The sequence below is a fragment of the Papaver somniferum genome, chromosome 6 (genome assembly GCF_003573695.1).
Source record: "Papaver somniferum cultivar HN1 chromosome 6, ASM357369v1, whole genome shotgun sequence".
Classification (NCBI taxonomy): domain Eukaryota; kingdom Viridiplantae; phylum Streptophyta; class Magnoliopsida; order Ranunculales; family Papaveraceae; genus Papaver; species Papaver somniferum.
The window spans coordinates 51,000,499-51,072,587 of NC_039363.1; the positions used below are offsets into that span (position 1 = coordinate 51,000,499).

Here is a 72,089-nt window from a genome sequence, read left to right on the forward strand (position 1 = left end):
ATTCCTAGCTCATCCACCATACCGTCTCTTCGTCGTGGTAAGGGTTCAGTAGTCGTGCCCCATGTCCGTGCTCAAACGAACGAGGGAGTTTCTGCTGAATCTATCCAAGGTAAGCTGTCGGAGAGCTTGAGCTTAGGTAGTTCTGATGACGCTATTCTTGAAGCTATCCTGTGGGATTCCAAGGGTCCCTTTTCTGTTGGAGTTGATCATCATCATCTTGGTAGTTCTTTCGAGATAGCTTCGCAGCTGGATGTGCTATATGCCAATATCGTGCAGCTAAAGACTTGTTCTTTGACCCTGATTGCCTTCGCTTCAGTCAGAGCTTTGGTGATATCCGCAGGGGTAGCATCCAAGAGATAGAGGCTTTCATGGACACATACGCCAATTTCCTCCCTCGTCTTTCAACATTCTCAGTAAGTGATTCTCACCTTATTGTTTTTTTCTTAATTTGATCCTCCGTCCGCTCTTATACTCTTTCGTTTGCAGCTTTGCAAGCATATCGATGTTGGATACACCTTATTTAAGGTTTATAGAGCTAAGTGCACTCATTTGAGTGCCTTTTTGGAACGCGCTCGTCAAGAATATGCACTTGTTATTGCACAACAGCCTTCGTCGAGTGATGCTGCTTCTGTTGTTAAGATATCTTCGTTGGAGGGCGATCTGAGGAAGACTCAATAATCTCTGGAAGCTTGCTTATTGTATCTTGAGAGAGTTAATAATGCTTCCAAGGTTGCTGAGGATGGTCGAAAAGCTGCTGATTCTTCCTTAGCCGCTGAGTCCTCTAAAGTCATAGGTTTGTTTCTTCTTCTCTTTAGCTTTTTGTTCATTTTTGGTTGCATAGTCCTAAGATAACCTTCGTATGTCAGCCGGTATCTCTAGTGAACTTAGGTATCTCCAAGATCAAGTGGCCAAGTTAACCTACGACATTTGGTATTATCAAAAGAAATCTGATAGGCCGATGAACGTAACCGTTCATAATGAGGCCCAACTTTCCCTTGAGTCTGATCATAATGCGGACTTAGTGAAGCAGATGGCTTTGCTTCGTAAGGAGTGTGACGAAGCCCTTGACTGGAAGGAGAGTCTCATTTTAAAGCAAAAGGAGGATATTTCCTTAGTCGAGAAATGTCTCTCAGCTCAAGAAATTATTCGCAAGAAGTATCATGCCGATTTTGAAGATGCTTGTGCTTCCTTAGCTAAGGTCACTGCGGAATGTAATGTCTTGACTTCTGAGGTTTGTTCCATTAAGAACAAACTTTTCGATGCCAGCTCCGTGACTTCTTCCATGTATCATGCATCTTTAATAAGAAGGTTTGAAGAGTTGGAGAGTGTGTACCAAGCTTTATCCTCTGAGAATGCTTCACTCCGGATAGATGTTGATGATCTCCGGACGGAAAGGGGTACACTTGGGGAAGATCTTGATGCGGCTGAGGTGGATCTTGCTGAGGCTCAGCATAGTTTATAAGAATCCCTTAGCCATGCCGGAGGTAGCTTAGGATTATTTTTCCGTAACGTCCTTTGTGTCTTCAACTTCTTTTTCTTGTTGCTGATACCTTTCGTATCCGCAGGTCTCCAGGAGCAGTTGGTGGATGCAAATGCCAAGATTAGCCACCTTGAGGGCCAGATATCTGCGTTGGAAATATCTCTCCAGTTTGATGCCGCTACTAAGTTCAAGGCTGAGACGCTTCAGCAAGCTAATGATCAGCTTAGCGCTCAGATGATGGAGCTCCGCCAGAAGTCTGCTTCGGATCTGGAGGCTCAGGCTTCACAGATGAAGGTGCAATTTAAGCGTTCTGCCATTGATTACATCAATGATGCCTTTACGGAGGCTGAGCTCCAGGCTGAGGGAGTTGTCTTTCCCCGTCTTCCTTACCCATGATCACGTTATGCTGGCTTTATTTCCAACTGAACTTCTTTGTTGTATTATGCCCCCAGCTGAGGGGCCTTTGCTGTCTCCTTTCCTTGAAACAACTCTTTGTTATGTTCTAAACCTTTGTCATCTGCAACTTTTAAGACATGTTAGTCGTATTTTGGTAATACTATTATGGTACCTTCATTATTATATGAATATATGTAGACTTGTTGTGTCTAATAATTTGCACATTCGAGTCATAACAAGGTGCTAAGGTATGCTTAACCTTTGGTGGAACATTCATCATCCTACGCAAGTATCCTTTGGCCAGAAGGTACCGTGGTGGCGAGGGCTCCTACGTGGGCAATAATTTTCCTGTAACCCTACGCGTTCAGCGCGATGGCTGATTTAGTTCGACAAGGTATCTCTCTTTGTGGGATATATTGCTTATTATTTTCCTTTTAGTGGGATTCATTTGCCCTTAGGATCCGAGATTGACATATGCGCAGTTATGTTGTGCCTTGCCTCATCGTCAATTATGACGGAGGGTGTCTATTCTAACCCAGCTTGTACTTAATCAACATGTACTTTTTCTTAGCAAAAAGTTTCCTTCATTGATTAGTTAGGTTTATAATACCTTTGATCAGGGATAGAACATGGTGGGACATTTCCCCTTCCCTTCTTCTCCTAAGTAATAACCATTCACTTACGGTTAGTACTTCTTTAGGTACATTGCGTTCCAAGGGTGTTGCAATACTTCTTATTTGAGGTTCCTTAGGTAGTATGAACCTTTCCCAGCAATATCGTGTATTATGTAGGGTCCGTCCCATGTTGGAGCTAGTTTTCCCCACTATTTCTCCCTTTTATATGGTGGTATTTGACGTAGTACGTATTCTTCAACCACAAAGTTTCTAGGAATTACCCGTTTGTTGTATTCGCGAGCTAGCCTTCGTTGGTAATTTACCATCCTCTGCAAATCCACTTCTCGCCTTTCTTCAAGATCATCAAGCTTTTCCAGCATAATATCCGTTGTCAGGTTCTTTTCCCATGCCTCCGTTTTCGTTGTTGGAAGTATTATCTCCGTCGGGATGACGGCTTCGGCTCCGTAGGTTAGCACGAATGGAGTTTCTCCCGTGGCTGTCCTTCTCGTAGTACGGTAGGCCCATAGGACATTGTACAGCTGCTCACACCATCTTTTATTGTATGCCCTCAACTTCTTTTTTAAGTTCATTGCTATTGTCTTGTTTGTGGCCTCCGCTTGCCCATTGCTCTTACGGTATATTGGAGTAGACTTGTTTTTCTGAATGTTAAACGTGTTAAAAAACATGTCTATGTTTTTTCCTTCCAACTGCTTGCCATTGTCAGAGACTATGGCGTCCGGTATTCCGAACCTGCAGATGATTTGCTCAAACAAGAATTTAAAGACATTTGTGTTCCTAATTCTTGCCAAAGCCCTTGCTTCCACCCATTTGGTGAAGTAATTCGTAGCCACGATAAGGTACCTTCTTTTCGATGTCCCCTCTATCAACGATCCAACAATGTCAACTCCCCATTTGACGAACGGCCATGGGCTGATGACCGAGTTAAGCTCCATCGCTGGTGCTTTAATCTTCCAGGCAAAGCGTTGGCATCTTTGGCAATGCCTTGCTACGTTCTTTGCATCTTCGTACATGCTTAGCCAATAGTATCCTTGCAGTTTGGCTTTGATCTCCAAGGACCTTCTTCCACTATGATTGCCAGCTTCTCCGCTGTGTATATGATGCAGTATTCTTCTACCTTCGGTTTGTGAGAGGCACCGCATCAGAGGTCCAAGAAATTACCTTCTATATAGTATTCCACTTCGTAGGCTATACATTGCTGCCTTTGATTCGAGTTTTCGAGCTTCTTTGACATCTGCGGGTAGGGTACCTTTGTCAAGGTACTGGTGAATTAGGATTCTCCAATCGTCTTCCGCTTCGCCTTCGTTGCTTTCGTCTGACATAGACTGATCTTTGTCAGACTCATCGGCTTCGTTAACTGGTTCTTCCATTCCTTCATCTTCTTTCGATTTTTCTGCTTCTCTCATGGCCCTAGTTTGTACCACCAAGGTTTCCTCAGCTCTTGAGATTAGTCCTTGTATCGAAGGCTCATAGATTCTCCCAATTTGGACATAGGTAGTGTTTTTGTCCCTCAGCATTGATGATATGAATGCTAAGGCATCTGTGTGTCTGTTGTCTTTTCGACAGACATGTCTGAATGTGACCTTGTTGATCTTTGATGCATGCTCTTGTGTTAACTTCAGGTACGAAGACAATATTGGATCCAGAGTTTGATATTTGAGCTCGATTTGTCTAATGACCAACTGTGAGTCACTAGTTAAACGAACATCTGATAAGCCCAGCTCCCGTGCTAAGCGTAGACCATGTATGACCGCCTCATGCTCCGTGATGTTGTTAGTGTATTGTTCGAATTCTAACCTGAAAGCATAGATGAGTCGGTCTCCGGTAGGGGTTGTTATCACAATCCCTATGCCTGCTCCTTCTCCATTTGAGGATCCATCTACGAAGATTTCCCACCTTCGTGAATTTTGCGGTTCGAGGAGGTCTTCAGATTCTGGCTTATCTTCCTCCATTCCTGGGATGTTATCTATCTCTGCTTCGTCGATGAGAGGTAGGTCCGCTAGGAAGTCTGCTAAGATTTGTGATTTCTCAGCTTTCCTTGTTTCGAAGATTATGTGAAATTGTTTGATCATGGCGTTCTATTTTTCCACTCTTACAGTTTTCTCCGTGATGTCGAGGATTTGACTTATTTGAGATTTTGTGAAAACTCAAATGGTGTGTGCATCGAAAAATATCCTTAGTTTCTGTGTTGCCACTACTAAGGCATGTATGAGTTTCTCCACCATGGTGTAATTACGCTCCACTGAACTGAGTGTCTTGCTGATATAGTATACGGGCTTTTCTCCCTGCCCTTGGTTGCGTACCAACACTGCGTTCACAGCGTAGCTTGTTGCTGCTAGGTATAGGGTGAGTATCTCATCTGGCTCCGGCTTCTGTAGAATGGGTACGGATGCTAAGTATTCTTTGATCTTGTGAAAGGCTTGTTCGCACTCCGCGATCCACATGAACCTGTTTCCTTTCCTTAGCGTATCGAAAAATGTTTTTCATTTATCTGACGATCTTTCTATGAATCTTCCCATGGAAGCTAAAATTCCATTTAGCTTTTGTACTCCTTTTAGAGTTTGTGGAGATGGCATCTCCATTATTGCTCTGACCCTTTCGGGGTCTACTTCAATTCCTCGCTTAATTACCAAGTAACCCAAGAATTTTCCTGAGGTAACTCCGAACGTGCATTTGTCCGGGTTCACCTTCATGTGGAAGTTTCTCATGGCTTCAAATATTTCCATTAGGTCCGAGAGATGTTTTTTTTACTTCTTTGCTTTTGACAAGCATATCGTCTACATAGACCTCCAATATTTTGCCTACCCAAGGCTTGAAGATTTTGTCTACTAATCGTTGGTATGTTGCCCCCGCGTTTTTTAGTCTAAAAGGCATCCTTGTATAACAATACATGCCTCGTGGGGTAAATAACGCAGTATGCTCCCGATCTTCTTCTGCAAGGGCTATTTGTTTGTAGCTTGAGTATCCATCCATAAAGGATAGTCTTTGGTGGCCTTCGGTTGCGTTGACCAGTTGGTCAATGTTTGGCAGTGGGTAACTGTCCTTGGGGCATGCTTTGTGGAGATTGCTAAAGTCGATGCAAATGTGCACGGATATTTGATTTCTCGTATGAATCCATCTGCGAGTAGTTTTTGTAACTCTTTCTCTACCCCTTCGTGGTAGATATCTACCATTTTACGGATACATTGTTTAAACGGTGGTATCTCCAGTCTCAGCCGAAGGTGGTGTGAGACCAAATTCGGGTCAATTCCTGGCATGTCTTCCATTGACCATGCAAAGACGTCTGCGTATTTCCTTAGTAACCCTTGTAGTTGCATCTCCTCTTCCTCTTCAAGTAAAGTTACGATGTTGAGCATTTTTGGTTCTGCCTCCGTTCCGTTGTTGATTTTCTTCGTTGGTTCTACTGATGAGCAGGTTTGTTGCTGAGGTCGTTGAGGAGTGCTTTTCTGTAATTGTCATTTGGCGGAGACGTCTGCCCCTGGGATAGCAGAGGTGCTGGTTTCCGGATCTGGGATGGCGTTGGGTGTTACCGAGGCTCCGTCCTGCACTTCCTTAGTGTTTGCCTTACGTCTTTTTCTTTCGTGATGTTGGGCAACAGTTCTTTCTTCGTTGAGACTGTATTCCGCTAGATTGCATAGCCTTGTGTCTTGCTGGTCGCCTTTGATTTCCATTTCACCCATAGGTGTAGGAAAGCGTAGGTATTGGTGATATATCTAAGTTGATCCTCGCAATTTATGGACCCATAGCCTTCCCATGATTACATTGTAGGGCGAAGGTGCTTCCACCATGCAGAAGCGTGTGTTGGTTACTAAGGGTCATGCATGTACCTGCAAGAAAATTTTCCCCTTTGGTCTAGAGACTGCTCCATTAAAACCATATATTGTGCAAATGGAAGAATCCATTTGTTGTATGGTCAACCCATGCGTACTTAGGGTTTGTAAAATAACACATATAACGAACTGCCCCCATCAACGAGGATCTTCGTGACATTCCATCAGTGTATTGGAAAAGTGATTACTAATGGATCATTATGCATTTCAACCTCCTGGTTGACGTCCTTTGTTGAGAAAGTTAATGGCATGGCCATCCATACCTCCCAAGTGCTAGTAGGTAGTCCACTTAGCTTGAACACCTCATGGGATTCTATCTTCTTTATATTTCGAGCTAACTCGAGGATATCTTCGAGCATTTCTTCTTGTATTACGCCTGCGTGGCTAGTTTTTAGGCCTTGTATCTCCTTCCGTATTTTCTAACCATGTTCACATTGTGAGCATCTTTGGAAAATGCTTTGTCGTAGTAGGATAGAGATGGCTTGTATGTTGAGTCTGTTTCATCCAATGCGTGGTGCGCTTTCCTGGCTCCCTTAGGTTGATTGGACTATGGTGGGTTGAGATCCACCCTTCGTCTTCCTGAGATAGCTCCGTTTTCATGCCTCTTTGGTGGAGGGTGAGTTTGGGAACCTTCGATCTGTATGTCCAGCATACCTTTGAGGTTCTGGTTCTCTTGGGCCATCTCCTGCATTGCATCCTCGTTTTCCTTGTTACGGAGTAGCAAGGCTGCTATTTGTGCCGCCATTTGATCTTTGTTGTGGGCTCCACCTCCCTGAGGAGTGTTGTCGGTTGGGTCTTCAGAGTTTTCTGCTCCTTCATCTACAATTGGTGCGTCTGGATATATCTGTATTGGGGTTAGGTTTCCCAACCCTCGTCCCGTAAGAACTAAGGTTCTGGGTAACCCTACGTTGGCCGCAGGTGGCTTTGTAGTGGTAGGATGCTCCGGTAACGGCATGTCATAGATTGGTTGAGCTCCCGATGTTTGTCCCATCCCTTCAGCAGGCATAGGTGATTTGTTAGAATTTGTTCGTCTTGCTATTTCGCTTTGCCCGTCCTCTGCTTCATTCCTTTGATTTGCTTGAGACGACTTTTGGGATCTTCCTCTTGTGATTGCTGGTCGTGAGCTTGTTGGTACATCCTTTGGTTTCTGCATGTCTTCGGCTTTTGTTATCCCGCGGTCATAGAAAAGAGAAGAAATCTGCTACTTGGGTACCTTCGTTAAAAGTAGTAATTAATGCTCTGACACAGAAGACGGCTAAGCAGCTTTTTCAGAAAAAGGACTGAAATAATGTCTTTGAAAGACAAGTATTAAATGTTTATGACACCCTTGGAAAATACAACCTTAAACGTTGAAAACCAATAAAGAATAGTATCAGATCTCGTGAAAAACAAGGTTATTAAATGCCTTGGAAGATCTTTCTACCTTAAAATCTCACTGAGATTCCTCTGTCAGTCAAAGGTTCTCAGATCTGAAATATGCTCTGTTAAAAAAGGGTTGTTTTAGTATAAAACAAAGATTTTGGCATTTTGTGAGCACGTTTTTTTGTGAAATTTTTGTAGATCTGTAACAAGATACGTCTTTAGAGGCTATGAACTCAAAAAACATACACACATAACGGATGAACAAATCGCTAGAGAGTGAGATTCATCGTTTAAAAAGAACAGACCCCTTAGTTACAGAAGATACGCAAGTTAAAGGTAAAACTATGTCTAAACTCAAGCTCGTGAGCCAAACACGATGGGCGCCAAACTGTGACTACTCGTTTTCCCGTAGTCTACGTAATGTATACAGATCAGAGGATCTGATGCTAAGCAGTATCGATACATATTTTAAACTGACAATGCTAAGTTATAAAGAATATTCAAGATCACAATAATAACGAATAACATAAATAGAATGTAAAAGCTTCTAAGTTATCATGAGACACAAGAGATTACGTGGTTCGACATTTGTCTACGTCCACAGGGTAATGAGTGATTGTTTTGTATTAAGTTGTGGTGATTACAAAAGATTTTAAATGCTTTCCAAAGTAATAGAGAGAACTCAAGTTGAAGCAAATACTTAAGTTCTAAACATTAAAGAGGTATAAGCTTAAGACTAGATCTTCTCTCCTAGATCTTGAATTCCTCTAGTTTGTTGGTGAGGCTTGGTATTTATAGCCCCTTCTGCTCCAAGTATATCTTTGCTTCCTCTGGGTCCATCGTTTGCTGATATACCTTTCGTACCAATGGTACCTTCGTCCACCGCATGCTTTATCTAGTCGCATTCCGCCACCTCAGCTGACCCACGTTCCTTCGGGAACTACCCAACCTTAGTATAGGTTGTACCTTCGTTCACCGCCAGCTTCTGCCAATCGGGTTCTGCCACGCCTTCTCTCTCCATGTGCCTTGATTCATGCGTGTTGATAAGAGATTTGTGCATTTAATGCTGATTAGATGCGTCATGTACCTCTGTCCCTTCGCCAGCTGCCTCTTTGTAGACTAGGCTTTTACTCTTCTCATCTCAACCGTCGAGGTCTCCTTTCTTTGGGTGAGATAAAGTAGATCTGCGGAGGTATCCTTTGCTACTCAGGTTCCTCTGTCTAGCGAAGGCTACATATTTGGATTTGTATGCGACCACTAAAATCGTGACACGTGCTTCACGGAATATTGGTATTCACAAGCTTTGTTATACATGTCCCTTGCCGAAGATACATTTTTGTCCTTAGAGCACAACAATTCTTCTACTTGAATCTTCTTACCCAAATCAACCATAGTAAATTCAACAGTTTCATGTCTCAGTTTCTTCTTGTACTAGGACCAGGAAGAAGGCAATTTCTCAATGACAGTAGACACTTGAAAAGTTTCATCAATCACCATACCTTCCGCAAAAATTTCATTCATAATTTTCTGGAGTTCAAGGAATTGATCAACCACAGATTTGTCATTCGACATTTTATATTCGTAGAGCCTAGCTACCAAGAATTTCTTATTTCCAGCAGTTTCATCTTGGTATTTTTCCTCTAGAGCAGCCCATAAATCAAAAGCAGAAAAGTTCTCCTTAGAATTGTAAAAGTCATACAAAGCATCCTCTAAACAATTCAGAATATAATTTTGAGCCATGCAGTTTTTCCTCTTCCATTCATCTAAAACAGACTCACGACCAATATCATTCAAGGATTCATCAAAAGGTTTCAGAATATAAGAATCCAGTTCATGGTAGCTCAGGAAAAATAACATTTTCGACTGCCACCACTTAAAGTCTTTCCCATAAAATTTTGCAGGCCTTTCAACATCGTTCTTACCCATTGTTATAAACAAAAAAGACTATCGTGTTAAGATTGTTGCAAATGTAACAATAAAACACTAAAAGAAGATGTGAAGATGTTAGAAATAAAATTCTGAAAGGTAAATAAATATTCAATGGACAACAAACATAGGACAGAGTCACGTGTTCAACACGCTGTCCTTAACACGATAGTTGACCGGTACGCCTCAAGAATGAGTGATGCCTATACCTTGTGGTCAAGTCATATCCAGGATAAAACTTCCCGATGCAAGCACTGTTAGCACTATAATACTTGCCCACTCTTATGAACTCAACAACAATTGCACAGAAGAAAATAAAATACCACACAGAGGGAGAGATACAAAAGGAAGAGGATAGTAGCTCTTCTGGACACAAATTGAAATGAAAGTTTCGAGTCTCTTTTATAACAGAAAAAGGGAGAGGTGATAAATGCAATTGATGGAGAATCAATTCCTTGGGCCATGCAAGGCCATAAAAAATAAGACAGGCAGAAAAAAGCTATGTCATTTACTCGAATTATGTCAATATATTTTGATTTTTTGAAAGAAATCAATGCGAAAATATGTCATCATAATTTAAACTAGGCAATAAAATATATTGCGCCTGGTCAGACGCCAGTCCACATTAAGACAAAATTTATTTTGATTGTAAAATATTTAAGGAAATAATTTAAAATTATTTTGTCAAAGTGATAAATCTTGGTTGATCCATGTCCATGACGCAGGCACGAGCCCGAGCCCTAAGACTTAGTAAAAGCAAAAATATTTCGCTCCACCCGTTCCACCCACATTGTTTTACTAACTATCCATAAAGGAATAGCTATATAGTGGAACTCCTCTTTAGTTATACCCAATGTGTGACTAAAGGTTCTATTTCATTCACTCATAAGAAAATGAGCAAGTACCCTTAGAGACTTAAAGGTCCTAAGCTCCATTCACACCAAGACCATAAAATCAAAACAATAAACTCATTTTCTCCAACAATAATTCAACTACCAACTATATGCTCTTATATCTGAGAATTTTCTTCAGTTACGGTTGGTAACCATTTTAGTTTACAAACCGTAACAAAGTTGTGGTTCGTATCCAGTATTTGGTTACCAACCGTAACTCAGTTATGGTTGGTATCGAGCATTTGATTACCAACTGTAACTGAGTTACGGTTCGTATCGAGCATTTAGTTACCAACCGTAACTGGTTTTACGATTGAGTTTTCTTCAAATTTAACCAGTTACGGTTGGTAGTTCATCTCTTACGAACCGTAACTAAGATTTACGGTTGGTTACGAGCAAAATTCCAACCGTAATTAACTCTGAAAATGTAAAAAAAATGGATTTTTTTTTAAACTCTAAAATATGATTTTGTTTTTATTTAGAGTTAATTGAAGTGAAACTTAATCATTAACACTAAACTAGATTATCAACACTAAACTATGTAAGGGTTAATTTGTCATTTCCAGTTTTTATGGATAAGGGGCACTTGAATTATCATGTAATGACTCTTGTTATCCTATTACAATACCGCCCCTCTAATAAACCATGCCGCCCTTATAGCAGACTTGATTTATTGATTAAGTACCCATTTGTATTAGCGGGCGAAACCAAAACTTACAACTGAAGAGGCTAAAAAGAAGAAAATTATATAGCCTCGTGGATTTTAGTGGACCAAACATAAAATAAACAGGCTGTGAGTTATATGCCCAAAGGTGTAACTATCTATCCACAAAAAATCCATGAAAACAAAATAACACAAAAATCCCAAATAACAAAAGTAACACAAAAATCCCAAAGGTGTTTTTGCCAACCCTAACTACCACTACTAGCAACCAACACCACATCCACCAACAAATACTAACACTACCATCACCATTTGAAGCACCACCACCAACCAATACCACTACTAACCAGAAACAGTACCACCAAAATTTGGTTTCATCATAAACTTACTGTTTTATCATTAAAATCTTTGGTTTCATGATAAAAAAAATAGGGGAAAATAAGTTAAAATCAAATTTAGTTTCATCATAGAATTTGATGAAACCAATTTTGTTTAGGATTTTTGTATCAATTTTTAAAAATTTGGGATTTTGTATCAATTTTGTTTAATATGGAGTTTTAATGGATCCCAACATTTGAACAGAGTTTTTGTACTCCAAATTTGGTCACCTTGGTGTTTTGCTACTAGTTCTATAAAATTAATGATTAAATACAAAATATTAGTAAAATATAAGGGTTCTTCAATGGTTTTTATAATTTTAAGTAGGGGCTAAAGCCACGATTAGTCAACTCTTGACTTCGCCTCTCAGTGGACATCTATCCAAGATCTTCAGTTTATCTATATTTATGTGATTATTTTTATATCAAATAATAACGGTTGTATCATATCCATATTGGCATGCATCTGGTGATACATATCGATACTGACGGACATGATTGTCTAATAGTTTTGGGGTGTTCTAGGTAAACTCCAGGTGTGCAGGTTTTTTTACGGGTAGCCAAGTCAGGACGATCTGTCTACGATAGGTATGCGACACATATTCATAGTATGTATCCTAGTTCTCTAGTTAAAACCTCATCTTGTCCATATATCTCAAACACAAAATTGGTTAAAAAGATCAAAATCAACAATTCCTGGGTGAAAAAGGACATTTAGATTTTGATACTATTTAAATGGACAAAAATGTAAAAATAGCCAGGATGTAAACAGTTTCATTCTACCCGTCTTTAAATACTTTTTCTTATTTTTAATTTACATCAGGATGCATCCAGTTTCATCCTTGTTATTTTTTAAGTTTAAGTCAGGATGAATCCAGTTTCATCCTTGCTATTTTTCGGGTGTCCATTTCACCCGTATTAATTTTTACTCGTCCATTTGAACCATGTTTTAAAAATATTTGGACAAATAACCCATTTTCCGTATCTCAAACAACATTCAGATAGATTTTATATCTTTTTTTACTTGTTCTTTTTCAAATTACCTCAATTTCCTAAAAATGCTGAATTTTGAAAATATATTTATGTTTCTGCTTAGCGTTATTATCTACTTTATTATATCAAGATAGTCATTGTTAGGCCAGAAAACTTCTGATTTACTAGGCTTGTTTATTGTTCGTGTTATCCCACAACATTGTAAGTAACTACATCGAACAATTTTGAGTTAATATTTTATAGAAGCATGACAAATGTCATTAGTTAATATTTTACAGAAGCATGACAAATGTCATTAGTTAATATTAGTTAATGTCATTAGTTAATATTAGTTAGTTCGAGGTATAACCTCATTATAGATTAGTCAGTTGCTCTTTGGTTCCTTTACTTCATCGATGTTTAAATCTCCGACAGAACTATAAGCTTGGAATTGTCCATTACAACTTTCATCAAACTTCGATTCTCGTCCAGCAAACCATTATCATTTTTCTTCCCATTATCATCTTCTCTTATTTTTTATGCAAATAAATTTTTATTAGTTAAAAAATAGAGTTTGGAGGTATATGTCTCCTATCATCTTGTAAACGAAATACATAAAAATTCAGGAGCATTCCCCCGCCATGTTTTTGATTTTTTTTTAAAAACTTTTTCGAATGTTTAGCTAGTATATCTGCTTGGTTATTGCCTTCTCCTATTATATATTCCCTCCGTTCCTAAATAGACTGATATCGAACCAGGGCCTTCTGAATCTCATGAGTCTTAAACACAAAAGCCTTTATTTTTTGAATCTCCTTTCACGTCTCCTTCAACACTTCAAGAACATCAAAAAACTTTTGAGAATTTGAAGGAACAGCTCTTGGCTTCCTCACATTCCTTCCTTTTCTTTTCAAAGTTGGAGGCAACGAAGATTTCTCTTTTTCCTTCACGATTGATGGCTTGACAATCATATTAACTTCTTTTCCATCAGAAGACATAATGCTTGGAGTATCTATGGGTTTGTGAGAGGAAATCACAATCTCAACAAGTAGTCTTAAGATAAAACAAGTTTTAGGGAAGGAAAAAGGAATATAGGGTTAACCTTTAACAGGTTCGTGCACGTACAATCTGAACCCTAAAGAGAGTAGAATTGTCGAGAATAACCCTCCTTTATTGATATACAGGGAGTTCCAAAAAGAAACAGAACTAAGAAAAGAAGAGAACAAACTTTTCGTAGAGCCTGAGAGGTACATAATCTTGTCTCTTTTGATCAGGCTCATGAGACAAGATTTACAAATCAACACAATTAAATTTTGTTGCGGTGAACAAAATTTTTTCCACCATGTTCCTCATGAGAGGAATCCACAGACCTCTCTCTATCAAAACTATTTGACTAAACTTTATTCTCAAATGGTCTTGTTTTGTCCTTGGAAACTAACTTCTTAGACGAAGATAAAATCTTACATACCTCAGCGGTCTTCTGAGCAAGTTTAAGCTTATTTGCTAATCGATTTGCTCTTCGTTGAAGTTTGCTGACATACCTCAATTTGTGTTTATACTTGTAACACTTTTATAGTTCATGACCCTTGAGAGAACAATATGAGCACGTCAATCTTGGATAAAAATCAGGTATCTGAGATGTGCAAGCAGCTAGACACATAGTGGAACCTGAAACATTATACACAGAGTTTCCAAAGACGGAATCAATTTTTTCTTCTAGATTGTTTGAGTTTTCTTCTGAAAGAATATCAAGATTGATGTATGTATTGCTACAATTATCAAAATCAATAGTTTCACCAACAAGTGCAGCGCTTGATTTCTCGTCTTCATTAGAATCATAACTGTCAGACATTTCATCAAGTGTTGTAGCAAGACCTTTGTTCCCAGTGTATTTCATTCGATTTGGACACTCATTTGCAGAATGACCAAAACCTTTATACTTAAAGCACTGAGGAATATCCTCGTCATCAGTTTCATCAATATTCCTATTTTTAGAGCCATTAACTACATAAACCCATGATTGAAAATCACGCGCTTGAAGAAAGGCACGCATAGAAATTTTCCACCATAAGTAATTAGAGCCATCGAAGACTGGTGGTACGTTTATGAAGATAGAATGTCTGTCCATACAGTCAGATCGCTACAAACACAGACTGATAAGGTCTTTAAACGTGTTTGCCTGCTCTGATACCAATTGAAAATGCGGGGGTACAACGACCACACCCAATATTTCGATTAGTAGTCTGTATGGACTAACTCCAATATACTTTCAAGAGAATCAACTAGACTCAATCTTAATAAAGTATATCAAAGAGTTATATCTCTCTTTCTCGATTCAATTCTTACTCAAGCAAATAGAAATCTGCGAGACTAATTGAATACAAGAGAAATCACTTGAACGGTACCAAAGACCAATGTTCAAGTATCAATTAATGTAAATCAACAACCAAAGGTTGGGATATTCTAATTGATTGATTCAAACGCACAACCTGTGATATTTCAATTATATAAAAAAATATAATGCGGAATAGAAATAACACAGACACCAGAATTTTGTTAACGAGGAAACCGCAAATGCAGAAAAACCCCGGGACCTAGACCAGATTGAACACATACTGTATTAAGCCGCTACAGACACTAGCCTACTATAAACTAACTTCGGTCTGGACTGTAGTTGAACTCCAATCAATCTCACACTGATCCAAGGTACAATTATGCTCCTTACGTCTCTGATCCCAGCAGGATACTACGCACTTGATTCCCTTAGCTGATCTCATCCACAACTAAGAGTTGCTACGGCCCAAAGTCGAAGACTTTAATAAACAAATCTGTATCACACAGAAAAGTCTACGATAATAGATAAATCTGTCTCCCACAGAAATGCCTAAGAGTTTTATTCTGTCTTTTGATAAATCAAGGTGAACAGGAACCAATTGATAAACCAGACTTATATTCTCGAAGAACAACTCAGTATTATCAATCATCTCACAATAATCTTAATCGTCGCGGCGAAAGAAGATATTGAGGAATCACAAACGATGAGACGAAGATGTTTGTGATTACTTTTATATCTTTCCTATCGGAGATATCAATCTCAAGCCAATCTTTGTGATTGTACTCGTACGATAAAAACAGCAAGATCAGATCACACAACTACGAGAAAGTAGTATCGGTATGGCTTCACAATCCCAATGAAGTCTTTAAGTTGTTAACCTGGTTTTCAAGAAGAAACCTAAGTTTAAAGGAGAATCGAATCTAGATAATACAACTAGTATCACACATGAGGTGTGGGGATTAGGTTTCCCAGTTGCTAGAGTTCTCCTTTATATAGTCTTTCAAATCAGGGTTTGCAATCAATGTTAGCTTAGTAACAAAGCATTCAATATTCACCGTTAGATGAAAACCTGATTAGATTCAAGCTAATATCTTTCAACCGTTGGATCGAAAACTTATCTTGTTACACACAAATGAAATGCACGATTTTAGGTTTGTGTGACCGTACCCAAACATGTACATTTATTAGTTCAACAATAGTCAACCAAATGGTTAGCCATATGAGCACTTTCATATCAACCATATTCTTCTTCACCATAACTAGTTCAAATGACTCAAATGAACTAGTTAGATAGTTGTTCAATTGCTTAGATCTTATAGAATTATAAAGACCTTATCGAAGCAAAAATGATTTGATTCACTCGAATCGATTCATGAACTTTATAGCCACGGTTTTCAAACTTGCATTCCTTAGTTTATATAAGTATAAGTCACAAATAATCGTCTTTAGAAATAACCAACTCAAGTACGTGGACTAGGTTCGCGGACTTAAGTTCCCGGAAGGAGTTCACAAACTCCAGCAGATTTTCTCGGGATGAGAACTTCCGCCAGTTCGCGGACTGGGTTCGCGACTCTTGTTCCGGTTTTCTTAATCAACAAAGTACACATACTTTGGTTCAAGGAATACGGAATTATACATATATGTGTTGCCATACAATTCTTATATCCAACATTAGTTATATATTCTCAACTCTCATTTCAATCACTGAAACATTCTTAGAGGACGTTATATAGTTGTCATTCACAAATCAGTTTTCGTAAAAGCCATTTTCAAAGTGATTGAAACATAACATGACTTTCGTCACTAGGTAAAGATGAGCTTGGCCAAATCAAAAGCTTAACAACGTATATTTCGAGAAATAGATAGGCGAGATAAACTCGGCTCGAAATAGCAAATGTGTATAATCAAAGTCTATATAGAAAAATGATAGGTGTTGTAAACACCTTGATATTTATCTTTTGTTTATGCTTTCTTTGCTACTTTTCTTGTAAATTATGTATCTTATGATTACTTTTGAGCTTATCAGGTACTTTGAAGTCGTTGGGAGCAAACGAAGGAGAAATCGTCCATTTGGAGCGTAAAATGCAAAAAGGAAAATTCATTGGCGAGTGATGGAGTCAGCTTGTCAGTTCTACGGAACTGAAGGAACAAGAATTACGAAAACTGAACTGTCAGTCTCGCAGGACCGACAGTTGAAGGGAAATTGATAGTTCAGCTGGTTGGCCCTTATCCAGTACTACATGGGTGGCTATATCACTTTCATTTCCTACACCTAACCTAAAATTCAGAGAAATCATTTTATCTTATTTTTATCCTTCCGATACTGCCTGAGGCGGCTTCATTAATTCAGTAAAAGGGAAGAACTGCTGCTGTTGGTGATTCAGGTGTCAAGAGATGGAGAGTTAGGCTGGGATTTGAGTCTGCTTTGCAGAACTCGAGTTAGTTTGTGGTGCTGGTGGTAATGGACAGAAAAGTGTTTGCTGAGGTGAGCTGCAGAGAAGTGCAAATGGGTACCAGTTTGTTATGAGACTTTGATGGTTGTGCTGCTAGAGAAGTGATTTAAATGGTGTTGATGGTATTGGCTTGAATGAATGATTGAGCAGATTCACAAATAGAATAATGTAGGAATGTAGGGGAGATGGCCATTCGTTGGAGGAAGTAATTGAGCAAGAGGATAGGATGTCAGTTTCATAAGTCTGACAAGCCAAATACTAACTGGGCCTTGTGAACTTCATGGAGGCATATCCAACAAAGATGGGCTTTTGGCCTGGACTTATCATACAAGTCCGAGGTTTTCGATTCCAAGAGGAGCCGCAAGTGAAGTCTATGGAAAAGGGAAAAACTCTCATTTTTATGAGATCTTATCTCATCTTCTAATTTTGTTCTAGGGTTTAGAAACGTGATAGGTTTTCTCTTCCTTCTTGTTATGAACTCATATGCCATGAACATGAGTTAATTTTATTTTGGTTAAGGAATAAGTTGGATTTCCAAACATGGGTTGTGTTCAATAAATTAGTTTTGTCTCCGTACTTATCGTTTATGATTCATTGATTATATAGTTACATGATTTGAATGCTTGTTTGGTTGAGTCTAGAATCAATTGAGTTTGTTTTCATATCTATTGCTAGATTAGGATTTATTATACGAAAAAGTGATAGATTCCTGATTACAAGTAGCATAATTGTGATTATTGCTTGTAGTGATACATCCTATTAGTCACAGGTGAATCATAACCTTTGTTAAATCATATTAGTGCTTTTACACGTTCGATTACTTTGGTTGGCCTAATTTCGTAGAACTTAGTGCATCTATGGAATTAAACTTGATTAGTACTTTTACACGTTAATTTGCTCTCTAAGATAGAATTCATATTCGCATCTTTTAATTTGTTTGTTGATGACAAGAGGAGATTTGCAGGATATACTTGCGATCAAGGTATCCTAGGGACTTTGATAAAAGTTGAGATTAAATATCAATTCTAATTATTGTTTCGAATACATGTTTGTGAATGAAAACCGATCCTTGAAGCTAATATCTTCATCTTATTGATTTGCGTGCTTTATTCCTTTGTTTGCTTTTAGTTTTGTTTAGTTACAAAAATCAGAAAAATCCCCCCTTGTTTATATAGGAAACCGAACAATTTGACAACCAAGACCTCTCTGTGAGAACGATCCTTTCTTTCCCTTGCTTCATTATATATTTTGAGTAGTAAGAAAGTGTAATTATTTTTGATGCCTACGACAACGATCAAATTTTGGCGCCGCTGTCGGGGAGGCAGCGGTATTCACTTGTTTTTGGTTTATTATTTTTGTTTTTAATTTTGTTTTTGTTTTTATTTTATTGTTTTTAACCTTGTTTTGAGAATTGTGTTTCAGGTACCAATTTTAATGGACAGAGCATATTGGAACAATGGATACGGATTCCAACCTCAATAATATGACAATTACCAACCATCCCAGGGGTACAGTCAAAACCAATTCATTGGTTATGATCAATATCCTACGGAATATTGTGGTACTCATACATATCAACAACCTTATGACGGGTATGTGTGCGAACAACCACAAGGATTGGAGGATGTTTATGCTCGTGAACAACAAGTTTCTAACTTGTTAGACAAATTTTCCGATTTTGTATGACAAGAGTTTCAAAAAGATAAAGAGACTACAAACGAGCAACTCCAATAACTTCGTGAAGGTATGTCTATCTTACGAAGAAGCATTGATGAATACAAGGAAGAAAGGTATGAAGAAAATTTTTGTTTTCAAAGCAATAACTATTCTAATGTGACAGTGGTTTGAAATAAATATTTGATTGATGCTAATGTTGAAAAAGGCGGACTTTCGTTGATAATTGTGTAGCTAACTCAAGTCTTGATCTTAATAATGATCATTCGCCTATTCAAAGGGATGAGTTTGAGACTATCAACATTAAATTCAGCGACAACCCATCTTATGTTAACTATGAAAGTGACAATGATTGTGAAGATACATTGCTCGAAGCAACTCATGGTGACATAACCCAAAGGTGTACTACTGAATCTTTTTGGGATCAAGACGAAGAGGAATATGATGACGCATATGTAGCTTAATCAAGCCTTGATCTTTATAATGATCAAGAACATATTCAAAAGGTAGATCTTGAGAATGATGCAATGAGTGTTCTAAAAAAGTTCCTTATGGACAGAATTGCATCCGCAAAAGAGTATGTGCCAAACAAAAAGGTGGAGTATGTTGAGAATGAATCCGATTTGACCAATATTGTGTAAGACCCAATTGATCATGCAAAAGATTGTAATGAAGATGTAGATGTCGAGATTTTGGTTAAGGCAGAAACGAATGAAGAGTTGTTTCAAGTTTCGATAGAGGACCACTATGTGCAAGATGTAAGTAATTCACTTGAATTTTATAAGGATGAAGATGATACTATAATACAAGAGATGCAAGGTTTTTCTAACCCTTTGCCTATTAATCCTTATCTTTTACCTATTATTGGCTTGAATGTGTGTGCTTCGAGAATATTGTTAGATGACTTTGTTTCTCGATATCCGCCATTACAAACATTTGATTCTCATACTATGCATGTTTGCAAACAAGAAACCGTGGAAGTACCTGAATTTTATGTTCTTTATACACTTCCAAGTGTGGAAAAAAATAAGTGTGGGGGAAGCTTTGATCGGTTGATAGCTTCGCTTCTATTTTCTCGTACTAATATTTGTGTGAAGCGAGTGTTTTCAAAACAGGTTACATGGAAGGAACCTCAACTTTTCAGATTATTGGTGTATGGGGAATTCGTCTTGCAAGTCGGGCTCACGAATTTAAACCAAGCGCTAAATGGGAGGCAACCCACGAAATGAGTATTTCTTGTCTTATTTTTATTTTATTGTCATGTTTTTTATTGATTTTTGTTTCTTGTATTGTATTTATATTTTCTGATTTCTTGTCATATTTCATTATAAGCCACCTTGACTTACTTTGGATGACTCAATTTACATCGAGGGCAATGTAAAATTTAAGTGTGGGGGAGTGGTTAAGCATTTGCATTGTAAAATTTTCAAGATTTTCAACTTTTGTGTAAATTAGTGAATAAATAAAAACTCCAACTTGTAGTTAGTTTAGAGTCACATAGTATACATGTCGCTAAGATTACATCGAGATTCTCACAATTGTGACTGAACTTAGAGATGACAGAGAACGTGATCGGGTTTCTTACTTGTATGAGAGTTAAAGTTGGATTTAACCATGCCAGTGGCAAATGAAGTGCAGACTGAATTCGGTATTAGATTTGTGATCCCCTATAGTGGAGACTACCAATTGTTACATCATGAGAGGCACCGACCTTCAATTCTTTGTACGTGTCTAAATTTGTGCTTTTAGAGTGTGTGTAACCGTACGTAAACTCCGGGTAGAATGGTGAGCTACCCAACCTCCCACCAATAGAAGCACTACTTTGATCTCTTGAGTGCTATTTTATCAATCATGATGGTGACATCGAATTGCTAACTTACATACCACTTGTAATCTTGTTTGCAGTTAGCACCATCCACTTTATCTCTCTCTACACCAACAGGTCCATAGAAACACCATCATCATCACAAGAGGAGCATCATAAATTTGAAGGAAAGTTGAAGACGTTCAAGGTTTACAAGCAACGGTACAGAAATGAGCAGATTTCAGATTCAAGTAAAGCAACAAGACAAGGAGCAGAATTCTTACGAGTTGAAGACTTATGTACAAGAGCGAAGATTATCAAGATGAGAATTCAAGAAGTTTATGATATCAAGACAATACACGTTGTGAAGAATCAAGTGGTAAAGTACTTACATCATGGCCTTTGTACTTGTATTCTTATTTTTATTTTTATCTTTATTCTTATTTGTTAATTTGTATCTTATTTTCTCTTGTTTAAAAAAAAAAGTAAAAAAAAATGAAAAAAAAAAAGAAAAAGACAAGAGAAAATTTCATAGGTTCATTATTACTTTTAATTTTTTGTTGTGTCCTATTTTGTTTTTTGCTTTGTATTTATTTTATTTTTCTTGTCTCAATCAAAAAAAAAAAAGAGAGACAAGAAAAATCCTTTGCATCATATTTTTGTTTGTTTTGTTCGTTTTTGGTTTTGTATTCATTCAATAAAGCCAATGGAAGAAGAAATATCCATAATAAAGTTTCAAGCAACAAGAAATTAGAGGAAAGAATCGCATTGTCAAGATTCTACGAAGTTCAAGAGTTATCATCAAGTGTTGAAGACCGAAGACGAAGATGAAGACAAGGATTAAAGAAGGAAGAGGTTTCTATGGATGCTGTGAGAGTGGTGCTAACTGCACGTCGAACGTATAACGAGGTAAGTAAGTACATTCCCACCTTTGTTAAGTGGTTGATTTCCTTTCTTAGAGATCGTCAGAAAAAAAAGGGTTTTCAAAATGATAAAATATGTGGGTTTTCAAAACAATTCGGAGGGTTTTTGCCTTCCTACCATTCAAGGTGCCACATGATTATCTCTTCACTCATACCTGGACACATGTGTGACCCATAAAAAACTATTATTATTAAGAGCAACTTTATAAAACCCTTTCTTGTGAGGCAGAGTCGAGATTTTTGATCACTCCGAACCCGAATTTTTTTCGATAGGGGATGGTTATTTCTCTCTCGAATATTAAGGATGAGATTGTGTTCATATTTGTGTCCAACTTCTTATGACTAGTGTGCAGAATCTCTATGTCTTCTTAGCACGTTGGATGTTATCTTTTCGGAGAACTAGTAAGTTGGAAAAGTAGGTTTTGTGGGTATATCTCTAGTAAGCCCTCACGAGACTATAAATAGTCCACTAGGGACACCTAGGGGTTTAAAGGCTTGTTATACGTGTTAAGTGTGACCGTAGCCTCGACGACACGGAGTTGTATGTATGTTTTAGAATTCTTTTGTTTGATTTGCTCGAGGACTAACAAAGTCTAAGTGTGGGGGAATTCGATAGGTGTTGTAAACACCTTGGTATTTATCTTTTGTTTATGCTTTCTTTGCTACTTTTCTTGTAAATTATGTATCTTATGATTACTTTTGAGCTTATCAGGTACTTTGGAGTCACTGCGAGCAAAAGAGGGAGAAATCGTCCATTTGGAGCGTAAAACGCAAAAAGGAAATTTCATAGGCGAGTGACGGAGCCAGTTTGTCAGTTCTACGGAACTGAAGGAACAAGAATTGTGAAAACTGAACTGTCAGTCTCGCAGGACCGACAGTTGAAGGGAAATTGATAGTTCAGCTGGTTGGCCCTTATCCAGTACTACATGGGTGGCTATATCACTCTCATTTCCTACACTTGACCTAATTAAGAGAAATCATTTTCTCTTATTTCTATCCTTCCTATACTGCCTGAGGCGGCTTCATTAATTCAGTAAAAGGGAAGAACTGCTGCTGTTGCTGGTGATTCAGGTGTCAAGAGATGGAGAGTTAGGCTGGGATTTGAGTCTGCTCTGCTGAACTTGAGTTAGTTTGTGGTGTTGGTGGTAATGGACAGAAAAGTGTTTACTGAGGTGAGATGCAGAGAAGTGCAAATGGGTACCAGTTTGTTATGAGACTTTGATGGTTGTGCTGCTAGAGAAGTGATTGAAATGGTGTTGATAGTATTGGCTTGAATGAATGATTGAGCAGATTCACAAATAGAAGAATGTAGGAATGCAGGGGAGATGGCCATCCGTTGGAGGAAGTAATTGAGCAAGAAGATAGGCTGTCAATTCCATAAGACTGACAAGCCAAATACTAACTGGGCCTTGTGAACTTCATGGAGGCATATCCAACAAAGATGGGATTTTGGCATGGACTTCTCATACAAGTCCGAGGTTTTCGATTCCAAGAGGAGCCGCAAGTGAAGTCTATAGAAAAGGGAAAAACTGTAATTTTTATGAGATCTTATCTCATCTTCTACTTTTGTTATAGGGTTTAGAAACGTGATAGGTTTTCTCTTCCTTCTTGTTATGAACTCTTATGCCATGAACATGAGTTAATTTTATTTTGGTTAAGGAATAAGTTGGATTTCCAAACGTGGGTTGTGTTCAATAAATTAGTTTTGTCTCCATACTTATCGTTTATGATTCATTGATTATATTGATACATGATTTGAATGCTTGTTTGGTTGAGTCTAGAATCAATTGAGTTTGTTTTCATATGTATTGCTAGATTAGGATTTATTATACGCAAAAGTGATAGATTCCTGATTACAAGTAGCATAATTGTGATTATTGCTTGTAGTGATACATCCTATTAGTCACAGGTGAATCATAACCTTTGTTAAATCATATTAGTGCTTTTACACGTTCGATTACTTTGATTGGCCTAATTTCGTAGAACTTAGTGCATCTATGGAATTAAACTTGATTAGTACTTTTACACGTTAATTTGCTCTCTAAGATAGAATTCATATTCGCATCTTTTAATGTGCTTGTTGATGACAAGAGGAGATTTTCGGTATATACTTGCGATCAAGGTATCCTAGGGCCTTTGATAAAAGTTGAGATTAAATATCAATTCTAATTATTGTTTCGAATACATGCTTGTGAATGAAAACCGATCCTTGACTAATATCTTCATCTTATTGATTTGCGTGCTTTATTCCTTTGTTTGCTTTTAGTTTTGTTTAGTTACAAAAATTAGAAAAAATCTCCCCTTCTTTATATAGGAAACCGAACAATTTGACAACCGAAGACCTCTCTGTGGGGACGATCCTTTCTTTCCCTTGCTTCATTATATATTTTGAGTAGTAAGAAAGTGTAATTATTTTTGACGCCTACAACAACGATCATAAAACAACTTTTATCTCAAGATAGGAGATAAAGTAGATAGACTTTTGAGTGATATATAAGTTCAAGTCTCCACATACCCTTTAGTCGATGAAGTTCCACCAGTTCCTTGAGTAGTTATTCGTCTTGTATGATGATCGCCATGGAGTTCTTGAGCTCAACTACACTTTCTATCCTAGTCCGAGACTTATCTATAGTAGACTAGAAATAAAGACTTATATTTTTGATCACTAACATTGACAAACATGCTTGAGATATCAATGCATGCGAGTTCAACCGAGCAGTGCTCTAACACAACTCACTAAAGAAACAGCTGGGGATTGTACACTATTTGGTAACATCATGTAATCCTTGCTTCTGGGTTCTCCGGTCCGGGTACTTTCTTCCATTTCCGTGAAGTCTACATTGATCCGATGTTTCACTACACGAGCATCCTGTGGTAAAATTAATGAAATAATTAAGATGCGATTATCATGTCTCTATAAAAGTCATATGAAGAATACTTACTTGTGAACATTATGGAAGTACTTTTCATTTATCGCCAATGGAGGGATACTTCAATCTTAGTCGAGCAAAAATCATCTCAACGGAAGGAGGATCTTGTACCAGAGGTGCCATTACAAAATCATGTAAACGCGTACGTTGCTGATTCCAAAAAGTTATATGACCTGGAGTTGTGTAGGCGACTCGGTCAGAACAAGGAAATAGATATTCGCGCCCGTTCAAATGCGTACAACCTGAAGAAATTTTAAGTTGGTTGACTGATGGCTTTCTCTTCCGAAAATCGGGAACACACTGATCCAAGGCCCATTTGTCGAACCACTCTATCGATGTTATTCCTCCACAAGAAACTTTCCTTGTATTACTGATACTAAATAACAAGGAGTGAAACTCAGTATGAAGGATCTCTCACCATCACTCAGGTATGTACCGGATTCCAAAGTGATATTTTCTTCAGCATCATTAAAAGTGATCATTTGTGAGATGAAAGAAGGAACCGACACCCATGGACAGAAATTAAACTCAGACTCGTTGTCTAAAACATTGGTGAGACGCATCCTGAGTCGAGGCTGCTTTGTGGACCACCACTACGAGGGATTGGTGCATAATTCTTGAAGCGCTCCCACAATAAGGCTTGTAGAAACATTGTATTAATGTACGTGTCAATTTTTATAAAGCCATTGGAAACACTGGAATCTATGACCAATGAGTCTAAATTGGAGAATATTAAACCCAAGAACAGGCTACCGATGGGAAGTTTCTCACCTTGAGCCATATTAATGGCAAAAGGAATCACAAATGTCTTCATCAAGTTTACACTATCTTCAATTACCTTTCTGGACATCCACAAGCACAAGAAAGCAACAATGTTTAACGTAACATCGACAGGTCTTTCAGGAGTCCTATCTCTTGGCCACCAGTGCCTCAACGATTGAGCATAACAAAATTTGTTGGATAATTGTTAATATCATTCGTCGTAGTTGTCAAGACATTATACATTGCCATCTCCTCTGCCGAAAGTTCTTCAGAAAAATTACTCGTAACAGGAAGATGCAATAAAGCAACTACATCCTCTAAAGTGATGGTAAATTCTCCCCACATGCATATGAAAGTGTGAGTAGGAATGCACCAGCGAGCGAGCAAAGACACCATACCTCATACATCATGGTAGATAAACAAATCTCCAGCTGCTTGAATAGCTCGTGTCACATGTGCATTATCTAGCATGGTTCGTACACGATCATAACCCAACATATGTCTCGCCCATCCAGAAAAGTCTGTTAAAGGTTTTCGAGAAAGCTTGAATTCTATATGCGAGGCAGAGTAGTTCCCTCTTTGCAGACATAACCGAATTATCGCTCGAGGAGATACTAATTTTCTCTGAGCAATGTCCATGGGATGTATAAGAAGGCGAAACGAAGAACCTGTGAGACGTTTTTTAGGTCTATATTGAACCACAAAGAAATCATCATCAGTGTTCGGAATATTCTTTATTCCAGGTGCTTCTTCTTCTTCATCAATGGAAGTCTCGTCTACAGAGGTACCATTTCTTGAAGTTTCATCTACGGAGGTATCATCACTGGAGGTAGAATCCCTGGAAGTATCATCTTTGGAAGTGCCATCATGAGAATCAGTCATCCTTGCAAAGTTGTTGTGACATCCATGCAACAATTCTACTTCAGTATATCATTCGTATATGCAAATTTCATCAAAGCAGTGAAATTAAAGCACAACAAAATAATTAGGATGCTCGCATCAGCGTCTAAAAAAATGGTAACTTTCCAACTCTTACATGTTTACAATTTCACTAGATGTAGTGATTATAATGCAAAAAATTCGAGAATTTGTTCGTTTCTTCAAACCTGTAAAGATGAGCAAAACTCATTTTTCAAAATCATAACTCGATTTTTCATAAAATTGCGAGCAATTCACATAACTTTCATTGTGTGAGCAATTCACACAATTTTCACCACGTGAGCAATTTACATAATCTTCACTGTGTGAACGTTCACTGATTTTATATTACATGAGCATCTACTATTAAATCACAAAGTTCATGAAAGCATTATTTCATCACAAATAATTGTTTGCTTTTAACAATCGCTCAAAATCAAAATTTGGTTTTACAAAATTTTGATTTTCATGAATAACTCACGTATTTAACAAAAAAAAATTACTTGAGTGAATAACTGACGTAAATATTAAAAATAAATAAATTTGGACAAGAGTGAATAACTCACGCAAATAAAAAAAATAAAAAAATCGCTCGAACGAGCATTCGTCTATGAAACGAGGGTCTTTCCTATTTTTGTGAAAATCTTCATACTCAAAATAAAATTTTGTTTACATGAAAGCTCATAGAAAAAATTTTATTCACTTCAATCAGAGCATGTCTATTGAAAACATATATTTTTCTCTCATGCTAAGGATTATTGTTCGTTTCTTAAACTAACAGACAAACGTCTGTTTCCTAAAACAAACTTTTATGAAAACCTACGCATGTGTACACATATATGGGATTTTTTTTATGAAAACTCATCAACTTCAAGTATTTAAAAAAAAATTAAAAAATCATCACTTACCTGGTCGGTGTCGTCAGCCGGCGGTGATTGACGATCGTCGGCGGCGGAATCTCCGACGAGTTTTCCTTTTCTTCCTTGCTGGCGTGAGGGAGATGAAGAAGAGTGGTCGGTCAGTTGGAGAATTTTTTTTAAAAAAAATATTTAATATCAGGGTTTCTTCACATTTATAACAATTTTATTTCCAAAACCTGATTAAACAAGGATTTCCTTTTTGGGCCCAATCCTTTAAACCCTAAACCGACCAAAATTGGGCGTTCGATCGTCCGAATCAGCGGTGCTTCATCTCTCTATGCTCGCGGGATGACACTCTATCATACCGCCAGAGTCCTTATCCGGGCATTTGCTTGTACATGACATCATTGGAGCAAATCGGGGATTCTGGAAATGCATTTTCACGACTAAGTTCAACTACTTATCTCGTCTACTGGAAAGTCACCATCCAGTGCTTACTGTGGAACATGACTGTCCCTCACTAAGCAGGGGACTTAATGTTGATGGTGGATTTTTGACAAAGGCTAAAATCGTAAAATCATGTTACTGCATGTTTCTGACTCGGCTTCAGAAATGTATGTGAAACTCATATTTTGTGATCCATGAACCATTTCACGATTTCTGACTGAGCGAGAATCCTCTCAGATCTATGATGAATATTTTCCTCGAAAAGCCTCTCAGCTGAACTTTCGACACTTTGCACATTTCATCATCACCTCTACGTAGAATCAAAATAATTGGACGTCTCCTAGACATATTGCAAGCTAGTATAGAGCGCTAACGTCTTCAGGATGTCATTGTTTGTTGTTTCCTGACTATGTAGAGAGAATGTGTATAGAATCTCTTAATGATTGGACGACTCCTAAACATATTGCATGCTAGTATAGAGCGCTAACGTCTCCAAGACGTCACAATGTTTGTTGTTACCTGACTATGTAGAGTGAATTTATATAGAATCTATTAATGATTGGAAGGCTCCTAGACATATTTCATGCTAGTATAAAGCGCTAACGTCTTCATGACGTCACAATGTTTGTTGTTCCCTGACTATACAACCCAATATTCAGAACGAATACGATGCTTTCATTATCGCATACCTCGATTCTCGAATAAACTCGCTCATAGGCATATCACATGCCAGTGTAGAGCAATTCATAAATTAATTCTAGCATGTCATTCATCAACTGAATTTCTAGAAAATAATATGTTTATCTCATTACTCCGTTCCATGGCTGATCCTCAGCTGGAATTAGTAATAGATAATCATTCTATCTCATTACTCTGTTTCATGGTTGATTCTCAGCTGAATTGTATGGATTAGTAATAGATACTCAATTAATTTTATTACTCCGTTTCATGGCTGATTCTCAGCTGAATTCCATGAATTAGTAATAAATATTCACTGATCGGATATCTGGGCCACCACCGAGTAAGCCCCGAGAAAATGGTGTGAGTGTACTTAGCAATAATGCACGAACGAGCACCCGAGGACACGAACGAGCACTCAAAAATATGGACAAACGATAAAACATATGCAAAATACGGAAGAAAAATAATATTAATAAAATAATAAAGAGGCGCCCAGGGGGACCGGTCCCACCGGCTGGCCGGTCCCATGCCTCTTCCTTTTATTTTATCTTATTTTATTATTTTTCCTAATCTCATGAAAACTCCTTCATTTGAGAAAACTCCCTCGTTTGAGCAAAACTCTCAGTTTCTCCATATTTCCTTCACACGATGAAAAATAATTAAAAATATGGAAATGTGTCACGGGACCGGGCCTACTGGCCGACCGGCCATGCCCTATCCGTGGATGGTTCCACACCTTATGATTCCTTATTTTATTATTATTATTATTATTATTATGAAAACGTACCTCTGAGGGCTTTTATTGAAAATAGGGAAAAGAGTAACATTACAAGAAAAGTGTTGGTAACCTAGCTACAAGCTGGGCACCAACACCCTTTTGAATAACAATACCTAAACGATGAAAAAGAAAACTGTTAGTGCCACAATTTGCGTCATTGTGAGAGAGACAGTTCTTTAACCTCTTTACAAAAGCCACTGTGTCCTCACTTAGTTCACATGTAGTGAAAGCAAGAATATGAAAGCCATAACCATGAGACTCACACTTCTCTAAATATTTGTTGCGTTTACGGAGAATCGCCCTAGAGAGAGCTTGACCCGGAGTGAAAGAACGAGTATCCCCAGTGAAGGGAGAAACGCATGTGACATCAAAGCATGTATCTCTGCCGTTTTCCCAGTTGTGTACCAATAGGTCGGCCGGCCTCAAAGCAGCATTCTCATCAGAAATAAAACCTAAGGCGACTTCTTTACGTGATGCGACACCGGCTTTGATACATATATCCATAAAAACGTCACGTACCAGATCGTGCCGGAATTTGAGTCTGACGTCGCTAGCACAATGTAGGGCATGGTCTCCAAATATGTCCATCTCCTTATTACAACTTGAACAATGACTGCCTTCGGGAAATAGCGGGATGCCAAGGCGGTAGCTGAGAACACTTCTGAACTGACGGGGTCCAAGGGTTTGATTCAAACCAACAATGGGTATGGCAAGTAAATAATCTTGTGCGTGCTTAAGCTTGTTACACTGCCATAACACACTGTCACGTACACTCAAATGAAAGGTTGTGGGTATCCGTTTCTTCACTGCTTCGAAGTATAAAACAGCCAGAGAGTGCATAGAATGAGGGGTTGTATCGTCAAAGCTATGTGAGGAAGAGGTAAGACCACAAACTTGGATGTAGGTTGCTAAGGCTTGCTGGTATGTTGGGATTGAGCTGGTAGTAGAGGTGTCCTTCAATATGACATCTTGTATAGCCCTAGTTTGAAACTGTGAAGCCAAGTAGCAGTAATTGCTGGTGTCCTGCATCGTATACACGCCAAGACCTCCGTCTTTGATTGGAAGGGTAGCAATGCGGTATTGCAATGGACCAAAACCTTCCCCATCTGCAGTAATAAGTTGTCGCAAATATTGAAAGAGGTGATCGTCAAAGTGAGTCATAGCTTGCTGCAATGCTAAGGGGTTTGTTGTGCGCATAGTAAAGTATAATCTTGAGACCCCAGTACAACTGCGCAATAGTAATAGTTCGCTTTGCGGATCCTTGAGCTTCTTGACGACTGACATGAGGTTGATGGTTTTAGTAACTCTCTGCATCACCATTTCCTTGCAAAATTGTAAATCTAGGCTGACTGGACCACCTAAGAGTTTGACACCGGTTGAGGGTCGACCTATGTTGTCCGGAAAAACGCCTGGAATTAAACTCCGTGGGTCTGGTGTAGGCCAAAATAACTCGGTTTTGGTGATGTTGAGGTGAAGACCCCTGCGGACACCTTCAGATTGAATTATAGCCAAGGCCTTGGAGACTTCCAACGTATCACCAATAATGGTGCCGTCGTCGAGGTACCACGCATTTAAGTCTAACTTGCACTTGGAGGCGATGCTCAATACAACAGGATGAAGAGTAAGCGCGAAGAGCAACGGACCAAGGGGGTCACCTAGTTGCACTCCCTTAGCCGAGTATAGGATGAACTCATTATAGTATAGCCGAGCCGGTTTAGCATAACAAAATTCGACCCACTGAGCAATTGCAGGACAATGGGATCTGACCTCTTGGATTAGTGTTGTACGATCTACCATGTTAAATGCATTCAAGAAGTCGATGAGTAACATGAAATTATTGTTCATTGTACCTTTTAACTCCATGAGTCTGTTGACGGAAAGGAGGATACTTTCTCCACCACATGGCACTCCCACACCAAACTGGTAGTCTCCCAAATAGGTAGACATTTCCTTTCCAATTTTCACAGCTGCAACTTTGGAAACTAGCTTGCGCCATATGGTACCCACAGCGATGGGTCTGAGACCACCACCAGGTTTCTGCAACGGCGTAAGGGGAGCACTGGCAATGTATTCACCTAGAATGGCAGGGCATTTTCCAGCGAGTAAGATATTTACCACCTTTGTAATTGATGTTACAAGCTCATCTGCAACTGCGCTTGATGCTCCACTCATGGCATCAAGTAGATGTTGTGCCCTGAGACCATCCCTACCACAAGATGTTCCTTTGGGGAAGTTTTTTATAGCACCAAGAACTGAACCCGTGTCTACAACAATGGGATCAGCAGTGATTGCTTCAGCGGGTATAGTAGGAGGGTGAGCATGTGGGTGTTTTTCCTGCAGTTCTTTGAGTGTATCTGTAATGCATGGTGCAATACCATTTGACGAGAGAACTCGAATAGCCGATGTATAATTCCCAAAATTCAACTTCTTTCTGCAAGCCTGCAATTTGGCACTCTCTTGAGTCTTCTTGCTTCTTGGTTTGCTCACTGGTTTACACTTTGGTACCTCCAACAGTTTGGTGATGAGAGTAACACATCCATTATGTTCTCTCCAGGTGAGTATTGCACGGTTGATAGAAGCAACTTGTAGGAGCTTCCTATTGCCAGACCCCTCTTCGGGTGTGCTCTTAGGAGTGTAGAGGTTGAGAGTGCAAATAGGAAGGAGCAATAACTTTATCCATGATGATAAGTCAGTGGGACTTAATACGACAGCATCCAAGCATGATTTAAGAGTTATTGAGAAGTTCAGTCGACAAGGTGGAGGAATACTATTGATAGTAGTAAATTGCCTTTGAAAGACTTCATTGAGCAGTTCTACAGATAGGGATGGAGTATTCTCAACCACAGTGTCTGTTGTGTCTTCGGCATTCGCAAAAGGCTTGGTAATATCATATATAAGGAAATCAGCACATTGCCCATTGAATGGCCCTGAGACAATTATTCCCTGATGGCTTGAATGACGACAGGGTTTTTTCCATACATGCATACTCATGCATAAACTGCAGAGCCACATCTGTAATGACCCTAGAACTCGTTCCCAGGCTGTAAAAACATTCAAGTTGTTGCCGATTCTCTCCTTGCAGGTTTGTTTAGCCTCTGCTGTACGAAAATGTCTGTCGTTAAGGTGTCTGGTGAACGAACTGCGAACGAATCCTCGACCATTAACCCCGTCTCTGCAATCGTAAAACCATTTAAAAAGGACAATGGAAGTGATCACCGTATGACTCTGTATCTTCACCAAAATCATGTGATGAAGTAAAATCCGTTGATGGGCTAAAGTATTGAGACTCTGATACAGAAGACGACGCAGCAGATGATGATACCCCATGTTGTGATGAGGAAGATGATCTAGAACGAGTGTTACGCATGGGAACTGTAAAAATAACTGTTGTAACTACATCGGTTGGTGAGAAACAGTGGTTAAGAATGGCATAAATCGAAAGGAAATAACAAGGGGATTCGAAAGATGAAGAGTGATCGGAATTCTATGGAGGAAATTCGAAGCAATTGCCGGAACAAATTTGTAGACTTTCTGTCGCCTGTAAATCGCCCGGAGTTTCTCTCTCATGCCCTTATTATTATTATTATTGTTATTATTATTTCCTTCATCTCATGAAACTCCTCCGTTTGAGCAAAAACCCTGGTTTTTCCATATTTTCTCAAATATTGCTCAAACTGTCAAAGGCCAAAAAGTCATATGGTCACATGACCGACTAGTCTCCTCATGGAAAATATTAAAATATTATTATTTTAATATTTTCAATATATTGATCGGACGAGCAAATTTCTACTTGCTCATTCGAGCAAAGTTGAGAGTTTCAGTCAAGATCAAACTCTTCTGAAAATCCAAAATATTGCTCGAACGCGCGTCAGAAAATATCAAAATTCTTAGAATTGAGACAAGGAAAATATGGTGTCACGGTAATGCCACCTTGACGGACAAGGTCTCACCTTAGGCTTGCAAGGATCCGGTCCCACATACTTTCACAATTTTGACCTAATTAATCTTCTACGGTTCATATTGGGTTCAAACTCTTTCCAACCAACTTCGAACTTGTTCAATTGACCACCAGCTGGTCCCACAACCACCAAGGGAAGGTTTAATACCCCTTGGTCGGTCCCTCATCTCTCCATAATCAGGTTTTATTCATAATGCTCAGACGAACATTATTTCAATAAATGATTAAACCAGCATTTAATCATCCTTTCACCAACTGGTCAAGGACTTTGATGCATGATCATTCGAGCACTTGGACATTACATGGTCGGCCATCAACCCATGTAGCCGGTCGTCTCTCACCTAGTGATTGATTTTTAATAAACCATCAGGTGATCAACAATCGATCAAAATTAGGGCTTTGAACTGAATGCTCTGCAAATCATAATTCCGAGCAAGTTCAAGCACTAATAATTTTATGTTAATCCAGCAATCAACATCTTGATTAATTATATAATATTCGGTCCAACTGCCAATATTTTAAAATTAATATTTTATCTGGTCATACTACCAATTGTTCAAACAAGTAATATTTGCGCAGACGAGCAATATTTGCTCAGACTATGATTCAACTATCAATATTAAAAAATACATCAAATGAGCAATATTTGCTCAGATGGGACTAGTAATATTATTCAACTGTCAATGTTAAATAATTCATTAATCGATCAATATTCGCTCAGGCTATCAATATTCATCATGTTAATTCAATTATCAACATGCATTCGAGAACTATACATACATCCCAGCAGACATGTTCAATCCATGTATTATAGAGCATTCGTCAATCATGTTCGATTCAACAAAACTTAGACTCGTCGTCTAATCAAGTCAACAACTGACCAATTAAATACACGTCTGCCTTGCAGACTCCACGTTCGTGAAACATCAATCACGTCATATGGGGGGAATTAATTAGGGTTTTGGTCTGGCGGCCTACGGCACGTGTGTTTATCCACGATGGGAAATGTAAGTAAGTCGTGCAAGCAGTTGAGGGAGTTAGCAAAGTAGTGGGTGGACAATCAACCAAGTCTATGTACGACCTGGAACTGGTTAAACCATGATTTCCCACTTCACCACTTTTTTACTCGAGCAACAATCACACTTGCCAGGATCAATGTGTCAACATTCTTGCATTATAAATAAGTCTCTGAATTCATGATTGAACAGACAATCTGAGATAACCAATAATGATCGTCTACAGAAGAATTTTCATCCAAGCAATCACTCTCAAGAATTCAATCAATTAACCAGAACTTATTCAAATCCAGCAGTTCATTTGCAGAATTTACAACACATTCAAAATCCTTGATCACCATTGATCTCACACACTTCTCAGCTTCCCTCCTACAGATTGACCCTCTTCCCTCTTTCTGACCAAAATGACTTTGGACGGCCATTGTCTTGGTTTTGGCCGGAGTCGTACATATTGATCTCTCGAACTCAAAGCAATCTCGTGCAGTGCATCTTTTTGAGGTTAAGAATTTTGCTCGGTCGAGGAGTCCTGTCTGTATGGTTGTCCCTTCAATTTCCTAAAAAACCAGCAAATCGTTTTTCCCCATCAACATATTGGCAACCACAGTGGGACATTGATCTCTCGGCAATCCCAATTCGTCAGAAATGGTTGATCTTAGGTCAGGTTCAATTACAAATCCTAACCCAAATTGTGCTAGCACTAGCAACAATAGTGGTACTCCAGAAACTACTCCCGCTGGTGCTGGTGATACACTCCTCCTCAAACCAACATCGGAAACAATCCTCTTTTCGGCCAGTCTCCTGAAGAAATCAGAGAAAATCCGCATACTATAGTTGATATCATGAAGGTGCACGAAACTCTCGCCAAAAATCAGATTGACATGGCTGAAACATAGAAACAGTTGTATACTTATCTTAAAACTCTCACAGACAAAATGTCAGAGAAAACTCGGGACGGGTCGGAGAAAGAAAAGCCAAAGAAACATCCCCGGCTGCTGATCCTGAAATCTCTCCAATTCACGTGGTGGATAATGATGAAGTATGCAAAACTGCAAATAACCCACCAGCAAAGGAGTCTGCAGGTTTCATCACTCGTGAAGACCTGAAACACTTTCTGTAGGATCGAGGGAAAGGAAAGACATCATTTGTCCATTGTCACCAACCTCAGTATCCCGCTGCTAGACAGAGAATTCCTTTCCCAAAAGGATACACTTATCCAACATTTACACTTTACAATGGAACAGGGAATGATCGAAAGCATATTTCTCGATTCCTGGGAGCATTAGGCGAGCATGAACACAATCTTGTTGTCCGTCTGAAGGAATTCTCAAAGTCTCTGACAGGCAGACCATACACCTGGTACAAAAACATCGCACCGGGGAGCATCACCAGTTGGGGAGAAATGGTTAATGCTTTCTACCAGAAATATTTCTTCGTATCTGAACAAGTTACTCTCTCTGATCTGGGAAGGATATCCCAGAAGAATAGCGGACATCCGAACGACTATATGAAAAGGTTCAAAGTCCAAGATTTGGATTTCCATGATCCAAATGTCACTGAACAACAACTGGTGGACTTATGTATCAACATAATGATCACGGTCTACAGAGATTTATTGGAGAATATGTTATTCCATACTTTATCGGAGCTTCATGAAGCAACAAACAGTCAGCAACCACTGCTCCAACCCTACTGGAAAGTGCAAAAGCTATGAAGGTCGAAGAATCGTGAGAAACTCGAGGCAGCACCAGGAGCCTGATCAATAAGCAATACAATCTACAACTCTCCATAAATGTTGTTGCTAAAAGGAGTAAAATAAAGGAGGATACACAACACAATAACGCTTCTCCAATATCCCAGGCCCCTGCAAAATCATTGAGGAAGGATAACCAAACTCGAAATGCACAAGCACCAACTCAGCGTCAGCAAAACAACCAAGACCCAGACTTTCCTTTCCCCATTGAAGAGGTGATCGAATTATTAGTGGTATGGATCCAAGATGGTGCAATCAAATTGCCTCCTGTCAGGAGAGAACCAACTGAGGAGGAGATGGAGAATCCATGTTATTGCCGCTTTCATAAATTTTTCAATCATCCGACAAGCGATTGCAGAATCTTAAAGCGCATTTTCAAAGAAAAGGTCGACTCAGAAGAACTAGGGACTGAAGGAGTGCACAGAAGTCCTCTCCCAATCAGGACTTTCACTCTCTCTGAACCACCCTTCAAAGAAGCAGTTCAATCATTGGTCGAAATTGTATGTGAATTGCTTTATCTGTCAAAGGAGGAAAGACATGTTCATGGATTTGAATCGCATAGTGTCAGGGAAATGCCTATCTATTCCAGAAACACTCCCGAAGCTCCATCCACAGACAAAGAAATGTACGACTGGGGACTCCTTACCATAGTCAATCTCAAGGGAAATGAATTCAAGAGAGCGTTGGTCGATGTTGGCACGGGTATCAATATTATTCCTTTAAAGACTCTCAGAGTTGCTGGCATCACTCGACAAGAGGCCACTAATGCTCTTATCTCAGTCATAGATCACGAAAGAATACCCATAGATGCATATGGATATAACTTTCTCAAAATGAAAATTGGTTAAACCTGGGAAGAAACCAAATTTCACATAATCAGGGAGGATCCTGGATATGATATGATCCTTGGACTACGTGGGTCCATGCTGAAAAAGTAGCTACCGAAAAAGCACCTTTAATCGCACATTTCTCTGGTATATAAAACTCTGATTCAGAAGAAATAGAGGACACCCCGTCGTCAGAGCACCTGGAGGAAAACAAAGCCCTGATGGAGTTAAAGCAAAAGCCTAAAGAAGACACACTTGCGTCCTAAAAAGGTTCCACACTCAGGAAAGTCTCATTCCACCTCATACATCCATATTATATACTTTCAAACATGCTCTACTAGTCTGGGGACTTTAGTCCACCAACAACCTAGCTGTTGAAAGACGTTATGAGTAGGTAACCTCACCTCAGCAATATTTTACTAAGTGGTTGGATGTGGAGCCTCTCCGAATAGAGCATCTCACTGAGACATTTATTGCTGAAATGATGTCTAAGAGCTATCTTGGATATTCTCCTGTAACCTTGCATGAGTGTCCACATGTGACACAAAATCGTAAAACTTCCACCACACGAGCATGAAATCCTACCATGAGAGGAATTCCGAACCAGCAGAAGATATTCAGAGGATAACAATCAAGCCTAACAAATTTCACGAAGGATATTTGGTTCTCAAAGCAACTAAATGCAATATTCAATCTGCAAGGAACTCCAACTGGGAAGGGCCTTTTATGATTGTTAAGTCGGTTGTTGGAGGATACTAAAAGTTGGCTGATATGAAGGGAAAGACGAGCGTGCCAGTAATACAATAAAATTGTCTCGAAGAATTTGACGTCTGAGACATTCGACGTTTGAGGTGTTAGACGTTCCCACGGACATCCAGGACACCTTTCATTTTAGGATTTTCTTTTATCTATATTTTCAATTCGTCCAAAATGTATGCAATATTTGCATTCAGTATTTGAATTCAGCAATTTATCAAATTTTATTTTACTTAAAGAAAATCTCTATCAAATCCGAAGGAAAATCCTCAATACACTTTTCCAAAACCAATCAAAAAATCAAAACCAAAATAAAATCTCACATCTCTCATAAGTTCAAAGTTCTAGAGATTATGGAAGAAAATAAAAGGAAGCCAGCAAAGTAAGATTTCTGGTCCTCTGCATCCTTCAAGACTTGCAAAGCCGCCTTCTCCAACTCCAGCTCTTCAATCAACTTGGCAATTTTGGTTTCTTTCTTCATCAAAACATCACCAGGAAAAGGTACATTCTTCTCGCGTACGTCCTTAATGATGTTAATTTTCTGATGCATCCATTTCAAGTTGAAGCCAAGTTTCTCAAAGTTATCCAAATTATACTCCCAATCAAAGAGTACATCTGAAGTAACATAATTTCTAGCTCTGGTTCGTATATCGTCTATGGCACGCAAGATAGCTCATACTTGCAGTGTCGAGAAGTATCTACGTTTGGGATCTTTGGTAACGACGATATGACTATACCTTTTCCATAACTCCTCAAACATGCCAGCAAATCCAGTAGGAACGGTTAATCCACCAACTAGCTCATGGTACGGGAGTAAGTCGCCGATTGCAGGATCAAAAACAATCCCTGCATTAGGGTATTCGTGCACCGTCATACGGGTCTCAATCATTGAAGCATATTATTCTATATCTGGAGCAATTTCTTCAATCGATGAAGCAGGAACATTTTTTTCTATCATAGTTTCTTCTATTCCTGGCCCGGTTTCTTCTATCTCTGAAGTAATGGCGACTTGAGCCTCGTTCTCCTCAACAACTTCAGTAGAAACATTCTCATGACCCTGAGGTATGGAGATGGTAACATCATCATTTTGATTCACCGTATTGTTCGAATCATCATTATTGGATCCATTACCCTTAACTTCGTCATTTGGCACCTAATATGATGATTACATGGGATTAGAACACTCCAAGCATGGAAATAAAAAACAATCATCAAATTCAGAATGTAAGTGATCTAACATCATCAAATTTATTCATTATGCGTTCAAGACATGAGAAAATAGTGTAAAAGTCATACAAAGACATTTTACGACAAGTTCATCTGAGGAGATTTTACACTTCCCTGTATAAGAAGACGAACTTGGATAAATTGGTAAGGAATCTAAGGTTGTGTCATATGTTATTCTCTTCATATGGATATTCTTTACAACATATCCAAAATTCATATCAATTGGTTATCGAGCAAAAATATGTGGCTGAAACATCGAACAACATGACAGTTGGAATTTTTCTGAAGACTTCCTGGAAGTAAACTGTTTCACCAATTTCGACCCCTAAACATGCTCAAAACATGAAAAATCTAGGAAATTTCATGAGCATAAAAAATCCGGGGTAGATTGCATAAATCTGATGTCGGATGAAGATTCTACAACGTTTTTACTAAAATACTGAATTCTGAATTTTTTGGTGACGTATTTCAGCAATACTTCTCATTTATTCACATGGATTCTCACTCAATCATTCACAAATCAGAAATTTTATACTTCTACGAAGAAAATACAAGATGGACGCTTACTTGAGTGGTCTCTAAATTATTCGAGGGATCGATATTGCTGGCGTCACCATTAGGAGCATTATTACCTTCATTCGGTTCCGCCTCTTGAGAATTTTCTTCATCACTATCTTCCGAAGACGAGTAAGCATTATCAACACTTTCTTTATCCATGATAAGCTCCTCCTGGATATGTCAACATCAATCACTATTATTTCATTCAAGAAATATCATACTTGGTTATGCAAAGAAGTACTTACATCGACTTCTTCTTCATCGACACTGGGTTCATGAATTGCTTGCCCAGGAGCAAGATGAAGACCATCAATGTTCAACAGAGTAAAATTCTGAAGCAAATTAACAAATATTTGTTTTGTGATCCTAATTACACGGATAAGAAAAAGTCATGATGGAAGAAGCATTGACAACTCACCAAAGAAACAGTTGGGGACTGTACACTATTTGGTAACATCCTGTAATATCCTTGCTTCTGAGTTCTCCGGTCCGGGGACTTTCTTCCATTTCTGTGAAGTCTACATTAATCCCAGGTCTCACTACACGACCATCCTGTGGTAAAGTTAATGAAATAATTAAGATGCTATTATCATGTCTTTATAAAATTCATAAGAAGAATACTTACTTGTGAACATCCTGGAAGTACATTTCGTTTATCTCCACTGGAGGGATACTTCAATCTTAGTCGGGCAGAAATTATCTCAACGGAAGGAGGCTCTTGTACCAGAGGTTGAATAACCATTACAAAATCATGTAAACGCTCAAGTTGCTGATTCCAGAAAGTTATATGACCTGGAGTTGTGTAGGCGACTGGTCAGAACAAGGGAACAAATATTCACCCCCATTCAAATGCGTATAATTTAAAGAAATTGTAAGTTGGTCGACTGATGGCTTTCTCTTCCGAAAATCTGGAACACACTGATCAAGGCCCATTTGTCGAGCCACTCTATCGATGTTATATTCCTCCACAAGAAACTTTCCTTGTTTTACTGATACTAAATAACCAGGAGAGCAACTCAGTATGAAGAATCTCTCACCGGATTCCAAAGTGACATTTTTCTCAGCATCATTAAAAGTGATCAATTGTGAGACGAAAGAAGGAATCGAAACCCATGGACGAAAATTAAACTCGGACTCGTTGTTTAAAACATTGGTGAGACGCGTCATGAGTCGAGGCTGCTTTGTGGACCAACGCATAATCCTGGAATTATCTCTCTGAGAGAAAGCATGATGAGTATCAATATTTGGTCTTTGCAAAATTCTACGAGGGATTGGTGCATAATTCTTGAAGCGCTTCCACAGTAAGGCTTGGAGAAACATTGTATTAACGAACGTTTCAACTTTCATAAAGCCATTGGAAACACTGGAATCTATGACCAAGGAGTCTAAATTGGAGAATAGTAAACCCAAGAACAGGCTACCAATGGGAAGTTTCTAACCTTGAGCCATCTTAATGGCAAAAGGAATCAGAAATAGCTTCAGCAAGTTTCCATTATCTTCAAGTACCTCTTAGGACAGCCACAAGCACAAAAAAGCAGCAATGTTTAACGTACCGTCGATAGGTCTTTCAGGAGTCCTATCTCTTGGCCACCGGTGCCTCAACCATTGTGCATAACAAAATTTTTTGGATAATTGTTAATATCATTCATCGTAGCTGTCAAGACATCAGACATTGCCATATTCTCTGTCGAAAGTTCTTCAAGAAAATTACCCATAACAGGAAGATACAATAAAGCAAATAGATCCTCTAATATGACGGTAAATTCTCCCCACCTGCATATGAAAATGTGAGTAGGAATGCACCAGAGAGCGAGCAAAGCTACCATACCTCGTACATCATTGTAGATAAACAAATCTCCAGCTGCTTGAATAACTCGTGTCACATGTGCACGATCTAGTATGGTTCGCACACGATCATAACCCAACATATGTCTCGCCCATCTAGAAAAGTCTGTTATAGGTTTTGGAGAAAGCTTGAACTATATATGCGAACCAGAGTAGTTCCCTCTTTGCAGACAAAACCGAATTATCTCTCAAGGAGATACTAATTTTCTATGAGTAATGTCCATGAGATTTATAAGAAGGAGAAACGAAGAACCAGGGAGACGTTTTTCAGGTCTATACTTAACCACAAAGAAATCATCATCAGTGTTTGGAATATTCTTTATTCCAGGTGCTTCTTCTTCATCATCAATGTAAGTCCCGTCTACAGAGGTACTATTTCTTGAAGTTTCAGCTTCGGAGGTATCATCCCTGGAAGTGCCATCACAAGAATCAATCATCCTTGCAAAGCTGTTGTGACATCCATACAACATTTCTATTTCAGTATATCATTCGTATATGCAAATTTCATCGAATAAGTGAAATTAAAGCACAACAAAATAATTAGGATTCTTGCATCAGCGTCTACAAAAATGGTAACTCTCCAACTCTTACATGTTTATAATTTCACTAGCTGTAGAGATTATAATGCAAAAATTTCGAAAATTTGTTCGCTTCTTCAAACCTGTAAAGACGAGCAAAATTCATTATTCAAAATCATAACTCGATTTTTCATAAAATTGGAAGCAATTCACATAACTTTCACCGTGTGAGCAATTCACACAATTTTCACTACGTGAGCAATTTACATAATCTTCACTGTGTGAACATTCACTGATTTTCTATTAGATGAGCATCTACTATTAAATCACAAAGTTCATGAAAGCATTATTTCATCACAAATAATTGTTTGCATTTAACAATCTCAAAATCAAAATTTGGTTTTACAAAATTTTGATTTTCGTGAATAACTCCCGTATTTAAAAAAAAAATACGTGAGTGAATAAATCACGTAAACATTTTAAAAAAAATATTTGGACACGAGTGAATAACTCACACAAATTAAAAAAAAAAATCGCTCGAACGAGCATTCGACTAAGAAACGAGGGTCTTTCTTATTTTTGTGAAAATCTTCATACTCAAAATAAAATTTTGTTTTCATGAAATCTCATAGATAAAATTTTCTTTACTGCAATCAGATCATGTCTATTGAAAACATATATTTTTCTCTCTTGCTAAGGATTATTGTTCGTTTCTTAAACTAACGGACGAATGTCTATTTCCTAAAACAAACTTTTATGAAAACCTACGCATGTGTACACATATATGGGATTTTGTTTTATGAAAAACTCGTTAACTTCAAGTGTTTAAAAAGAAAATTAGAAACAAAAAATCATCAGTTACCTAGTTACCTGGTCGGTGTCGTCGGCCGGAATTTGGCCGTCGGTAATTGACGGCCGTCGGCGGCGGAAGCTCCGACGAGTTTCCCTTTTCTTCCTTGCTGACGTGAGTGAGATGAAGAAGAATCGTCGGTCAGTTGGAGAAAAAAATTAAAAAATATATATTTACTATTAGGGTTTCTTCCCTTTTATAACAATTTTATTTCCAAAACTTAATCAAACAAGGATTTCCTTTTTGGGGCCCGGGCCCGTAAACGCTAAATCGACCAAAATTGGGCGTCCTATCGCCCGAATCAGCGGTGCTTCATCTCTTCATGCTCACGGGATGAAACTCTATCATACCGCCAGATTCCTTATGCAGGTCTTCATGTTGATGACATCTTCACGGGATGACATCTCTTCATTTCTTCACGGGATGACATTTCTTCATTTCTGAAGTCTCGTCTATTGGAAAATCACCATCCAGTGCATACTGCGGAACATGACCGTCCCTCACTAAGAAGGGGACTTAATGTTGATGGTGTATTTTCGACAAAGACTAAAATCGTAAAATCATTATACTGCATGTTTCTGACCCGACTTCAGAAATGTATGTGAAACTCATATTTTATGATCCGTGAACCATTTCACGATCTCTGAGCGAGCGAGCATCCTCTCAGAGATAAAATGAATATGTTCCTCGAAAAGCCTCTCAACTGAGCTTTCGACACTTTGCATATTTCTTCACCACCTCCACGTAGAATCAAAATGATTGTACGACTCCTAGACATATTTGATGCTAGTATAGAGCGCCAACGTCTTCAGGATCTCACACTATTTGTTGTTCCCTGACTATGTACACAGAATGTGTATAGAATCTCTTAACGATTGCACGGCTCCTAGATATATTGCATGCTAGTATAGAGCGCTAACGCCTTCAGGACGTCACACTGTTTGTTGTTCCCTGACTATGTAGAGAGAATGTGTATAGATCTCTTAATGATTGGACGGCTCCTAGACATATTGCATGCTAGTATAAAGCGCTAACGTCTTCATGCCGTCACACTGTTTTTGTTACCTGACTATACCCACCAATATTTAGAACGAGTATGATGCTTCCACTATTTCATACTCGATTCTCGAATAAACTCGCTCCTAGGCATATTGCATGCTAGTGTATAGAAATTCATAGATTAAATCTAGCGCGTCATTCATCAACTGAATTCCTAGAAAATAATCTATTTATCTCATTACTCCGTTCCATGGTTGATCCTCATCTGGATTCCATGGATTAGTAATAAATAATCATTCTATCTCATTACTCTGTTTCATGGATGATTCCCAACTGAATTCCATGGATTAGTAATAGATACTCAATTTATTTTATTACTCCATTTCATGGATGATTCTCAGCTGAATTCCATGAATTAGTAATAAATATTCACTGATCGGGCATCTGGGCCATCACCGAGTAAGCCCCGAGAAAATGGTCTGAGTGTACTCAGCAATAATGCACGAACGATCATCCGAGCGCACGAACGAGCACTCTAAAATATAGACAAACGAGAAAACCTATGAAAATAGAGAAAAATATTAATAAAATAAGAAAGAGGCGCCCAGGCGGACCGGGCCCACCATCCGGCCGGTCCCATGCCTCTTCCATTTATTTTACTTTATTTTATTATTTTTCCTAATCTCATGAAAACTACTTCATTTGAGCAAACTCCCTCGTTTGAGAAAAACTCTCAGTTTCTCCATATTTCCTTCACACACGATAAAAAATAATTAAAAATAGGGAAAGGTGTCACGGGACCGGGCCTACTGGCCGGCCGGCCATGCCCTATCCATGGCCTGTTCCACAGCTTATGATTCCTTATTTTATTATTATTATTATTTCCTTCATCACATGAAACTCCTCCGTTTGAGCAAAAACACTGGTTTTTCCATATGTCTCAAATATTGCTCAAATAGTCAAAGGCCAAAAAGTCATATGGTCACATGACCTACTAGGCTCCTCATGGAAAATATTAAAATATTATTATTTTAATATTTTCAAAATTTTGATCGCACGAGAAAAGTTCTACTTGCTCATTCGAGCAAAGTTGAGAGTTTCATTCAAGATCAAACTCTTCTGAAAATCCAAAATATTGCTCGAACGCGCGTCAGAAAATATCAAAATTCTAAGAATTGAGACAAGGAAAATATGGTGTCACGGTCATGCCACCTTGACGGACCAAGGTCGCCCCTTAGGCTTGCAAGGAGCCGGTCCCACATACTTTCACAATTTTGACCTAATTAATCTTCTACGGTTCATATTGGGCTCAAACTCTTTCCAACCAACTTGGAACTTATTCAATTGACCACTAGCTGGGCCCACGACCTCCAAGGGCCGGTTTCATACCCCTTGGTCGGTCTCTCATCTCTCCATAATTAGGTTTTATTACCTAATACTCAGACTAGAACTATTTCAATAAATGATTAAACCAACATTTAATCATCCTTTCTCCAACTGGTCAAGGACTTTAGTGCATGCTCACTCGACCACCTGGACGTTACATGGTCGACCATCATCCCATGTAGCCTGTCCTCTATCACTCGGTGATTGATTTTCAGTAAATCATCAATTAATCAACAATCGATCAAAATTAGGGTTTCGAACTAAATGCTCTGCAAATCATAATTCTGAGCAAGTTCAAGCATTAATAATTTTATGTTGATCCAGCAATCGATATAATGATTAATTATATAATATTCGGTCCAGTAGCCAATGTTTTAAAATTAATATTTTATTTGGTCATGCTACCAATTGTTCAAACGAGTAATATTTGCTCAGACGAGCAATATTTTCTCAGACTATGATTCAACTATCAATAGTTAATAATCCATAAAATGAGCAATATTATCTCAGACGGGACTAGTAATTTTATTCAACTGTCAATGTTTAATAATTTATTAATCGAGCAATATTCGCACAGGCAAGTAATATTCGCTCAGACGTGCAAAATTTGCTCAGGCTATCAATATTCATCATATTGATTCAATTATTAACATGCATTCGAGAACTACACATACGTCCCAACAGACATGTTCAATCCATGTATCATAGACCATTCGTCAATCATGCTCGATTCAACAAAACTTAGACTCATCGTCTAATCTAGTTAATAACTGACTAATTATATACACGCCTGCCTTGCAGAATCCACGTTCGTGAGACATCAATCACATCACATGGGGGGATATTAATTAGGGTTTTGCTCTGGCGGCCTACGGCACGTGTGTTTATCCACGATGATAAATGTGAGTAAGTTGTGCAAGCAGTTGACGGAGCTAGGAAAGTAGTGGGTGGACAATGAACCAAATCTCCACACGACATGGAACTTGTTAAACGATGATTTACCACTTCCCCACTCTTTCAATCGAGCAACCGTCACACTTACTGGGATTAATGTGCCAACATTTTGTAATATAAATAAGTCTTTGAATTCCTGATTGAACAGACAATCTCAGATAACCAAGAATCATCGTCCACAAAAGAATTATCATCCGAGCAATCACTCTCAAGAACTCAATCAATCAAACATAACTTATTCGAACCCATCAGTTCATTTGCAGAATTTACAACACATTCATCGTCTACAAATCAACCTTCTTCCCTCTTTGTGACCTAATTGACTCTGGAACAGCCATTCTCTTGGTTTAGGCCAGAGTCTTACAAATTGATCTCTCGAACTCAAATAACTCCCGTGCAATGCATCTGTTTGAGGTTAAGTAGTTTTCTCGGTCGAGGAGTCCCGTCCGTACGGTCGTCTCTTCACTTTCCCAAAAAACCAGCAAATCGTTTTTACCCATCAACATAGTCATATCCCACAATCTTTAAGTGACCGTTTATAAGAAGCATCACAATTTATGGTTAGAAAAGGTGCTTCTGGAGGTGGCCAACTTCCAGTTCTATCCAAAGTATTATTGGATCCCATAATGTTAGAGCACTGCTCGGTCAAAATCGCAAGCATTGCTATCTCAAGCTTGTTTGTCAAGTTTAGTTTCGAAAACTAGAAAGTGTAGTTGAGAATTAGACTTCACGGCGTTCATCGATTAAAGACGAATAACTACTAACGGGAGCTTGTGGAACTTCATCAACAAAAGGTATGTGGAGACTTAAACTCATCTATCACTCAAAAGTCTATCTACTCTATCTCCAATTTGAGACAAAAGTTGTATAGCTATATAGACTTCGATTATATAGATTTGACATTTCGAGCTGAGTTTAACTCGCTAACATATTTCTCGAAATATGTGTTGTAAGCTTTCGCTTTAACCAAGTTCATCTTATATTCTTGACGAAAGCCAAAAGATGATCATGTGAAAATCGCCTGGTAACATGTTACATGATTTGTATGAGACAGTCATTTGATATAGACTCGGAATGTTTCGTATTGATTGTTCGATCACTTGAAAATTGCTTCGAAGCTAATAGTTTGTGTGAGACAGCTATTGTCGTCTTCTAAGAATGTTTCAATGATTGAAATTGGAGTTTAGAACAATTAACCATGATTGGATATAATACAGTATATGTACTTGCATGCTAGATGTTGCAAGTTATTCCAAGTCCGGGAACCATAGTATGCATACCCGTATGCGTACTGGTTGTTTTAATGAAAGTCCGGGAACACTGAAACAAACTTTTCAGCAACTATGAACTTTTCACCATCTATAGTTTTTGGATTATTCTGTTTCACTTTTGGATTATCATGAAAGAAATCGCTTTTAGAACCTTTCACATCCAAATTCATCTTCCCAAAGAACTCTTTAAGTTCCAACATCATGGATATTGCCTTCTCCATAGTCATGGAATTTTCTCGGAGATCATTCCTTTTCACACTCAAAGCATCATTGACTTTATTTGGAACCCACGTTTAGAAACAACCGTAACCTTCTTCCCATTACTCTCTTCAAGATTTCTCGAAAGAGAATTGGATTGACTATTCTTTTGCAAGTTAGTCTTTCTCCAATTGGGATCATCGGATCTTGTCTTCGTCTTTACGAAGTTATCCTTTTGATAACTATTACGATTTTGAAAAGGCTTCGTATGACGTTTACAGGCAAATCTAGGTTTATCACAGCAATGATTCCTTTGCCTAAAGGTAGGACAGTTACAACCTGTAATGTTAAGGGGAATAGTCTTAACATATGATCTTGGTTTCACAACTTCTTGTGATGCCCAAACGAGAACATCATGAAGTTTCTCATTCCTTATACGGAAACGATATCTCCTTTCCAGGTGACCCTTATTTCCGCAATAGTGGCAAACATAGGGAAGGTTCTTACCTCGATCCGTGTGTGCTGACTTTGGAGGTTGATATACTTTGCTCTTTTGAACCTTAAATGCCGGTGAAGGTATTTCACTTTTTGCATCAGTAGAAACCTTTTTTTTCAGAAGAATTGCAAGCCTTGACAAATTTTACCTCTTTGCTAATACTTGGAGCATTTATTCCCTTATAGCCCAATCCTCCTATATCACGATGGTTTTTACTTGATCCTAGCATAGTGGTTAATTTTCTTGAACTAGTATTGAAAATTTTCAAGTCATCTCCTAACATCTTGATTTTATCAAGAGCAACAGCTAAATCAGCATCAAGGCGTTTTTCTCGAACGAGACAAGCACTTTCTCTGTCATCAAAAATTGTTTGCTGGGATTTAATCATTGCTTAAGATTCTGCAAGTTTCTCTTCCAACAAAAAATACTTTTGATAAAGATTATCACATTCAAGTGACTTTATACGTAGGTTTTCCTCAGAATCCTTGAGTATCGATTCGTTAGAACGATTCGAAACATAAACACCCGCGTAACATCTTCTCAATTTCTTGTTTTCTCGACAAAGAAGAGTCATAAGACGTGTGACATGAGAAGTTGTGATCTTCTTGTTTTTCAATGAATCCAATAACTTAACATAATCTGAGACTTCATCATCAACATCTGTATCAATGTCATACTCACCTTCGTCAGAAAGTTCATCCAACTGTTCTTCTAGGCGTCAAGAGAATGTTTATATATTGACTTAGATGTGACAGTTCTATCAGGTGAATCTAAGTTTTGAAAAATATCTGGTAATTTCTGAACTAGTACGTTATTAGAGATAAACTCGTCCATAATAATCAAATTGCTTCAAACACAGACTTATGAGGTCTTAAACGTGTTTGCCTGTTCTGATATCAATTGAAAAAGCGGGGGTCTAACAACCACACCCAATATTTCGCTTAGCAATCTGTATGGACTAACTCTAATATAATTTCAAGAGAATCAACTAGACAGTCAGACTCAATCTTAAGAAATGTATATCAAAGAGTTATATCTCAATTTCTCAATTCAATCTGCAATCAAACAAATAAGAATTTGCGAGACCGGTTGAATATAAGAAATAACTTGGACAGTATCAAATGCAGAAACCAAAGGTTGGATTCCCAATTGATTGAACTTAAGCACAACCTGTGATATTTCAATTATATAAACAAATATAATGCGGAAAAGAAATAACACAAACACCAGAAATTTTGTTAACGAGGAAACAGCAAATGCAGAAAACCCCGGGACCTAGTCCAGCTTTGAACACCACATTGTATTAAGCTGCTACAGACACTAGCCTACTACCAATGAACTTTAGACTGGAATGTAGTTCAGACCTAACCAATCTTGCCTATCGGAGATATCAATCTCAATCCAATCTTCACGATTGTACTTGTACGATTGAATATGCAAGATCAGATCACACAACTACGAGAAAGTAGTATCGGTCTGGCTTCACAATCCCAATGAAGTCTTCAAGTCGCTAACCTGGTTTACAAGAAGAAACCTAAAGTTAAAGGAGAATCGACTCTAGCTAATACAACTAGTATCACACGTAAGGTGTGAGGATTAGATTTCCCAGTTGCCAGAGTTCTCCCTTATATAGTCTTTCAAATCAGGGTTTGCAATCAATGTTAGCCTGGTAACAAAGCATTCAATATTCGTCATTAGATGAAAACCTGATTAGATTCAAGTTAATATCTTTCAACCGTTAGATCGAAAACCTAGCTTGTTACACACAAATGAAATGTACGATTTTTGGTTTGTGTAACCATACCCAAACATGTACATTCGTTGGTTCGACAATAGTTAACCAAATGGTTAGCCATATGATCACTTTCATATTAACCATATTCTTTTTTACCATAACTAGTTCAAATGACTCAAATGAACTAGTTAGAGAGTTGTTCAATTATTTAGATCTTATAGAAGTATACAAGACACAATCGAAGCAAAAACGATTTGATTCTCTCGAATTGATTCATGAACTTTATAGCCACGGTTTGCAAACTTGTATTCCTTAGTTTATATAAGTTTAATTTCATGAATAATAATATTTATAAATAACCAACTCTAGTAAGCGGACTTAGTTCGCGGACTTAAGTTCTCGGAAGAGTTTACAAACTCCAGCATATTTTCTCGGGTCGAGAACCTCCTACAGTTCGAGGACTGGTTTTTCTGATCAACAAAGTATGCATACTTTGGTTCAAGGAATAAGGACTTATACATATTGAAAAATCGGGGGTCTAACAACCACACCCAATATTTTGCTTAGCAATCTGTATGGACAAACTCCAATATACTTTCTAGAGAATCAACTAGACAGTCAGACTCAATCTAGATAAAAAGTATAACAAAGAGTTTATATCTCAATCTCTCGATTTGATATATACTCAAGCAAATAGGAATCTACGAGTCTTTATCAAATAAAAGAGAGATAACTTGGATGGTACCAAAGACCAATATCCAAGTGTCAATCAATTTAAATCAACAACCAAAAGGTCAGATATTCTAATTGATTGAACAACGCACAACCTGTGATATTTCAATTATATAACAAAATATAATGCGGAAAATAAATAACACAAACACCAGAATTTTGTTAACGAGGAAACCGAAAATGCAGAAAAACCCCGGGACCTAGTCCAGACTGAACACACACTGTATTAAGACGCTACAGACACTAGCCTACTCCAAACTAACTTCGTCCTGGATTGTAGTTGAACCCAAACCAATATCACACTGATCCAAGGTACAATTATGCTCTTACGTCTCTGATCCCAGCAGGATACTACGTACTTGATTCCCTTAGCTGATCTCACCCACAACTAAGAGTTGCTACGACCCAAAGTAGAAGAATTTAATAAACAAATCTGTATCACATATAAAAGTCTATGGTAATAGATAAATACGTATCCCACAAATATACCTACGAGTTTTGTTCCGTCTTTTGATAAACAAGGTGAACAAGAACCAATTGATGATCCAGACTTATATTCCCGAAGAACAGCCTAGTATTATCAATCACCTCACAATAGTCTTAATTGGCGCAGCGAAAAAAGATATTGTGGAATCACAAACGATGAGACGAAGATGTTTGTGATTACTTTTTATCTTGACTATCAGAGATAGAAATCTAAAGCCAATTATTACAGTTGTACTCGTACGATAGAAACAACAAGATCAGATCACACAACTACGATAAATTAGTATCGGTATGGCTTCACAATCCCAATGAAGTCTTTAAGTCGTTAACCTGGTTTAGAATAAGAAACCAAAGGTTAAAGTAGAACCGACTCTAGCTTAGCACAACTAGTATCACACAGAATGTGTGTGGATTAGGTTTCCCAGTTGCTAGAGTTCTCCCTTATATAGTCTTTCAAATCAGGGTTTGCAATCAATGTTAGCTTGGTAACAAAGCATTCAATATTCATCGTTAGATGGAAACCTGATTAGATTCAAGCTAATATTTATCAACCGTTAGATCGAAATCATAGCTTGTTATACACAAATGAAATTCAAGTTTCTAGGCTTATGTAACCGTACCCAAACTTGTGCATTAGTTGGTTCAACAATAGTTAACCAAATGGTTAGCCATATGATCACTTTCATAACAACCATATTCTTCTTCACCATAACTTATTCAAATGACTCAAATAAACTAGTCACAGAGTTGTTCAATTGCAAGGAAATATCATGTACTACACAAGACACAATTGAAGAAACAACGATTTGATTCACTTGAATCGGTTAATGAATTATATAGCCACGGTTTGCAATTGCATTCCTTAGTTAATATGAATAAGTTCACAAACATAATTTTTAGATATAACCTACTCAAGTTCGCGGACTGGGTTCGCGGACTTAAGTTCCAAAATGGAGTTCACAAACTCCAGCAGAAATTCTCGGGTTTGAGAACTTCGCCAGTTCGCGGACTGGGTTCGGGGACTTATCTCACACACTACTCCGGTTCACTTGATCAACAAAGTTCGCAAACTTTGGTTCAAGGAATAAGGACTTATACATATATGTCTTTCCACAACAATGCTTATATCCTCCAATGGTTATATAATCTAAACTCTCATTACAATCATTGAAACATTCTCAGAGGACGTTATATAGTTGTTATTCACAAACCATTTTTCGTCAGAGCAATTTTCAAAGTGATTGGAACATAACATGACTTTCGTCACTAGGTAAATATGAACTTGGCTAAAGCGAAGCTTACCAACACATATTTCGATAAATAGATAGGCGAGATAAACTCGGCTCGAAATACCAAATGTGTATAATCTAAGTGTATATAGAAAAACGACTTTTGTCTCAAGATAGGAGATAAATAAACTTTTGAGTGATAGATAAGTTCAAGTCTCCACTTACCTTTTAGTCGATGAAGATCCACCAGTTCCTTGAGTAGTCCTTCGTCTTGTATGATAATTGCCATGGAGTTCTTGAGCTCAAGTACACTTTCTATCCTAGTCCGAGACCTTAGCTATAGTAGACTAGAAATCAAGACTTATAGTTTTGATCACTAACATTGATAAACATGCTTGAGATAGCAACGCATGCGAGTTCGAACGACCAATGCTCTAACAATCTCCCCCTTTGTCAATTTTAGTGACAAAACTATCAATACATATGGAATACAAAAAATATATAAATAAAATTTTGTAGCTCCTATTCCACATGCCTAATCTTCAACATTACTCGAAATCTTCGTCACTTCCAAGTACTCCAATGATCCCAAAGGTTGTAAGTTTAGCATCATCGTTGTTCAAAATCCGTAGCTATAACAACGAGAAAACAAGAGTTCTCAATCATTGTTATACAGTGTCATAGTATCATTACACAGCGTCAAAGCTCAATTGTATCACAACTTTAACGACAATACTATGGTGATATGTCACCCCCTTTTAGTCAATACTCCATCTCTCATGGAAACCACTCCCCTCTTACATAATTATCCGAAAACCATATGTATTTGTAGTGTGAACTACATATTAATTCTCCCCCTTTTTGTCAATAAAATTGGCAAAGGTACAAGAACGGGATCCTAATGAAATTTTCGAAAGAGACATTTCATGACCAAAACAAAGCAGATATCATCTTATTTAGATGCAATAATAAAGCCCAGGCTAAATACATTCATCAAAGAGTTTAAAGATACAAGATAACCTCTATAATATTCCACAGCCGCACTCCCCACAAAGATTTGGCAATTAAGCACAAGTTCAATTAAGAACTCTCCCCCATAAAATGTCATTCCCGAAAGAACAACAAGAGAGACCTTAATTTCAAAAAGAAAAGAAGGATTTCTTTGGACATAACAAACCACATACGAGTATGAATTTGAATCCAAAATTTTCAATTAAATTAACCATAAGAGAACCCATGATTAATTTAATCAAACATGCTCAACATAAGTAAACTTATGGAGACTTAAAAACACTCAATTTGATTAATCACAAGAAACCATAATTAACCTAATCGAAATACACAACTAAACTAATCACAAAAGTAATCAATTTAATTGGTCATGCTTGACACAAAGTATCTCATGGAACAACAACTATATCAAAACAATGACTCAGTCAATAGATCTCAACATAAGACACCTTATGGAACAACACAGTATGTACACAAAAATTGTGGATCGGAGATCGAACTTATACCATGGAATAAGCAAGGACTCATTCTATTTTCCATCACCATTTGCAAAATGACATTCAATAGACATAATCCTTGAACTCAAAAGATTTTAACCTATCTTCCATCAAGAATTGACATGATAGGCTTAACTTCTGTATTTGTCAAAAGTCAATTCATTCTTTCATCAATACATGCATATCAACTCATGAACGACTTTGCTTTTGACAAAGTATGGGACAATCAAGTTCACTGACGTAAACACACGTATCCCATAACAATATTGCAACATATAAAACCATAAAGATTAATACTGCAAAAAATCATCTTCCAAACAATTTTAGAATTTTAAAAAATAAACCTAAAAACATGAAGATGAAAACGTTGGACATAGCTATGTGTAATCACAATAATGGCTATTCCAAACTATAGTTATTCTTCTAAATAAAAAAATAAAAATAGAAGATTTACTAGGCAACCTAAAAAAAATCAATAAGCTAAATCAAAACCAGACTCCTATGTCAAAGCCGGACACGAACATAAGTCAAGAAGAAGGTTTAGGATCCTCATGAGTCTTGAGGTCTTTGAGCTTGTGATTTACAACATCCCTTGTGTCTTCAGAGAAGAGATACTCTTTGTGAATATCATTGATGTGAGATTTTATGAGATCAAGGTGAGTGGTAACCTTTTTCAACTCAGTTTTCAACACATCAAGACTTCTCAAGGTATCAACGAGCTTCAGCTTGGATTCCTTAAAGTATTTAAGAAAATCATGAACCACTTCAGCAGAAACCATATCCCCTTTCTCAACATCCTCATGTGTGTAAGCATAGTAACATGAGGCATTTGGATGATCATCTTCAACAAGAGTTCTTTTTTTCCTCCCTTCGGACTCAAAACCAATACCTTTATCAAGAAATCCTTTAGCAAAACCACAAGCTCGTGAAGAGGACGACATTCTTGATAATCCAAAATAACCTAGAGTACGCAAACGTGACTCAGAGGTTTGGTATTTATATGGTTTCTTAGGGGAGGTGACTTTTAGGGTTTCTAAGAATTGATTCGTAATAGTAACAGGGGTACCTGTACGAACACAACCTGACCCAAATAAAATCTTTATATATATATATAAAAAACGATCAACAAGAAACGATATAAAATACTTAATCAACCATTTCTGCATACCAATAGTTTAGTTATAGATGATAATAAAATATCTTCACTAAAAAGAAGTAGTATGCTAACAGTATACCTGAAAATTAACACATCTTACTCAACATGATTTTTATGAGTAAGTTCTTTAACCCTTGTGATTAATTAGCACAAGTATGAGCTATGAGCTCATTAAAAGAATTGTGTTTATGATCGAGTTTCTTTTTCCTTCTGAATCTAGAGAAGGATCCCTTTTGATGTGAGAAATTATCATAAAACTTACTGTCATAAAAATACGAGACATAGTTTGAGTTCTTACCAGAAGAATTTTGACTTGAGGAGGGTGACAACCTGTCGACAATTTCTCCTGGGATTTCGTTCACATCAAGGGTAATGTTTTTTCCAGAGGAAACGACTTGATCTTTCCTTAGACGATTCTTGTTAAGACTTCCATTCTGCTTCAGGGCATTTGAGGAACTCATTGAACTGACCTTCCTGGTAACATACACAGGGTAAGTATGAAAAACAACTGGTTTAGACATACGAATGTCAGTTACACCTTTGAGAATTAATTCCAAGGTGCGTTGAAGTTGAACAAGGGAATTTTTATTCAACTTAGAGATTCCTTTTTGTTTAGCAGAACCTTTTGTTTTGCAAAAGAGGCATACTTTCTGATCACAAGAGTGATTAGACAATGTTGTCTTAACAACCTCGTTAGGAGGTTTCTTCCTTCCATGGATGTGGAACATCCTTGATTAATGGGGATTTCAGACACATTTTTTTTTAAATGGAAGGGATTCCGATTTTGCTTCTGGAGCTGTAACGTTTTCAGTCGTAGCAGAAGTACTTGGTATATTAGACTTCTTAGAGCATCCTTGAGTAGAGAGTTTACTCAAGCGATGTTCTATTTCCAAAGCATCCTTTTTGAGGCTTGCCTCGAGAACCATACGTGAAGAGTGATCTTCAGTATTTTCTTTGAAATTGCAGTTCCTTACTACACCAAGTAGAACATCGACATGATGTTTTAACCGATCAAATCTATCAGCTTGGGCTCTAGCAAGATTAAGAATCAAGTTACTATCTTCAGCTGTTTCCCGTTCATTTAGAGAGATGGACTCTTTTGAAGGGTAATCGGAAAAACACATAGCGGAGCCTGTCTGTCTTGTTTGAACACAAGGTTCCTCTATATTTGAGATTGAAAAATCTTTCTCTTTAATATAAGTAGAAAAGACATAACTTTTATTTCCGATGACGCGTTTATCAGAGATACTACACATGTCCATAGAGTCAGATCGCTACAAACACAGACTTGTAAGGTCTTAAACGTGTTTGCCTGCTCCGATACCAATTGAAAAAGCCGGGGTTCTAACAACCACACCAAATATTTCGCTTAGAAATCTGCATGGACAAACTCCAATATACTTTCTAGAGAATCAACAAGACAGTCAGACTCAATCTAGATAAAAAGTATATCAAAGAGTTTATATCTCAATCTCTCGATTTGATATATACTCAAGCAAATAGAAATCTGCGAGTCTTTATCAAATACTAGAGAGATAACTTGGATGGTACCAAAGACCAATATCCAAGTGTCAATCAATTTAAATCAACAACCAAAAGGTCGGATTTTATAATTGATTGAACAACGCACAACCTGTGATATTTCAATTATATAACAAAATATAATGCGGAAAAGAAATAACACAAACACCAGAATTTTATTAACGAGGAAACCGCAAATGCATAAAAACCCCGGGACCTAGTCCAGATTGAACACACACTGTATTAAGCCGCTACAGACACTAGCCTACTCCAAACTAACTTCGATCTGGACTGTAGTTGAACCCCAACCAATCTCACACTGATCCAAGGTACATTTATGCTCCTACGTCTCTGATCCCAGCAGGATACTACGTACTTTATGCCCTTAGCTGATCTCACCCACAACTAAGAGTTGCTACGACCCAAAGTCGAAGACTTTAATAAACAAATCTGTATCACACAGAAAATTCTATGGTAATAGATAAATCCGTCTCCCACGAATATACCTACGAGTTTTGTTCCGTATTTTGATAAATCAAGGTGAACAGGAACCAATTGATAATCCGGACTTATATTCCCGAAGAACAACCTAGTATTATAAATCACCTCACAATAGTCTTAATCGATGCAGCGAAAAAAGATACTGTGGAATCACAAACGATGAGAGGAATATGTTTGTGATTAATTTTTATCTTGCCTATCGGAGATATAAATCTCAAGCCAATTATTACAATTATACTCGTACGATAGAAACATCAAGATCAGATCACATAACTACGATAAAGTAGTATCGGTCTGGCTTCACAATCCCTATGAAGTTTTTAAGTCGTTAACCTGGTTTAGAAGAAGAAACCAAAGGTTAAAGGAGAATTGACTCTAGCTTAGAACAACTACTATCACACAGAATGTGCGGGGATTAGGTTTCCCAGTTGCTAGAGTTCTCCCTTATATAGTCTTTCAAATAAGGGTTTGCAATCAATATTAGCTTGGTAACAAAGCATTCAATATTCACCGTTATATGAAAACATGATTAGATTCAAGCTAATATTTATCAACCGTTAGATCGAAAATGAAAAAGCGGGGGTCTAACAACACCACCCAATATTTCGCTTAGCAATCTGTATGGACAAACTCGAATATACTTTTAAGAGAATCAACAAGACTCAATAAATTAAAAGTATATCAACGAGTTTATATCTCTCTTCTTGATTTGATTTACTCAAGCAAAAACTGCGAGTTCTAATCAAATACAAGGAATAACTTGGATGGCACCAAAGACCAATATACAAGGGTCAATCAATGACAATCAACAACCAAAGGTTGGATTACTCTAATTGATGATCTAACGCCCAACCTGTATTATTTCAATTATAAAGATAAAACAATATAATGCGTAAATTGAAATAACAAAGACACCAGAAATTTTGTTAACGAGGAAACCGCAAATGCAGAAAACCCCGGGACCTAGTCCAGATTGAACACACACTGTATTAAGCCGCTACAGACACTAGCCTACTCCAAGCTAACTTCGGACTGGACTGTAGTTGAACCCCAATCAATCTCCCACTAATCCAAGGTACAATTATGCTCCTACACCTCTGATCCCAGCAGGATACTGCGCACTTGATTCCCTTAGATGATCTCATCCACAACTAAGAGTTGCTACGACCCAAAATCGCAGGGTTTGACAATAAACAAATATGTCTCCCACAGACAAGTCTATCAAAGGATCAATCTGTCTCCCACATATAAACCCTAAAGGTTTTGTTCCATATTTTGATAATAATCAAGGTGAACAAGAACCAATCAATAATCCAGTCTTATATTCCCGAAGAACAGCCTAGAGTTATCAATCACCTCACAATAATCTTAATCGTATGGTAGCGAAACAAGATGTTTCGGAATCACAAACAATGAGACGAAGATGTTTGTGATTACTTTTTATATCTTGCCTATCAGAGATATCAATATCAAGCCAATCAATCTGATTGTACTCGTACGATAGAAGATACAAGATCAGATCACACAACTACGATAAAAGTAGTATCGGTTTGGCTTCACAATCCCAATGAAGTCTTTAAGTCGTTAACCTGGTTTTAGAAGAATAAAACCAAAGGTTAAAGGAGAATCGACTCTAGGACGCAAACTAGTATCACATGTAAGGTGTGGAGATTAGTTTTGCACTATACTAGATGTCTCCTTTATATAGTATTTCAAATCAGGGTTTGCAATCAATGTTAGCTTAGTAACAAACCATTCAATATTCACCGTTAGATGAAAACCTGATTTAGATTCAAGCTAATATTTCTCAACCGTTAGATCGAAAACTTAGCTTGTTACACACACTTGACAATGCACGGTTCTAGGTTTGTTAACCATGCCCAAACGTATGCACTTGTTAGTTTTAACAATAGTTAACCAAAAGGTTAGCCATATGAGCATTTCATATCAACCATGTTCTTCTTCACCATAACTAGTTCAAATGACTTCAAATGAACTAGTTAGAGAGTTGTTCAATTACGAGGAAATCTCATGTACTACACAAGACACAATTGAAGCAAAGATGATTTGATTCACTTGAATCGGTTCATGAACTTTTATAGCCACGGTTTGCAAACTGCATTCCTTAGTCTTTTTAAGTTTAAGTTCAGAAATCATCTTCAGATATATAACCTTCTCAAGTTCGCAGACTAGGTTCGCGGACTTAAGTTACCGGGCAGAGTTTACAAACTCCAGCAGAAATTCTCGGGTTTGAGAACTTCGCCGGTTTGCGGACTGAGTTCTCAGACTTAGCTTCACGCAAGTAGTTTGTCAACTCCAGCAGAAATTCTCGGGTTTGAGAACTTCGGCAGTTCCCGGACTGAGTTCGCGGACTTGGCTCACGCCATTCTTCCGGTTCTCTTGATCAACAAAGTTCGCAAACTTTTGTTCAAGGAATAGGACTTATACATAAATGTGTTTCCACAACAATGCTTATGTCCACTATTGGTTATGTAATCTAAACTCTCATTTCAATCATTGAAGCATTCTTAGAGGACGTTATACAGTTGTTACACTATTTCTCGTCACAACAATTTTCAAAGTGATTGAAACATATCATGACTTTCGTCACTAGGTAAAGATAAACTTGATCGAAGCGAAAAGCCTACCAACACATATTTCGAGATATAGATAGGCGAGGTATACTCGTCTCTAAATACCAAATGTGTATAATCCAAGTCTATATATATATCATACGATTTCTTGTCTCAAAGAGTATGAGATAGAGTAGATAGACTTTTGAGTGAAAGATAAGTTCAAGTCTTCACATACCTTTTTGTCGAGAAGTTCCACCGGTTCCTTGAGTAGTTCTTCTTCTTGTATGATGAATCGCCATGAAGTCCTTGAGCTCAACTACACTTTCCATCCTAGTACGAGACTTAGCTATAATAGACTAGAAATCAAGAATTATAGTTTTGGTCACTAACATTTACAAACAAGCTTGAGATAGCAACGCATGCGAGTTCGACCGAGCAATGCTCTAACAATCTCCCCCTTTGTCAATTTTAGTGACAAAACTATCAACACATATGGAATACAAAAAAGATAAAGAAACTTTAGTAGCTCTTATTCCACATGTCTAATCTTCAACATTCCTTGAAATCTTCGTCACTTCCACGTACTCCAGTGATCCCAAAGGTTGTAAGTTTAGCATCACCGCTGTTGAAGATCCGTAGCTATAACAATGAGAAAGCATCGGTCTCGATAATTGTTATACAGTGTCATAGTATTATTACACAGTGTCAAAGTCCAATTGTATCACAACTTCAATAATAATACTATGGTGATATGTATCACTACCCCTTAGTCAATACTCCATATCACATGGAAACCACTCCCCCTTACACAATTATCCGAAAACCATATGTATTGTAGTGTGAACTACATATTAATTCTCCCCCTTTTTGTCAATAAAATTGGTAAAGGTACAAGAGAGGGATCATAATGAAATTTCCGAAAGAGACATTTCATGACTAAAACAAAAATACATACCAACTAATTTAGATGCAATCATAAAGCCGAAGCTAAATGCATTCATCAGGGAGTTTAAAGATACAAGATAACCCCTCTAAAATTCCACAGCCGCACACCCCTCAAGATATGACCATTAAGCACAAGTTCAAAAAAACTCTCACTCATGTGATGTCATTCCCGAAAGAACAACAATGAGCGACCTTAATTTCAAAATAAAAGAAGGATTTTGAAACAAAAATGACACTAACAAGACAAAAAACAACTCTACAGAAACTGATCTGGAGTAGACCTATGGAGTTTCAAACTCAATTGCCCAAAAGATAGAGATAAGCATAGGGGCAAGAGTTATAGAAACGTTTTAATGAACCAAAACAACACCAATAGACTTCCGAAAGTGTTGAAACGTAGCAGTGTCTAATGGTTTGGTAAGAATATCAGCCAATTGTTGTTCAGAAGGCACAAATTCCATACTTATGATACAATTTTCATAGAGATCACGAATAAAATGGTACCTTATGTCAATGTGCTTTGTTCTTGAGTGCTCAACTGGATTCTCAGTGATTCGAATCTCACTATAATTATCACAAAAGATCTTCATTATTCCAGTATCAACTCCATAATCATCTAGCATTTGTTTCATCCATAGAAGTTGAGTACAACATGATCCAGCAACAATATATTTTGCCTCACATGTAGACAGGGATTGGGAATTTTGCTTCTTGCTATGCCAAGCTACAAGATTCAGTCCTACATAGTAGAAACCCCCTGATGTACTTTTTCTGTCTTCTACACATCCTTCCTAATCAGTATCTGAATAAGCAGAAAGGTCAGTGTTAGTATCAAAATTGTAAGATAGACCATGCCCAGCAGTGTGACTAATATATCGAATGATCCTTTTTGCAGCTGCAAGATGAGATTCCTTTGGATTCGCCTGAAGCCTAACACAACAAACAACACTGAAAGAAATATCAGGTCTAGTAGATGTAACATACAAAAGGCTACCAATAATAGATCGATACATCTTTTGATCCACTTTTGCTCCTTTCTCATCTCTATGTATTTTACCAGTAGTGGGCATAGGTGTCAATTTTGGAGAAGACTTATCTAGGCCGAACCTTGTCACAAGATCTCGAGCATACTTCTCTTGGGATAAGTAAATTCCATCCTTATGTTGTTGAATTTGTACTCCTAAGAAGAATTTTAATTCACCAACATTGCTCATTTAAAATTCTTTAGCAGAGAGACTTGGAAGTCCTTTGCAAATTTTCCAGAAGTTGATCCATAGATAATATCATCTACATATACTTGAGCAATGACAACATCTTTCCCACTCCATTTGGTAAACAAGGTTTTATCAGCTCCGCCTCTTGAAAAACCTTTTCTAATGAGAGAAGTGGTAAGTTTTTCAAACCAGGCTCTAGGTGCTTGGTTCAACCCATACAGTGCCTTTTTGAGTTTTACCACATGATCTGGGAAATCAGGGTTTTCAAATCCCTTAGGTTGAGCGACATAGACTTCCTCCTTTAAAATTCCGTTTAGGAACGCAGATTTTATATCCATTTGAAACAGCTTAACCTTAAGAAAACAAGCATGAGCTAAAAAAAGACGAATGGACTCAAGGCATGCCACAGGAGCAAAGGTCTCGTCAAAGTCAATCCTTTCAATCTTTGAATATCCTTGAGCGACAAGTCTAGATTTGTTCCTGACAATCGTGCCAAATTCATCAGCCTTATTCTTGAATATCCATTTGGTACCAACAATATTGATATTGGAGGGGCAAGGTACAAGTTCCCACACATCTTGTCTTTGAAATTGATTTAACTCTTCATGCATTGCATTCACCCAAAAGGGATCGTTCATAGCTTCATCAATATTTCTTGGTTCTACTTGCGAAAGATAACAACCAAAATTGCACATATTTTGAAGTTGTCCTCTTGTCTTGGCTGTAGAATCTCTTCTTCCAATAATACTGTTGGGATCATGATTCCTTTGAACCCAGAGATATCGTGGAGGGACACATTCTTGTTCGTCAGGAATGGCTTGATCAGTGATCTTCTCCTCGTCACTAGAAATATCAGGAACAGTTGGGATAACTTCAACTGATTCTGGGATTTCTTTGACTTTGTCAATTGTCTCGGTTGGAGCCAATTCAGCAGGAGGATTATCATGACGAAATTTACTAATGTCGTCGATGATAACATTAACAGATTCCATCATGAATTGTGTTCTGAGATTAAACACTCAAAAACCACGACTATCAGAAGCATAGCAAAGAAAGATACCTTCATCACTTTTGGTGTCGAATTTCCCTTTCTATTCTCGATCTTTCAGAATATAGCACTTACTTACAAACACCTTGAGATAGTGTAGGTTGGGTTTTCTTCCGTACCATAACTCATAAGGGGTGTTAAGGGTTTTAGACCGTAAATCCACACGGTTGATCAAGTAACATGCTGTAAAAACAGCTTCTTCCCAAAACCTTAACGGTAAGTTTTTGTTATGGAGCATTACCCTGGCCATTTCCTGAATATTCCTAGTCTTTCTTTCAACAATTCCATTAGCTTGAGGAGTGATAGGTGGTGAGTATTGTTGAATGATCCCCAGTTCGTCACATAATTCAAATACCTTGGTGTCTTTGAATTCAGTTCCACGATCGCTTCTAATTTTTTTTAGTTTTCGACCTTGCTCGTTCTGGATCCTTTTGATAATAATCTTGAATTCACCAAGAGTTTCATTTTTATGATATAGAAATGCAACCTACGTGAATCTGGTGTAATCATCTACCATAACTAAAGCATACTTCTTACCAGCAACAATGGGTTGTTGAATTGGTCCGAAGAGATCCATATGAATTAAATCAAGTGGAGCTTTAGTGAGAATATCTCGAGATGATTTGTGGTGAACTTTCGTTTGCTTACCCTTTTGACAGGCACAACACACACCTTCAATCTTTGAATTAATTTTGGGAATGCCTCTAACAAGTTCTTTGTTAATGATCTTAGTTAGAAGACGATAATTCATGTGACCAAAACGCTCATGCCAAAGATGTGTAGATTCCACCTTAGTCAAATTGCAACGGTTGCTAAACTGAGTATCAAGTAGATAACAATTGTTTTTACCACGAGTTCCTTGAAAAATTACTTTCCCAGTTTTGTCTACAATGTCACATCCATTTGCATCAAAGACAACTCAGTGGCCTTTGTCACAAATTTGACTAATAGAAAGAAGATTAGCAGTCATACCTTTTACGTATACTACATCATGAATTTCTGGAACACCGGGAAGTTTGATCGTTCCCTTCTTGCTGATGTAGCAACAACTCTCATCTCCAAACGTTATAGGACCTCCTTCATAGTCAATAGACGAAACAAACCATGTGAGATCACCTGTCATATGTATGCTACATCCACTATCAAGAAACCATTAAAAAGGAGACGTATATCTAAAAGCAAAGGCACCCATACTATTAGTACTTCTCTGTTTAGAGTTTCCTGATAGTTTTGTATGTCCTTTCAGAGTATCAAAAGGTTGTTTAGTTTTCTTACAAAGATTACTTGCAACATTCAGACTCTTTTAAAATGACATACAAACTTGTTGAAGTTGATTGGAAGAATCACAACAACAATGCGGGCCAAAACTTTGAAGTTTGTCTGAGTGGTTCCTAGTCATATCAGTTTTCACAACAACCGGTCGTTGATTACCATCTGATCTACGACTATTCTTTAAAGAGGAACAACTGGAGTTTCTCAAATTCACCAAGGGACTATTACCAGATATTAAATCCTTAAGAATTGCAATTTCTGCAACAAGACCAGAGTTGATCCGGATTTGTCCATCCAACCTATTTTGAAGAGTAACCAGTTTATCAGACTTTTTTCTACGGTTGGTTTTTAAACCTGGTGAAGCGTCAATTGAGACTTTATGGTCCATATAGTCAGATCACTACAAATACAGACTTTTGAGGTCTTGAACGTAATTGCCTGCTCTCATATCAATTGAAAAAGCGGGGGTCTAACAACACCACCCAATATTTCACTTAACAATCTGTATGGACAAACTCGAATACATATTTAAGAGAATAAACAAGACTCAATCAATTAAAAGTATATCAACGAGTTTATATCTCTCTTCTTGATTTGATTTACTCAAGCAAGAACTGCGAGTTCTAATCAAATACAAGGAATAACTTGGATGGTACCAAAGACCAATATCCAAGGATCAATCAATGACAATCAACAACCAAAGGTTGCATTACTCTAATTGATGATTGTTGATAGGGTAAAAGTGGGAAAGAGAAGCAAGTCCAAGCCACAACAAGCCCATCCCCTTAGAGCTGAAGAGAGAGAATGGATGTGTTTCAGAATCCCCTTCCAAATATCCTTTCTCCCCCTTTTATAATAATCCCTCCTCCTCCTATTATAGATAAGCACCCATGAGATCAATATATTACGAAACTACCATTTCCTTTCCTCTAAGTTATTAGTAAACCCTAGGAGGCTTTCTTTATTCCTTGGACCAAGCCCAACTAGACTAACATGCTCTTTTATGGGATAGAGCTATCCCAACCTTGTGGGTTAGGTCTAGTCCCCAAGTCTCTCTATCCTAGACGGAATCCCTAATAGATTAAGGGGACTCTTTTTCGAAGGATAATTATTTTCATGTATCAACATTAGTCCCATGACTGTTGACTGGTCGTAGGCCAGGTCAAAAGTCACATGTTGATTCATCCATTAGCGGATGCAACTAATGGAATTTTCAGACGAACACATCCGCACATGTTGAATCCTCACGTGTTTCCTCCATCCTAATCTGATGGTTGGTTTATCTGTCCTCAGGCGGATGTGTCCCTGATAACCGCCTTAGAGGAGGTACCTCGCCTAGCAGCTCACAGGGAAACTATGTTTCTCCGACAATCACACTCTGCTCGTCCGCTGAATCTCCATCCGCTTTGGAATCTTGGGTGGATTACGTATACTCCAACACCAATCATGGGGAAAATGATCCTCTATTGGGGCATACGTGATGTCATAGCATATTCTCAGTATAGAACTGTCCGCTGAGATCATGACATTTTGGTTTATTTGCTCGTTGGATGATTGATCCTTACATGTTTTATTTGCTCGGGGGAGGAGACTTTAGTGCTGGAAGACGTGGTCGCGCTTAATGGTTTTCCCATTCATGGCAACACATGCTATTCTGAATCTTGTGTCTTCAAAGCTATGAATAAGAGTGATAAGGATCTTCGAGATCATTTGGTTTTATTCAAGGAAGAGTCGATGAACTTCCAACTTTTAGACGAAGTTAAAGTGGAGGCTCCGGAGGAAAGAGAGGATAAAGAGGAGTTGGGAACCTCATCAGAAGGTTATTAGACTTTGCCTCCCTTCCCGAATCAAAGAAGACGAGGTGTCCTTCCGCGCTGAAACAGTTGGCATCCTCTATAAAGTTGGTAAATTACGATGAATAGTTTATATCCACGATTTCGAGTCCCCAGGACTATCATTCAAATTGATGTTTGTCGTGTTCCAATAATAATCTAATAAGATTATTGTATGTCAGTAATGGGTTTCTCATTTGCATCCTAGTAGGCGCAAGGTATTATTAGCGTAATATGTGATAAAGGTGCGGGCGATAGAGAGGTTATTGACATTTTTATAATGCATTCCCCGAGTGCCACAACGAACAGATTCTGAATCATATATGACGGGTAAATTATGCTTTACACACTTGCATATGTAGCTATTCCAAATGAGGCGCAAGTATATGAGAGTCACGATGTATGAAAAGGCGGCTTACAGAGAGTGGTTTTAGTTACAACATCCAAGTGGCTAAATATCGATCGGCTAGCTTAAGCGCACATATATTCTTACAAAGAATAGGTGCGTGTAAATATAAATTCTTCATTGTCTCATGAAAATGGTAAGTTGTTCGGTTAGTAGGCATGTTTCTGATTAATTGTCACTCACATGACCAATAGACTTATAGATCAGTGTAGGTATCAGCTCCTATTCTTTAGGATATGCTAAGGCGGATGATCCTCTCTTTGGGTAAGTGTTGAAGTTTCACTAATTTGTCGCTTTCACGCTCTCTCTCTCTCTTTTGAAAACTGTAGGGTGGATGAATGCTCGGTATGAGAGTTTTACTTAAGTGTTCAAGTGGAATGGCGGATGAGTGCAACCTGCACGCCGCTTAAGCATATGATTCTGCTTGGTTATTATGACCCGGTTTGCTTGGTTTTAATTCAACCATCTAGTGAACGTACTTTTCCGCATGTGAACATTTCGATATTGAAAATACACTTTGGTATTCCCGACTGATAAATGTCGATCGGCTTGAGATAGAAACTCACATGAGCGGTGTATTACGTACCTTCTTTTTGCTTCTTAACAATATCGTGAGCAACAACTACTTATATATTTTCACCATTCGAGCATATGTAGGCCGACATGGTTGTTCAATCTGGCGTTTAATGATGTATGCTTACCATGCCGCTCGTTGGTTGAGAGGGTTGTCATCCATGCATTATTATTGGAATCACCGACGATGTCGATAAGGATGGGTGATCATAAGCATGAAATGACATATGCAATTGTCCGCTCAGTGGGTGAAAGCGCATCAGTGTCCTTTCATAATGCCTATCCATACTCGGGGCAATTTGTGAATTTCATTGACCATAAAGAGGGATGAAGAGAGCGCATCAGGTTGCAAGTGGAGATGCACAATCGCAAGCGGGGTCTTCTTGAAGCAATTATGTCCTGATGTATCCGCTTCGTAGGAATTTGAGGATTCATTCTTAACAAGCCAAGTGTTGTATTTGTAGGGTAAGAATCTTTGTACAACTATTTTAGGCGCTCGACATGCTCCCTTATTAGGAGGGAGAGATAACATTTGTGTGCAGATACTGAAATCATTTATCAATGATCGAGATAAGATAGATTTGTGAACTAGCGTCTGTGTATGTCCATTTAAGCTCCTCCTTAACTTCTTTTGGTGGCCGTCGTGGCCTTATCTAAACGTATATAAATTTTAAAGTTGTCAAAGGCGCGTTGAGGGTCTTGCGCTCAATGCACTTGAAATGTATTAAATGAGAAGTAGCATTACATGGTACATTCCGGACCACTCATTTGTTTCCCACTCTTTTGGCTTTAGTGTATGTGTCCTGTATGTATTGTCCGCTTTCCTTTTAGTGTTTTGAAATGAAATAAGGTGCATCGGTAGCTTAGTGCTAGCCATGTTCTTGGCATTTCTCATTCCATCCTTCTGTTATGCTTGTAGCCTAGTCATACTCAAGGCGATCTCTCAAATCTATTTTTGCCTACAGTCTAGCCATCCATCTCAAAAAAAAATTTCAGCCTAGCCAACCATCTCAAAATTTTTTTCCAGTCTAGCCATCCATGATTTATTATCTAATGAGCCTACTCCGTCTCGCATGTGATCATTTTGATAGTGAAAATTCGCTTTGAGATTCCCGATTGATAGACGTCGATCGGCTTATAATGGAAGTTTACAAGAGCGGAGTGCTACCTTCTCCCTTGTTTCTTAAGTGGCGCTATTATTATTGAGAGCAGCGGCTACTTACATTTTTTACCATTCGAGCATATGTAGGCGGACGAGTGCTTGGTGTTCTACCTGTATGCACGAGTCTGTATAGTCGCTTGGTTGGATGGTATGGGGGATTACTATACGCGCCTAAGTTGGTGAAGTTGGAGGACGAGTGTATGGTATTTAACTTGCTCGACTCCCGTGTAGGGATTCAAGGAGTGATGATAGATTTCTGGAAGTAAGTCCCCTCATACCCTTTTATTTATTTCTTTCTTTAATATTATTTTTCTCTTTAAATACGCTCGAGACGTGGTAGATAACTATTAGCATGAATTAGCGCTTGCATGTTTGGAGTCGAGTATGACATGCCCTACTTTAGTTTCTTTCAGTTAGCTCCACTAGGATTTTCGACTATTGTGGAAGCCTATGCAATTATCATTTCGAGGTTTACGTTTGTCACATAGTTAACGTTTGTTACATAGCAGGGATTATCTCATAGCCCTTACTCATGACCGGATTGTGTCATCGCTCAATGTCGGTACGACTTAACTCATGGCATATTCGAGCTATATATATATTTTTAATATTCCATTTCTCATGGTACATTCCGGACCACTCTTTTGTTTCCCGCGCCACATTCAGGGCCGCCTTTTTCATTTCTCATCACTCAGCCTTACTCGTGGCTATTTTCGGTTCATGGTGGCTATTTTCAATTCATGGTGCATTCAAGGCCATCATTCAAGAGCCATCTTATCTCATTGCTTGGCTATTCTCATTTTATATCATCGCTCGCCTTCTTTGATTTTATGGGTCGTACCCGCATACTAGTCATACTCAGGGCTTCATTCATTTTATGGGTTGTACTCATAGCCTTTTCCGGAGCCTAGCCCTTTCTTGGACTATTAGTGCGCTTCAGTAAGCCACGCACGGAGCCTAGCCCTTTCTTGGACTATTGGTGCGCTTCAGTTAAATCCACGCACAGAGCCTAGCCCTTTCTTGGACTATTGGTGCGCTTCAGTTAAAGCCACGCACAGAGCCTAGCCCTTTCTTGGACTATTGGTGCGCTTCAGTTAAAGCCACGCACGGAGCCTAACATTTTTTTGGACTATTGGTGCGCTTCAGTTAAAGCACGCACGGAGCCTAGCCCTTTCTTGGACTATTGGTGCGCTTCAGTTAAAGTCACGCACGGAGCCTAGCCCTTTATTGGACTATTAGTGCGCTTCAGTTAAAGCCACGCACGGAGCCTAGCCCTTTCTTGGACTATTAGTGTACTTCAGTTAAATCCATGCACGGAGCCTAGCCCTTTCTTGGACTATTAGTGTACTTCATTGGCCATGCACGGAGCCTAGCCATACTCGGTGCTATTTTTCATTTCATGGGATGTAATCGTAGCCTTTTTCATTTATCACGGTGTATTCGAGGCCACCTTTTCTCATTTCTCATGGTGCATTCTCATGGATATTCTCAATTCGTAGTGTGACCATATTTAAAATTTCTAAAGTTCAATACAATATGACAAGGATATTCTACATATGTAGTTCACACATGCGATTGCATAATATATGCGTGTTTTTTTTTGGAACTCAAATATCAATACACAAATACACGCCATCTCAAATATCAATACACAAGTATCAATACGCTAAATATATGAGATGGGACAAGGTCTCCCATAAATACTTTTCATGCTAAACAAACACGCATCCGAGCAGGTTGGCCAAAGTCACTGTGGTACAAATGATTCAAGCGCTCATACATATACATAACTTTAAAAGTGAATTTTCATGTGTACATGCTTAAGGGTTCGAGGCAGGGTATACATTCACACAGGTGTTAAGCAGTTATCCGCTTATCATAAGCTAAGAGGTATGACATTTTAGATGATATTAGCTACTACTAGACAACAAAATGAGACCATTTTAGAATCATCAACTCTTTAATGGCAACCTATTTTACTAGTGACTGGTAGAAGCTAACAATGATGAATCATCTTAAATTACTGCAGGCAACAATCAACAAGTTTAGAGGATGTACAAGGAAATTATGCTACTGACTAAAATGCTAAAGGTACGTACACGCGATGGTGTAAAGCAACATATGCATTGATGCAATGCAAACTTAGAACTATACCAGAATTATGGGTTTAAGTGACAGTTCTAACGGTTATGTGTCTAAGTAATCTCAAAATGCACAAGTTTGTATTCTAAAATAACCAAAGATCATAAGATAAATGCTAACTGAGAATAAGCAAAGACAGTAGGTACTTATCCTTTCAAAGCGGTTTGACGCTTTTCATATTCTCGGAGCATGGGTAGTGGTTTTGCAGCTATGCATTAAGTCACGCGTCGAGCCCTTTGTGACGCCAGTGCATGAAGGATCTTGATGATGGCTTTGTTCTTTTACGAAATTTTTGAATATATTGTACCATGTACTCATTAATAACTTATCTTCCTCATTGATTGGGGCTCCCCTGAGAGGAAATTGGTGCTATGCGGCGCTGGTATAGCCAAGCAATCGAGTGGTGCAGTCATACAAAGACGCAAGCGGAAAAGATGGAGGCACCGATGCAGCGAAGCAGTGATGCCTGCAGCTCTCAAAGTCGGATTGGTAGTTTCATAGAAAGGACAAGCGCTGGTGGTGCTCTCACAAGTTGAGTTGGTCGCATCTATGGATGGAAGGTGTCGATGCTGTTGTCAGTAGCGGAGGTGGTGGCGGCAGGATCATGTGTTAAGGGTATGAGAAGAGAAGCAACACTGGTGAGATCACGGGATGTGTTACTGTAGTGTTTGATAACACTAATCCCGATGGTGACGACGGTATCCATAGACATCCAACTAACACATCTTGAGTGCTGACGTCCTCTAATGTGACTCTTTCCCTGATTGAAATCATCAGTAGCAATAAGCAATAGAACAAGCTAATGGTGTCGATGAGCGTAAGCGACAGAGTACGTAGTATGCATTAAATAAAGCCTACAACAACTCGACTGCTCTCCATAACCGCCTAAATACGTAAAGGCATTCATGGCTTCAAGACCACAAAATATAATAAGGTATACATTTTGAAGAGATGCTCATTCACAGGGATAGGGTATAGTTAACTAGAGCCCTAGAAAAGTTGCTCAAGGAAATGGAATATAGAACGCGGATACATCTAAGCATCCTCACTACTGACTAATATCGTAACTAATAGTTCCAAGAGATAAACCATGTGCAAGTTATCATTTGAGAAATGCAGCTGAGTTAAACAAGATAACACTTAGCTTTTTATGAGATGAGGCGGGCGTCTTGAGGACTTTGTCCTGGCGTTTTCTGCTGGACATATGCTACGTCAAGGGTTTGAGGGAGGAAGATAGGTGGCGACGATGCAGTCAAGTAGCACTGATGGGATTAAGTCTTGCGCTGCTACTTCCCTGTGGCTTTCTTCTATCAGAGACGGAGTGGTAGTTCCATGGAGAGGAGAAGTACTTGTGGCATTGTCACAAGTCGAGCTGCTTCTATATATGCATAACGAATCAACCACTGCCCCTAGATTTTCATGATATGTAGGAAGGCAGCGACAGAGGTTCCTATACTGCTGCAGAATTTCTTTATTAGAGGTTGGAGTTCCATTCACGGATGGTTATGAGGTTGTGTGTTGTTATTTGAAAGTTCATCTCATACTCGTTGCGAATTGACAACATTTAGTCTGTATTGCGTCAGAGAAATGTCTTTTCCATGATTCCCTTTGAGCTTTTATTGCTGCAGTTGGGGCTAGAGCTCTCCTATTTGCATTAGTCCCTCGATCTTACAAATTCGAAGTTTCATGGATTGTCTCAATAGGTTCAGACTTTGGGGATTCTTCACCAGTTGAATCTGTTCACATCATAATGCTCCATGCGAAGGCACAATCCTATTCACCCAAATATGTCGTTTAAGCAGTAGGAGTTCCCTCTTAAGCGGTGGAGTTCAGACTAGGTTCATTCAAGAGATCTTTGTTATAGATTCTGGAAACAGGTGGTAAGATTTTCTTAGTTAGTCATCACAATTCAAAGATTGAATACCATATTATCTTATTTTAGCCAAGAACTGAAGTAATTTTTAATTGAGATTATCAGAATAATTAGTATAGGCACAAGTGCAAATCAAATGAAGGATCAAAAGTAAATAAAATGCAATATAATGAATCAAAGGGTGATAAAGATTAATAATAAATCAGAAGTTTGATTTTAAATCAACCCTAAGAATCGAGATCTATCAAATTTCAGTTGTAAACCCAATATATTTCTGATGATTTCTCTCTGAAAATTCTATGAAGTTTTGCACTGAAACGAAAATAGGGGAAAGATAAACGCGAATCTGAATTAAATCAATAAGGAGTCTGTTTAGAAATCAAAATCTTCAGTGTTTTAACTACAAAATCACCTAATATGATCAAATTAAAATATTAAGAAAAGTGAATACTTATCTTCTTAGACGTTCTCTATT

The 72,089-nt window shown here is 38.2% G+C and overlaps 1 protein-coding gene across 1 annotated transcript; it reads right to left on the bottom strand.

Moving 5' to 3' along the window:
- Positions 1-29,142: 29,142 nt before the first annotated feature.
- LOC113290799 lies at positions 29,143-38,275 on the bottom strand. The gene is made up of 3 exons (XM_026540387.1): positions 38,139-38,275; positions 29,284-32,266; positions 29,143-29,190 (listed from the first exon to the last, which is right to left on the bottom strand). Exons 1-3 carry the CDS (start codon positions 38,273-38,275, stop codon positions 29,143-29,145), a joined length of 3,168 nt encoding a protein of 1,055 aa, XP_026396172.1.
- Positions 38,276-72,089: the final 33,814 nt, after the last annotated feature.

Bases quoted from the DNA above. Each gene is read 5' to 3' on its own strand.
- LOC113290799 (XM_026540387.1), bottom strand. From the start codon at position 38,275: ATGACGGTGCACGAATACCCTAATGCAGGGATTGTTTTTGATCCTGCA. The intron at 32,267-38,138 runs GTATAGTCATAT...TTACGATTGCAG, and splicing joins TTTGAGGAGTTATGGAAAAG to AGACGGGGTTAATGGTCGAG. The intron at 29,191-29,283 runs GTAAAGAGGTTA...GTTATTCAAAAG, and splicing joins GTGAGGACACAGTGGCTTTT to GGTGTTGGTGCCCAGCTTGT.